Source organism: Eurosta solidaginis, chromosome 2 (genome assembly GCF_040869045.1).
Source record: "Eurosta solidaginis isolate ZX-2024a chromosome 2, ASM4086904v1, whole genome shotgun sequence".
In the NCBI taxonomy this organism is placed as follows: Eukaryota; Metazoa; Arthropoda; class Insecta; order Diptera; family Tephritidae; genus Eurosta; species Eurosta solidaginis.
In genome coordinates this window covers 64,495,718-64,556,665 of record NC_090320.1, presented here as the reverse complement: position 1 = coordinate 64,556,665, position 60,948 = coordinate 64,495,718, and the positions used below count along the sequence as shown (strand labels likewise).

The 60,948-nt window shown below is 37.7% G+C and overlaps 4 protein-coding genes across 4 annotated transcripts; 1 reads left to right on the top strand and 3 right to left on the bottom strand.

Moving 5' to 3' along the window:
- Window positions 1–19,104: 19,104 nt before the first annotated feature.
- Window positions 19,105–20,901, bottom strand: LOC137242170 (uncharacterized). The gene is made up of 2 exons (XM_067769532.1): window positions 20,841–20,901; window positions 19,105–20,771 (listed from the first exon to the last, which is right to left on the bottom strand). Exons 1-2 carry the CDS (start codon window positions 20,850–20,852, stop codon window positions 19,188–19,190), a joined length of 1,596 nt encoding a protein of 531 aa, XP_067625633.1. The 5' UTR covers window positions 20,853–20,901; the 3' UTR covers window positions 19,105–19,187.
- A 5,583-nt stretch (window positions 20,902–26,484) lies between these two features.
- Window positions 26,485–27,630, bottom strand: LOC137242169 (adult-specific cuticular protein ACP-20-like). Its single transcript, XM_067769531.1, has 2 exons — window positions 27,567–27,630; window positions 26,485–27,505 (listed from the first exon to the last, which is right to left on the bottom strand). The coding sequence occupies exons 1-2, from the start codon at window positions 27,576–27,578 to the stop codon at window positions 26,660–26,662; spliced, it is 858 nt and encodes a 285-aa protein (XP_067625632.1). The 5' UTR covers window positions 27,579–27,630; the 3' UTR covers window positions 26,485–26,659.
- A 6,563-nt stretch (window positions 27,631–34,193) lies between these two features.
- LOC137241522 (adult-specific cuticular protein ACP-20-like) lies at window positions 34,194–34,951 on the bottom strand. The gene is made up of 2 exons (XM_067769117.1): window positions 34,940–34,951; window positions 34,194–34,877 (listed from the first exon to the last, which is right to left on the bottom strand). The coding sequence occupies exons 1-2, from the start codon at window positions 34,949–34,951 to the stop codon at window positions 34,194–34,196; spliced, it is 696 nt and encodes a 231-aa protein (XP_067625218.1).
- Window positions 34,952–36,599: 1,648 nt separating this feature from the next.
- Window positions 36,600–37,482, top strand: LOC137242168 (adult-specific cuticular protein ACP-20-like). Its single transcript, XM_067769530.1, has 2 exons — window positions 36,600–36,642; window positions 36,712–37,482. The coding sequence occupies exons 1-2, from the start codon at window positions 36,631–36,633 to the stop codon at window positions 37,420–37,422; spliced, it is 723 nt and encodes a 240-aa protein (XP_067625631.1). The 5' UTR covers window positions 36,600–36,630; the 3' UTR covers window positions 37,423–37,482.
- Window positions 37,483–60,948: the final 23,466 nt, after the last annotated feature.

Sequence of the window (60,948 nt, the reverse complement as noted above, 5' to 3'; positions counted from 1 at the left end):
CCGTCCGTCCGTTAACACGATAAATTGAGTAAATTTTGAGGTATCTTGATGAAATTTGGTATGTAGGTTCCTGAGCACTCATCTCAGATCGCTATTTAAAATGAACGATATCGGACTATAACCACGCCCACTTTTTCGATATCGAAAATTTCGAAAAACCGAAAAAATGCGATAATCATTGCCAAAGGCGGTTAAAGCGATGAAACTTGGTAGATGGGTTGACGTTATGACGTAGAATAGAAAATTAGTAAGATTTTGGACCATGGGCGTGGCACCGCCCACTTTTACAAGAAGGTAATTTAAAAGTTGTGCAAGCTGTAATTTGGCAGTCGTTGAAGATATCATGATGAAATTTGGCAGGAACGTTACTACTATTACTATATATGAGCTAAATAAAAATTAGCAAAATTGGATGAAGAACACGCCCACTTTTTAAAAAAAATTTTTTTTAAATTCAAATTTTAACAAAAAATGTAATATCTTTACTGTATATAAGTAAATTAAGTCAAAATTCAACTCCAGTAATGATATGATGCAACAAAATACAAAAATAAAAGAAAATTTCAAAATGGGCGTGGCTCCGCCCATTTTCATTTAGTGTGTCTAGAATACTTTTAATGCCATAAGTCGAACAAAAATTTACCAATCCTTTTGAAATTTGGTAGGAGCATAGATTCTATGACGCTAACTGTTCTCTGTGAAAATGGGCGAAATCGGTGGAAGCCACGCCCAGTTTATATACAAAGTCCACCGTCTGTCCTTCCGCTCGGCCGTTAACACAATCATTTGAGCAAAAACCGATATATCTTTACTAAACTTAGCCCACGTACTTATGTGAACTCACTTTATCTTGGTATAAAAAGTGGCCGAAATCCGACCATAACCACGCCCACTTTATCGATATCGAAAATTACGAAAAATTAAAAAAATGCCATAATTCTATACCAAATACGAAAAAAGGGATGAAACATGGTAACTGGATTGGTTTATTGACGCAAAATATAACTTTGGAAAAAACTTTGTAAAATGGGTGTGACACCTACCATATTAAGTAGAAGAAAATGAAAAAGTTCTACAAGGCGAAATCAACAGCCCTTGGAATCTTGGCAGGAATACTGTTAGTGTTATTGAATATATAAATAAATTAGCAGTACCCGACAGATGATTTTCGGGATCACCTGATCCACATTTGGTCGATATCGCGAGAACGCCTTCACATATACATCTAAGGGCCACTCGCTTTTAAAACCCTCATTAACACCTTTAATTTGATATCCATATCGTACAAACACATTCTAGAGTCAACCCTGGCCCACCCTAATGGCGATATCTCGAAAAGGCGTGGACCTATAGACCTAATGCCCACTCCCTCTTAAAATGCTCAGTAACACCTTTCGTTTGATACCCATATCGTAAAAACATTCTAGAGTCACCCCTGGCCCACCCTAATGGCGATATCTCAAAAAGGCGTCCACCTATAGACCTAATGTCCACTCCCTCTTAAAATGCTCAGTAATACCTTTCCTTTGATACACATATCGTACAAACATTCTAGAGTCACCCCTGGCCCACCCTAATGGCGATATCTCGAAAAGGCGTCCACCTATAGACCTAATGCCCACTCCCTCTTAAAATGCTCAGTAACACCTTTCGTTTGATACCCATATCGTACAAACATTCTAGAGTCACCCCTGGCCCACCCTAATTGCGATATCTCGAAAAGGCGTCCACCTATAGACCTAATGCCCACTCCCTCTTAAAATGCTCAGTAACACCTTTCGTTTGATACCCATATCGTACAAACATTCTAGAGTCACCCTTGGTCAACCTTCATGGCGATATCTCGAAAAGGCGTCCACCTATAGAACTGAGGATTACTCCCTTTTAAAATACTCATTACCACCTTTCATTTGGTACCCATATCGTACAAACACATTCTAGAGTCACCCTGGCCCACCCTAATGGCGATATCTCGAAAAGGCGCCCACCTATAGACCTAATGCCCACTTTCTCTTAAAATGCTCAGTAACACCTTTCGTTTGATACCCATATCGTACAAACATTCTAGAGTCACCCCTGGCCCACCCTAATGGCGATATCTCGAAAAGGCGTCCACCTATAGACCTAGTGCCCACTCCCTCTTAAAATGCTCAGTAACACCTTTCGTTTGATACCCATATCGTACAAACATTCTAGAGTCACCCTTGGTCCACCTTTATGGCGATATCTCGAAAAGGCGTCCACCTATAGAACTAAGGATTGCTCCCTTTTAAAATACTCATTACCATCTTTCGTTTGATACCCATATCGTACAAACACATTCCAGAGTCACCCCTGGCCCACCCTAATGGCGATATCTCGAAAAGGCGTCCACCTATGGACCTAGTGCCCACTCCCTCTTAAAATGCTCAGTAACACCTTTCGTTTGATACCCATATCGTACAAACACATTCTAGAGTCACCTCTGGCCCACCCTAATGGCGACATTTCGAAAAGGCGTCCAGCTATAGACCTAATGCCCACTCCCTCTTAAAACGCTCAGTAACACCTTTCATTTGATTCCCATATCGTACAACTAGAGACACCCCTGGTCCACCTTTATGGCGATATCTCGAAACGGCGTCCACCTAGGGAACTAAGGATCATTCCTTTTCAAAATACTCATTAACAGCTTTCATTTGATACCCATATCGTACAAACATATTCTAGAGTCACCCCTGGTCCACCTTTATGGGCATTTCTCGAAAAGGCGTTCACCTATAGAACTAAAGCCCATTCCCTTTTAAAATACTCATTATCACCTTTCATTTGATACCCATATCGTACAAACACATTCTAGAGTCAGCCTTGGTCCACCTTTATGGCGATATCCCTAAATGGCGTCCATCCATAGAACTATGGCCTACTCTCTCTTAAAATACTCTTTAATACATTCCATTTGATACACATGTCATACAACCACATTCCAGGGTTACCCTAGGTTCATTTTCCTACATGGTGATTTTCCTTATTTTGTCTCCATAGCTCTCAACTGAGTATGTAATGTTCGGTTACACCCGAACTTAGCCTTCCTTACTTGTTTTTATAAGCTTTTATTTACTTTCACTTGGCTGTTGTCTGTAATCAAATCTTGCAAGTTAAATTTGATACACTTTCCGGTGTCCGATTCAGCTGAAATTTTGCACGCATGTATAACTCCGATAACAGTGCAATATTACTTTGCGAGAATTGGATAAATTAATCGATAACAGAGTTATCGGTAAAAATTTGTGCTCACAAGCAATAATAGCCTAAGTCCCAGACATACCCGGCCTAGCTACAGCGGTACCTATCCGTGGAGTCTGAGACTTAGGCGATTGTTACTTGTAACCATAGATATGTATACTGCATATAAACGAACTGCGAGAACCACGGACACGACCGCTGTAGCAATTTCATGCCATCACTACGCGGGTATGGGATTCACCATGCCATTTTATATGAGACAATTTTCTTCCCACGTGGTGAATACCACGCTTATTTCCATGTTCTTTGTTTAGAGGGATGGTGAATAACCTACAGCGGCTCAAGAACGCAGGTAACTTTGCTTTGTTTGTATACACAACGAACCTCGCCCAAAGTCATACGCGATAACAGCCTAACTAAATAGAAGTTAGGCTGTTATCGCGTATGACTACCTGGTGCTAAATGTAGCATACTTTTCTGCTAAGCGAAAGTTGGAATTTTTTTTTTTTCAAACATATTTAACCCACAGAGCAGAGATCTTCAATAAGTAATTGTAAACTGAACGCAACATAGGCAAAGTCACATTAAAATATGATTTTAAGTTAGTTAACACTGTTTGACACAATTTTATATGCGCTCTCTGTCAAAAATGCTTCAACTAACTTAGTCACATTTTATTTCGATTATACTGTTTTCACACAGACGGCTTATTGAATAATAAAGGCAGCTTTCTACATTAAGACGCTTATTGAGCTCAATCTTCCCTGCAAAAATCGAATCTATAATTATTTCATTAGTAGCTAATCGAATACAAGGTGGCCGCATCGGACAGCTGATTATAACCTTTTTATTTGATTTGATACATCAACTACCGGCGCAGTACGATTTTGACATTTGTCCATCGAATTTACAAGTACATGGAATTTTTTTTGTTTGTAGGTATGTCACCATGCTCCCACCTTGTATCGTTCCGCCATGATTGTCTGTCATATAGCATTGTCATTTTATTCGCTTGACATTTCATCCTTCATACTAATCGAGCAGTTGCTTCTGTGTGAAAGCAAAAAATTTACGATTTCATTAGAAGGTGAAATGAGATCATTAAGTTTCTGTGTGAAAACAGTATTATGAATATGCCCCAATATATTCGGCTCATGATAAAATAAAATTAACTTATTATTATATTATAAAAATAACTATAAACTATATTTATAAAATTAACTAAAAAGTAAAAAATAAAATTAAAGGAAAAAAACTTTTTTAAAAATAAGCTTTTATTATTGGTTAATAAAAGTAACGAAAAAGTAAAAAATAAATTGACTGTAAAGAAATATAACACTTTGTAAGTTCATTGTAACCTTTAACGATAATTAGGCTTCTTCGTCTGCGGCAAAAAAATTCCATATTGCACATAATTATATATTTTTACACATTAAAAGTTTACACCTAAATTATTAAATCTTACAGTTTATATCACAGTCCTAATTGTTCTAATAAAAGCGTGCTTTACACACAGAGTATATTAACTTTGATTGGATAACGGTTGGTTGTACAGGTATAAAGGAATCGAGATAGATATATATAGTAGATATATATAATAGTATAGATATATATCAAAATCTTCAGTATCGAAAAAAAAATTGATTGAGCTATGTCCGTCCGGCCGTTAACACGTTAACTTGAGTAGATATTGAGATATCTTCACCAAATTTGGTACACGAGCTTATCTGGACCCATAATAGATTGGTATTATTAGCGAAATCGGATGATAACCACGCCCACTTTTTATATATATAAAATTTTGGAAAACACAAAAAAACTGATTATTTAGTAAATAATACACCTAGAATGTTGAAATTTGACGCATGGACTGAATTTGAGACTTTTGATAAAAATTTGAAAAAAAAAATTTTAAATGGGCGTGGCACTGCCCAATTGTGATAAAATCAATTCTGCAAATATTATTAATCATAAATCAAAAATTGTTAAACCTAACGTAACAAAATTCGGCAGAGGGGTTGCCTTTACTATAAGGAATGCTTTGAAGAAAAATTAACGAAATCGGTTAAGGACCACGCTTAATTTTATATAAATGATTTTTAAAAGTGTCGTGGAAGAAAAAAAAAGAAGCTATTTCTTTACAAAAAAGAGCTTTATGTCAATGGTATTTCATTTCCCAAGTGGATTTATAACAGTAAATAGGAAAAAATTCAAATTTTAAAAAATGGACGTGGCACCACCCCTTTTATGACTAAGTAATTTTCTATGTTTCGAAAGCCATAACTCGAAGAAAAATTAACATATCGTAATGAAATTATGTACACATAGAAAATATTTCTAGTAGAAATGGACTGGATCGGTTAAAGATCACGGCAACTTAGATATAAAACAAATTTAAAAGGGTCGTAGACTAGAATAATAAGCTATAACTCAGCAAAAAATTGTTCTGAATCAATGATAATTCACTTATCAAGTTTTACTGTTAGAGGAAATGGGGAGACATTTTTTTTTAAACGGGAGGTGCCACAGGTTATGTAGAAAAGTAATTTATCTGAAATGAAATGTGCAATTGAATCTCACGCTGAGTATATAATGTTCGGTTACACCCGAACTTAGACACCTTTACTTGTTTAATGCAAAGATTTAAATTGGCTCACCCTATATTAGCAGAGAGCAGCTGTGATGAGGCCACTAATGTGGACACCAAGTGGAGTGAATGTGAATATTGCAAAAATATAATAACAAGTAAGGAAAGTTAAGTTCGGGTGTAACCGAACATTACATACTCAGCTGAGAGCTTTGGAGACAAAATAAGGGAAAATCACCATATAGGAAAATGAACCTAGGGTAACCCTGGAATGTGTTTGTATGACATGGGTATCAAATGGAAGGTATTAAAGATTATTTTAAAAGGCAGTGGCCATAGATCTATACGTGGACGCCATTTAGGGATATCGCCATAAAGGTGGACCAGGGATGACTTTAGAATGTGTTTGCACGATATGGGAATCAAATGAAAGGTGTTAATGAGTATTTTAAAAGGGAGTGATCCTTAGTTCTATAGGTGGACGCCTTTTCGAGATATCGCCATAAAGGTGGACCATGGGTGACTCTAGAATGTGTTTGTACGATATGGGTATCAAATGAAAGGTGCTAATGAGCATTTTAAATGGGGGTGGGCCTTAATTCTATAGGTGGCCGCCTTTTCGAGATATCGCCATAAAGGTGGACCATGGGTGACTCTAGAATGTGTTTGTACGATATGGGTATCAAATGAAAGGTGCTAATGAGTATTTTAAATGGGGGTGGGCCTTAGTTCTATAGGTGGATGCCTTTGCGAGATATCGCCAAAAAGGTGGACAGGGGTGACTGTAGAATGTGTTTGTACGAATTGGGTATCAAACTAAAGGTATTAATGAAGGTTTTGAAATGGAGTGGCCCTTAGTTGTATATGTGAAGGCGTCAATCCAATCAACATGTTTCATCCCTTTTTTCGTATTTCGTATATAATTTTCTTCATTTTTGGAAATTTTCGATATCGAAAAAGTGGGCGTGGTCATAGTCAGATTTCGTCCATTTTTAACACCAAGATAAATTGAGTTCAGATAAGTACGTGAACTAAGTTTAGTAAAGATATATCGATTTTTGCTCAAGTTATCGTGTTAACGGCCGAGCGGAAGGTTAGACGGTCGACTGCGTATAAAAACTGGGCGTGGCTTCAACCAATTTCGCCCATTTTCACAGAAAACTGTTATCGTCATAGAGGCTTTGCGCTTACCAAATTTCATAAGGATTGATAAATTTTTGTTCGACTTATGGTATTAAAAGTATTCTAGACAAATTAAATGAAAAAGGGCGGAGCCACGCCCATTTTGAAATTTTCTTTTATTTTTGTATTTTGTTGCACTGTATCATTACTGGAGTTGAATGTTGACATAATTTACTTATATACTGTAAAGATATTGAATTTTTTCTTAAAATTTGACTTTTAAAAAAATTTTTCATCCGATTGACTAATTTTTATTAGGCACACATATAGTAATAGGAGTAATGTTCCTGCCAAATTTCATCATGATATCTTCAACGAATGCCAAATTACAGCTTGCAAAACTTTGAAATTACCTTCTTTTAAAAATGGGCGGTGCCACGCCCATTGTCCAAAATTTGACTAACTTTCTATTTTGCGTCATAAGTTCAACCCACCTACCAAGTATTATCGCGCTTTTTCCATTTTTCGAAATTTTCGATATCGAAAAAGTGGGCGTGGTTTTAAACAGCGTTCTGAGATGATTGCCCAGGAACATACATACCGAATTTCATCAAGATATCTCAAAATTTCCTCAAGTTATCGTGTTAACGGACAGAAGGACGGACGGACATCGCGCAATCAAATTTTTTTTCGATACTGATGATTTTGATATATAGAAGTATGTATCTATCTCGATTCCTTTATACCTGTACAACCAACCGCTATCCAATCAAAGTTAATATACTCTGTGAGCTCTGCTCAACTGAGTATACAAATAGCAACAAAAATAATAACTGCGTAAGGATAACATTGGCACTCATACATATGTACATTTGTATGTATGTACGTATGTACTACATAGATCCAAACAAACAAACGAATAAATAAATGAAATCTACAATTTTAGTAGTTAATTTAATTTATTGCAACATTTTTATGGTTGACTTTATTGCATAATAAAACATAATTTACAGTGCCATTGAGAGATGTTGATACCATAAGAACAACAACATCAACAACAAAAAACACAAAAACCCCTGTCAGCAACAACCAACCAAGCAAAAATATATTCATTGTGGCTTACGGATCACGAGCGATGGTTGCAGCTGCTGGTGGGGATTTGTTGTTACTATTGTTATTGTTGGTTGCTTTTGGTGTGGTAGCCCCGTTTGTCACTTTTTCCTACGTTAGTCGAAATTATTGTTGCTCTTATTGTTATTTGTGATGTTGTTGGAGTTTCAATTCTTACTTATTTGTTTAAGCGATTAAACGCGTTGCTGCTACTGTCAGGACGCGATAGGCCAGGCCAAACCTTCTTGCTTACAACTTTAGCTTTCTTGGTCACCCTACAATTCTACATATGCATGGCTGTAGCCAGACCAAAAATTTACGAGGGCACGCACTTTGCAATAAGAAAATTGTAGAAAATATATTCAGCACGGGAATATGCAGGCGGCCTAGTCAAAAGTAAAGACACCTTTGGTTTGAGTTCTGCTGTTATTATTTCGCTACTACTCCAAATATTTCACTACAAGTTAATTGCTTACGCTTCCTGTATATCTGAACACTAAGACCACTGTTCTGAAGATGCGTAATACATTTTTGGGAAAAATGTTGATATGATAGTTCAAATACCAAGGACAGAAAAAGTGATGAAACTTGTTATGTGGTTATGTACAGGAATATTCCTGTATTTACAATAGATTTGTCCGATTTGTTCTAAAAAATATACATAAGTTTCCGAAAATATATTGATATCGTTTAGATAGCATGTCGATAACTTTTTGATACGTAATCGATGAATTTTTGATAACATTTCGATAAGAAATTAGTAAGATTCCGATAAGAAATATATAATAATATATTTTTTGGTTTAATTTAATTTACTTTATTTTATTTTATTTTACTTTATTTTATTCATTTAGTTTTTTTAATTTATTTTATTTTGTTTTTTTTTATTTAATTTTATTTTATTTTGGTTTATTTTGTTTTATTTTCTTTAATACTGTTCTTTTTTATTTTAGTTTATTTTATTTTCTTTTATCTTATTTTTATTAATTTTAATTTATTTTGTTTATTTTATTTTATTTTGGTGTTGTTTTTATTTTTATTTTCGGCCTTTCAAAAGTTATTTAATTTTCTGAGAAACGCCCTAGATTGATGAGGAGTGTGATGACTAGTGCCTAGGACCTACCTAATTATTTTCTAGCCTTTAGTATTATTATTACTTTATGTAAGTATTGTTTTCAATATAACCGTTTAACTTAAAATTTTTGTTTAATTGTTTTATTTTAACTTGTGTTTTGCCAATTGGCGGTAAGGTATCGTTAAAAGTAAGAAGTATTTTTCACACTACTACAATGACGGCAAGGCTATAGGTTCACCAAAAATACGACTTGCCTAAATGTTGGCCGATGAAAATTAATTTACATTTTTTCCAATTTTTCTATTAAATTTTTAACATGATACGGGTGAACGAATCACCATTAAAATACACGTGTGCGATATTCAAATCTATGTTGGGACGAGATGTATGTGAAGGGCCTTAGACTTCAAAATATATGATTTCGTCCTCAGAAGATGAATTATTATTTTTGCTACAGTCATAAATATTTTTTGTGTTCATAAATTCTAAGAAATCTTTGTTAATTTAAAAGTCATGACAGCATTTATTCAGCCGTTTAGACCACTTCTTATTGTCAGAAGCGAATTCAACATAACTAAACTCATTTTGCTTCTGTGTTTGCTTAAATCGAATTCACGTTTGAAAACGTTCTTGCAACTTCAGCATTACTTAGTGGCAGAACAAAATGGACAAACTTTTGGAATTACAGTCACATTTTTCAAATTTTGGAGATAGATATAGATATTTTTTCACTATTCTTCAAAGGTATAATGAAAATAAGGTACGGCAGACAAAAATTTGTTATAATCTGAAGTTAAAGGGTCGAAACTCTGAGCAGGTGACACTATGCTGTTGCACAGGCTGGAAAGCAAATATACAACCTCATGGCACAGTTTATCGATTAAAGTTTTTGTTATCAGTTGAGTACCGAGTTGCCACATCACACATAACGAAACAAATAAAATAAAACTTCGACACATAAAACACATTACAAATTTCACAATACGTATTGCCGAAATGGATTTGGAGCCAAAAAGGGCAAACATTTTAAAGAGGGCCAAAAAAAGCTAGGGGATAAAGCGGATTTTTTGGAGCTAAACTCAAAAAAAGGGCTAGATCTGGCTCCAAAAGCAGCAAAATGGCAACACTGGTCGTAAGTTGAGCAAAAATCGATCAACTCTAACGAAATTTGGGAATAATGTTGTGTTCAGAACAATCACTTTTTATAACCTCTTAGATATCCCTAATTTATATGTGAGAAGAACTAAATCTTCTTTATTTGTTTAAAGTTATATATCTGGATTATTTATTTTAAAATTGTGTAACCCGGAAATAACTTTTTCATACGCTTCGGTTGTTGGGCAGCATCCCCAGACCCTCCTCCCCTTAGCTACGCACGTGTACATATATTTGCACGTATGTAGAGTCACACTACCGCGCTACGCAATAATTCACATAAAAAATATAATAAATGGCCAGTTAAATTTACGTATACTTTTACGTGTAGACATGTGTGTATAATTGTTATGTATGTATGGTAAAGTTTATTTATTGCCGTCTACTTAAATAATACAACTGCAATATGTAAAATAGTGCACATGTAGATTTATTATTTGCCCACATAAAGATGGTTGTAAATTATTGTCACCGCTGTAGGTAGGAAGGCAAGTAAATCTTCCAAACTATGAATGTGTTTTTCTGAGTGCTATGAAAGATTCCTGCATACATACGTAAGTATACTGACTTTTAGTGATTGGTTTATTAAGCAATATGTAGATACAAGTCTTTGGGACCGGCTGACACTATTCGGGAACAACTTCAGTTCTTTTCGAGTTCCTGTCGCTGGGTGGTCATCATGCCGAAGCCTTTAAGCATGGTTTAAGTTACTTTCATACCCAATAATTTGATGTATTTAGCAAAGACCTGCCTGAGCCATATGAAAGAGTTCTGGTTGGTTTAGAAGTCGGTGCTCCGACTGAATTCATTACTTTCTCTTGGTCAGCAAAGAGGACTTAGATGTTAGGAGTTAGTTCAGAGAAGATTTTACAGAGGTACGCCTCAAGATTGGGGTTGCAAACGAGTTTTTGTGTATTCTGATGCCAATGGTTGCCTAGGCCAATCACTTGACACTGGTCAAGGGTAAATTTCTGGATATCCGGATCTATGTTTTGTAGGGTTATGTGGACACGGTGATTTTGTGGGTTGATTTATGTAAACTGGATATAAACCCTATGAAAAGAGATCAACTTCTTTTACATAAAGATAGGGAGCGCATGGCTAGGGCTTTACCTGGTGTTTTGCGGGGCAGTGTGGACCCGGGGAAGTCGGGCGTGTGCGTTGCAAATAAAAGAGAATAAATACCGAATTAGTAAATCGTTACCACGAGTTTGTTTACAAAATTTAATTTTATTGAAAATGTATAAAGGAATTAGCGACGAGCTACAATATGGTTATGAAAGTGAAACACTCCCAAACTTCCTGGTCGTCAGGAAAGTTAATTACTTCACAAGATGAATAGCTTTAGTATGCAGTCGTGCAATTGGAAAGAAATTAATCGAACTACAAAATGCACTTAAAACATTCAAATTTATGCAAGGGATTAATTGCAAATAGAAAATTGAAAATTAAAAATTAAGTGACAATGGCAAGGAGTTAAATTATACAAAATGAATTCACTTGGCAGTTCACAATTTAGAACACAATTTAAGATTTACACTTGTGATTTATACTCGAAATGGTTAGGAAACTCACCTGGGGCTAGCTGCTGGCTCTTGAACGTTCCAAAAAAGAAGAAAGAGTTTAAAACGAAAAAAGGTCCGCACCACCTGCCGATAGCTAACTTTCGTCGAGTTTTTCCTCTTTGAAGCTAGCGCTCGGCAGGGGTGGGCCGTTACCGGTAAATAATAATATTGCCAAAAATGTGCATTAGGGTGGTAGCGAATATTTAGGCTGGTGGCCTAAACACCTGGGTTGATTAGTATTGCTGTTTTCAGGAAAAAAGCAAGAGATGAGGCTTCTCACCAAGGTAGCACAATGAACACGACGACCAGTAGCGAAATATTAGTGCCGGTTCGGCGAACAGGGTGGTATATATAGAAATAGTTTTAAAGTGTATGAAAAATATATGTATTAAATTTTTATTCGCCTAACCATCGTAAGTTTTTAGCCTCTTTGCCGAAATGGCATATAGAGGACTCAGCCGCTTGTTGAACTGACTAGAGGTCCATCTATGCAGGAACAAACCACGCGTGGCCAGCGGAATCACGAAATCCCTACATCCATCTTCATCCGGTTCAGTTTTACCAATGAGGGCTAAGAGATCCGCATGACAGTTGCCCAGGATATCACTATGGCCCGAGACACAGATAATCTTAATAAAATATTTCGATGCGAGGTCAGGCACTCCCAGACAACCTTCGATCGCGCTACACTTGAACTCAAGGCATTGATATCCGCTTGGCTATTAGAGTAGATGTTAAATTCCCTAGCCATAGTAGCACACTCAGAGAAAAACGCCGTTCTAAAATCTAGCACAACCGGACTCAATTCAAGCTTTTCATGTTCTTACTTTTTTGTTCTTGAAAAACGAACGACCTGTTCTTAAAACAACAACCTTGTTCTTGAACTGACAACCATATTCTTGAAAAGAAACGGCTGGTCTTAAAATATGAACAAATGTTCTATTAATGAGAACAATGTTCTTAAATTAAGAACAATGTTCTTAAATTAAGTTCAACAAAAAATTAACGGTATAATTCGTGTGTACCACAATATTAAATACAAAATTTGGCACAAGCCATCAAGCCCAGCGGCCATGATGTTGTGGTTGGGATCGTGTTGCGCGAGTTCGATTACCGTCAAACTCTGAAGTTTTTTAAAACAATTTTTTTAATTTCTATTTTTTTAACTCTTATTTTTCGTTGAATTCCATTCACGTATGCACAGGAATCTTGTTATGCATTGTTTTAAATATATATTCAGATTGCATCATCAAATAAGTAGAATTTCTCATTAAGAGAAATGTATGAAAAAATGCATATTATGTGTAATTTGGCAGTCGTTGAAGATATCATGATGGAACGTAACTTCTATTACTTTAGGTGTTCTAAATAAAAATTAGCAGAATCGGATGACGAACACGCCCACTTAAAAATAATTTTTTTTAAGTCAAATTTTAACAAAAAATTTAAAATATTTACAAGCCAACCTAATAAAACCGCACTGCGTTTTTTAACGCACGCAAACAAGCGACGTTTTTTGCCCCATCCGAAATAAGCATGCGTTGCGACAATGTAAAGCATGTGTGCAAAGGTCAAATCTAAATGTCACGCAGAACAAAAATTGGAAATCGAGTTAGGTTTTCACGCAGCAAATTCAATTTCGGTTAATCTCATACAAGTTGTATGTGCATGAGACATTTTTGACAGAAAATGACTTGCGTGCGTTTATATTAGGTTAGTATATAAGTAAAATATGTCAACATTCAACTCCAACATTTGTCTCCAAAGCTCTCAGCTGAGTATGTAATGTTCGGTTACACCCGAACCTAGCCTTCCTTACTTGTTATAGTGATACATTTGGCTGTTTGCTTGGTTTTGCTCAATGGCTGCGCATGCGTAAATTTTTGCACAAAACACCGTGCCATATCGTGTATTCCTTTTTACTTCCTTTTTTACTTGTTTAGTGCTAACCTTGTACAGTAAAATTATTAGCATAATGTTTTATAATAACTTAACAGTATAATTTGTGATTTCTTCTCTACATAAATAGCCAAAATCGGTCACGTCAAGGATAGAATATTTTGTATGCCAATGTGCTAATGATAACAAAGTAGGTATTTCCGTTTATTCTTTATTTTTTAGTATTTATTAGATTTTTAATTCAGTTTCATTTCATTTTGTAATTTATTTGCTCAAATTAAACCTGCATTAATTTGTACGCTGAAATAAACGAGTTCCTACAAAGGCACGTGACGACTTACTTGTTGGACAGTGTTCAGACTTCCACCACTCTAGTGGACGTTCCATGAGAAAGTCAATCTTGGAGCAAAAGAAACTGTTTTTGTAAGAAAATATAACCTCCTCTAATAAAAACGTGTAAGTAAGTCTAACTAGTTCGGGCGAAACCGAACTTTATATACCCAGCGTGTGCTCTCACCTTTATATAAATCGCACACCTAGATCAATAGCGATCTAACTCAAAAATCTGAAATTTCGAAGCTATGCGTTCTTCCGGGCTTCTCAATTCAATACCTACCGAACTGCATACTCGTTTAACTAATACCTTCTGAATATTGCGATTTTTCGAGTTGATCGCTGTTTTGATCTAAATATATAAGTGTGCAATATATTTCTCCTGTACGTATGTACGTGCCTCAACTCTTCCTAAACGACTGAGTGGATTTTGATGAAATTTTGTGTGTTTATTCGAGGGAATACGAGTATGCTTTGTATTCACAATTTGGTCTGTTTTCATTCTTAACAAAGGTTCAACCGATTCTACAAAATATAATTTATGGTGCGATTTTCTTGAAATTTGGAACGGGGGTTCTTCTCCGATAAGTTTAATGTTTTTCAGCAGGGTCATCCCATACTTCCTTAACTAACTTATTATATGAGAAACTTTTCGATTGCTTTAAATTTGGTACAGGGGTACCTATTTGAACAATTTAATATTTGAGATACTTTTGATTCCGCTAAGTGGACCAAGGCCGACCTATTTGAAAAATTCGAATGATGGTGCTTGTTTTGAAAACTTCTCGGATCTCGAATTCGCTAAGTTAAATTTTTTTATATTAATGTCATCAATGCTCGTCCATAAATTATGTAACTTAATTCCGACATTAACGACACATTCAGTTTAACCGAATTCCGAGTGGGTTTCATGATTTTAGAAATCTAATAGCCATTTATCTATTTATTTCTATTTTAAAACACTCCCCGAAGGTTTGGGGAGTGTTATCAATGTTGATAGTATTTTGCCTGATATAGATCTCGTACCTTCTGGTAACAACAAGCATAAGGCACAAGCCCGACCATCTTGGGAACGATTTATTATGACCACATTGAACCTTCTAGGCCATTCCGGCTCTAGTTCAAAACTGCGGCCATCGGAGTGTATTCGGAACCACTATCGGTTCGCCCCCTATCTCTTTTACATGCTATCAATTGGCGAACTAAACATGGCAACATCTTAGGCGGTGGAAATTGTGCTAATTGCCTTTTCTGTAGTTCCGAACTAGTTAAAATATTGTGAGTATGAATCTTTCTGTTTATTGGTTCTATTTCGATAGTTCTGAAGTAGTAAAAAAATTTTGAATTTAGATCTATGTAGTTCCTTTTGGTTGTTTCCATTTTCGATAGTTTGGAACCCCTCCATCAACTACCATTTTAAGAAAGTTCTGATCCAAACGAAAATGTGTAATATTTTAGGTAGTACCTTTTTCCGCAGATTATATTACAAAAGCCATGTCGAGTTTCAATGCAATGTTTTGGATTCCTCTAAACGGCTTAGGCATGCTTAATATGATTTACTCAAATATATGTTCTTTGTATTTGTTGTTGTTGTTGTTGTAGCAGTGATTAAATAGGGTTACACTGAAATTACGGCCTTTGGTCAGGAAAAATCCCTTGCCGCTCCTGTACATAGAACCGGCTGCCTTGGCAAGCGGTGTGTCATTATCTTTGTCTTAATGTACGATGTTCAATATATCGCGAAATAGTTCTCTTGGTAGGATAATTCAGCTTTTTTTGCGTAAAGAAAAACTTTAAACTATCTAGAAAGATATACTGCTAATAGTGAAGAAGGATCCTCGAATTTCAATATGATAGGGAAAGAAGGCATAAATGCTAAATATTAAATATTGTGGCGAATGTTGACATCACTATGCTGTTAGTAAATAATCGCAACAGCAAAACACAGCAAACAGCGACACTTTTGTACAAGGCAACGGAGAGATATCTCACACGCACACATGTAGTCATCAGCCGAAGTACCCTGCAAAAAAATCGTGCGATAAATCCCTAAAGAGAGCGGTCTGCGAATGCTCTCTTTTGTCCACATTGGGGTATAATTGATCCCCTATAGTCCCTTTTTGGTATATTTAGCATCAGTCAGTTTGAAATTTATGTAGCCAATTGAAAAAAAAACAATAAAAAACAAAAAGCAACGAAATGAATAAAACGAAAAGATTAAATGTGATTGAATAGCATTATTTAAGAAAAATGAGGACCTCTATACCGAACCTAAAATACTAGCACCATATGTTCCATTATCATAATATTTGTTTAGTTTTTATTATTCTACAACACCAATACGAAAAAAAATTTAGAATATTGTATTAAATTTTAAAAAATTGTAAAATCCCTAAGAATTCCCGTACGAGTAGAAAGAGGACTTGTCCGACAGGACAGCAGGGGTACAAAGAGGGCGCGTCGAACGGTACCCGTAAGGGTATAATGGAGAGTAGAAAAAGGATCTGTACGACAATATCCATAGGGGTAGGTACAAAGAGGGCATGTCGAACAGTACAAAAACGAGCTGTCCGACAGTACCCGTAGGGGTATAAAGAGGACCAGGCCGACACTACCAGTACAGGCATAAACAGGTACTATTGGTCTCTCCATAGGACATGCTCAAACAAAAGTGATCACTCCAACCCATATAAAGAGATCAGAACTGGCTATAGCCGCACATTCCTTTGCGACTCATCCCGGATTAATCCCAGACTAATCGCATTTTTTGCAAAGTAGTTACTGACACACACACGCATATGGCTAGTAGAAAAGCATAAACTACAAATATACATGTATATAGCTGGTAACCATGCATGAGATACAACTGTTCGCGAAATTACTAGACCTTAGGAAAAATGGGTGATCGAGAACACCGAGAGTATAAAAGCAATGCAAGCTGAGGAATCAGTAATCAGTTTGATTTAAACACGATTTTGTGAAGTACGTGATATTGAGGTATAATTGTACTACTCCCAAAGTAGACTAAATAAAACCATATTGCAATACTGAATATTGGAGTTATCTATCCGACAGTTCAGCGATACGAACGTTAGTAGAAGGTGCAAAAATATCAGAAATTCCCAGAATTCGTTACAGTCTGAACCAAAACCTGTTGATTTTTGGACTAGAAAAAATCTAGTTACTATCGAACTAGTACTTGGCTGGTACTTTATGTCAAGTTTTGAACATCAAATTCGTTTCACTAATTACTGACTTGCCTACAGGGTATGTACATATTATGCGCAATAAAATCGATCAACCAAGTTTACGTTAATGAACATGAAAAATTAATACTAAAATATTTGTCTGTCAAGTAATTATGCAAATATTGTTGGTAGATTTCTTGATTTTTCTTATTAGCTACAGCGATATTATCTGAAGAGTATCACATAACAAAATTAATATACAAATTTGCTAATGTCAAATTAATAAATTGTGCGCGCCTGCCAAACGGGACCACACAATATCATCAAGTGGATATGTTTATGGGATTTAGTTGGCTTTCATATTTATATAATTGTTTTATTTTGCACTGTAAGTTATTTTTATACTAAATTTATGCGATTTGTATGTCTGTAACTTAAATAAATAAATCTGCATACCTAAATAAGTATTTTATATCTCATCGTCATCATTAACTAGCGCTTAACGGCATTTTTTGATTTTGATCGTCGCTTAACAAGGGAAAGGAATTTCGATACGATACCGATACACGATACTTACTGGTTGGTGACGACCTCACTACGCCACTGGACCCAAATCACTTTTTACTCCGCGGCGGTTGCAGCCGATGTAATAATCTGGTAATTAATTCACGTAAGAAGTTCTAGAAGAAACAGGTCGAAGATAGAAGGTTGTAACAGGTAGATATCTGTACTTTGACGATGTTTAAACAAAATTAATAGGAAGGGTCCTTGTTAGACCGCCTGAACAAAAATTACTGTTTTCAGAATTTCTTCTATCTGTATGTTTGAACTCGCATCACTCAAAACTCACTGCATCCAATTGAGTGCAACTTTTACTGTTGCTTAAGAAAGATCTTGCTTTCGGTTAAGCATAGATACGTTTTAAACCCCCAGGCTTCTAGGGTCTTCAGATGTAATGCATGTACCCGGGTATCGTTCGAATATGTTTGCCCAGTATGGATACCAAATTGAATCGGCTGATGACGACTTTAACAAAATAGTCAATTTTTGAGATATCTCAACCTATTTCCGAGATATAGGCGACATACCGCTCTAAATTTTTTTTTTTATATTATGGTTAATTTCACCGAGTTTTTGTGAATAAAACAAATTTGTTAGTTATTTCTACAGAACACAATTGGTCTCAAATTAACAACGTTATGTAAATATGATAGATTTTCAATCCAACTGATTTTTCTTTTAAGAGAACTGATTTCATTGGTAATTTCAATAGCGAACAACTTTCAATACTACTAAGCTAATTTCAAAGAAAATCTTACGCTCACGGCGCTCACTACTTTGTTCTTATGACTATCGTGCCACAAAAGTCTATGTCGTATTAACAGCCACTGTTATTCTAATGTTGAGGGAAATGTGTTATTCTAACAGTTTTCGTTGGTATTCGTAGGCTAACTTTAATAATTGTTAATAAACAGCGCAGAGCTAGGCTGATAGGCTGGTAGCGTGCTCGCCTGCAACACCGAAAATAGTTGCCCAAAGCCTGGAAAAAGCAACATCAAAATCTTCAGAAAATAGTTTTTTTAGTTAGAAAAATAATATTATCTGCAGCAGTCTCGTCAACCTGAAGCCCGAGGCGACGTATTGAGGGTAGAAGCTGTGAATCTTTACCTGAGCTTCCAGATTTTAAGAGACGTACGAAAAGAAGCTCTTACAAACGACGTACCGATACCCGAGGAGATGGTTTAATATAATTGTGCTAATTAAAAGAAAAAAATACAATTTTCCAAAAAAAATTATTTAATTTTTATAACTCTTAAAACAGGTAAGCGTTTTAATAAAGTTTTGACTAATCTTAGAAATAAATAGAATACATAGATTGGTCAATCTCAGCTCTTGCGATCAATATATGGCTTGCCTGGTTGATGGCCTCAATGATGACCATGATTGCCACCACCATGACCGCCGTCATCACCACCGTGGTGACCTCCGTGATTACCATCATGTCCACCGTGATGTCCTCCATGATGGTGAACAGGAATACCATGCTCTTGTTTAATCGACCAGCTACTCGTGTGTATATGGCCATGCTTTTGGCCGTGATTTGCATGGCCACCATCATCGCCACCATGATGACCACCATGTCCACCATTATCGCTACCATGATGACCCCCATTCCCGCCGTCATCACTGTCATGATGACCCTTATCACCACTATGATGGACTTTAAGGCCACCACCAGCATTACTTCCTTTTCCGCCATCACCGCCACTATGTGTACTTCCATTAGCACCATCATCACCATTCTTATGGCCTTCATGTTTACCTTTATCACCACCATTATGACCTCCATGTTCACCTTTATCAACACCTTTATGGCCTCCATGTTCACCTTTACCACCACCATGATCGCCTCCATGTTCACCATCACCATCACCATCTTCATGGCCTCCATGCTCACCTTTATCACCACCTTGATCGCCTCCATGGCTGCTATCATCGCCAGTATGATGACCTCCGTGATGATTAACAGGAACACCATGTTCCTGTTTGATTGACCAACTGCTCGTGTGTTTGTGGCCATTGCTATGACCATGTCCATGGCCTCCGCTACTATCATCGTTTCCGCCGTGATGGCTTTTATGATCACCATCATCACTGTCATGATGTCGTCCATGGTCGCCATCATGACCTTCATGGCCATCATCATCACTACCATGATGTCCTGCATAGTCGTCATCATCGCCGTCATTATTACCTCCGAGACCACCTCCACCATCATCACCGTGCCTTCCATGACCGTCATGTTTACTTCCCTTACGATCAACAGGAACTTCATGTTTTTTTTTTGTCAACAATCTACTCGAGTGTTTGTGGCCGTGCTCGAGGCTATATCCTTCATGCCCTCTATCATCTCTACAGGGATATTTTTCATGGTCGCTTTTATCACCACTATGTTGAACTACATGATCGCTATGGTGGTGATTGTGTGCTCTGTTACGGTGTTTGTGCTCATGACCAGGGCCACCGTGGCCTCTTTTTTTGTATTGTCCTCCATATCCGCCATCATCGCGTAGTCCTGCATGTTCATCGGGAAAACTTCTGTGTCTATGGTCCGCTATGTGGTGGCTTGATTTTTTATGTTGCACTTTGGTATGCAGGCCACTATATTTATCAGCCATATAGCGGACAATCCGTTTAGAAGAATCAGCATCTAGCGAGTTGCTGGATACTCTACGACCAACACGCCTTTCGCTATGTACCTTTATATCACTTTTTTTTATGTCCTTGAACCCATATGTGAAATGATGTTCTTCACGTAAATCATAGCCATCATTATATCCATGTTTATTTCCATGTCTGTGATGATCGCTACGTGAAAATAAGTCTACCGAAGCACGGCTGTGACCGCCATTATATCCATGACCATCACTATAATGACCACTACTGTGATGACCGTATGATGTGACGCTTACCATTGTCAGTGCGAAGCAACAAAAGAGCGCAACGAAAACCTTTCACGAGAAGAAATATCAAGAAAACACTTACATACATTCGTTTGAGTGATTCATGGGTAAACTAACCTTGAAAATCATTGTTCCCAGCTTGTTTACGAGCTGTGAGCTATGATAGGGCTATGCGAACTGTGACAAATATCTTGTTAGCCTTGGCTTTTATACACCGCAAATTTATATTAAATTTCGGTATTTTCAAATGCCTTTTCTTTGATTTAGTAAGCAAAGACAAAAGCAACTTCGAACTGGTAACAATTGAGCTGTGTGGTATGTAAATGAATTAAGGTAACGCCTACCAAATTCCGCAAAAACACATTTTGCACATATGGCAGCATATTTAGCATTGCTTAGTAGTACAGGTTTATACTTCCAAAGTCGTTGTTGCATACTTAATGGCATAACAAATGTGACTCAACAACGTCTAAGACCCACCACGCCACGCCTTTCATAATATTCGCCGTTTCGTTTTGGTTAATTGCATCTGTCTATGAAATTTAAAAATGCTCGTCACTTATGCTTTTCATAAATTTTCTGGGCGTCTTATCATATCTGTAAAGTTTTACAGATGTAGCTCAATGAGAACTTACATAAAAATCAATCCCAAAATTCCCTTCGTTTCGTACAATTTTTCTAAATATCTCACCCCGAGCGCCACCTAGCGAATCTTTTTGCATCGTGTCATCGGCTGTCATAGGCCTCTGTATAAGTTTGAAATTTTAGTCTCCCCCCCCCCCCCCCCCCCCCCCCCTTTTGTTGCATTGTCACGGTGTTCTAACCTAAGTGTAAAGTTTCACGTTTGTAGCTCATTGAGAAGTTAGATAAAAATCGATTGCAAGATTTGTATGAAAAGCGGACAAACATTCAACCGACCTAATATAAAGGAAGTAAAATGGGCGAAATCCAACTATGACCACGCCATCTTTTTCGATATCGAAAATTTCGAAAAATTAAAAAAACTAGAGTTCGCCCAGTGGTTGGAATTCAACCACAGGAAAGGAAAGGACAGGAAAGGAAAGGAAAGGAAAGGAAAGGAAAGGAAAGGAAAGGAAAGGAAGGAAAATCAATGGAAGGAAATGAAAATAAAATAAATGAAAGAAAAGAAAAGAACAGAAAAGAAAAAAAAGAAAGAAAAGAAAAGAAAGAAAAGAAAAGAAAAGAAAAGAAAAGAAAAGAAAAGAAAAGAAAAGAAAAGAAAAGAAAAGAAGAGTAGAGGAAAGGAAAGGAAAATAAAATAATAGAATGGAAAAGAAAGGAAAGCAAAGGAAAGAAAAGAAATAGACTTGATGCATGATCAGCTATGTATTTTTGTTTAATTTTTATTGTGTACAAAGCAACTCCTCGGCCATGCTCACGATTCAGCATAGTACACAAAAAGCCAGTACACACACACAGAGTGTCTATAGTATGAATAAGTGCATGTGTAGTGGTGTGACTTTTATGTAAAATTTTTTATATCAAAATGATTTTTCAAATTTTTTTTATTTATGGATAACAGTGCAGCTCAAAATTTCTTATCAATACATATATAATTTGTATACCTTAGAATTATAGTTTAGCAGAAAACGGTTCAACATTTTTTATCTTGCCTATTTATATATAAGATGCCATAATTCTATACCAAATACGAAAAAAGGGATGAAACATGGTGATTCTTGATTATTAAGTAGAAGAAAATGAAAAAGTTCTGCAGGGCGAAATCAAAAGCCCTCCGAATCATGGCAGGAATACTGTTCGTAGTATTACATATATAAATAAATTAGAGGTACCCGACAGATGATGTTCTGGATCACTTTGGTCCACATTTTAGTCGATATCTCGAAAACGCCTTCACATATACAACTAAGGGCCACTCCGTTTTAAAATTCTCATTAACACCTTTTATTTGATACCCATATCGTACAAACACACTCTAGAGTCACCCCTGGTCTATCTTTATGGCGATATCTCGAAAGGGCGTCCACCTATAGGACTAAGGCGCACTTTCTTTGAAAATACTCATTAACACTTTTCATTTGATACCCATGTCATACAAACACATTACAGGGTTACCCTAGGTTCATTTTCCTACATGGTGATTTTCCCTTATTTGACAAAGGATGAGAGAAAATCCTTCCAAAAAACGTCGCCCTTGATCTACAATTTCGGACTCTTATTGGACTCGGAGGAACGCTTCGAAAATATTTCAGGTTTGATTTAATAAAAAATTATAAAGAAATGCGTTCAAATTTAACCAAATTTTCATATTTAAAAAAAAAATATTCAAATAAAACGAATTCATAGTTGATGAAAGATAGCAAAGGCATGTTGCTCCACTTTTTAGTATTACCATTTTTATGTATCCATGAAAAAGACAATTTTGTCTCCAAAGCTCTCAGCTGAGTACGTAATGTTCGGTTACACCCGAACTTGGCCTTCCTTACTTGTTTTCAAATCAAAAAGGGCCCGACTTGGGAGTTTGCGATATTGGAAGACAAATTTGACGAAATCATACATGCGACTCACCTAGGAGGGGGAGAGGGGAGACTAACGCCCAGCTCATCTTTTAGTTTGAGGTGTGCTGTTTTTATACCTTTCATGAAAATGAAATGGTATATTAATTTCGTCACGAAACCGAAAATTGTAAGTCCTTAAAGGAAAATAGATAGACCCACCATTAAGTATACCGAAATAATCAGGTTGAAGAGCTGAGTTGATTTAGCCATGTCCGTCTGTCTGTTTGTATGCAAACTAGTCCCTCAATTTTTGAGATATCTTAATAAAATTTGGTGAGCGGGTGTATTTGGGTGTCCGATTAGACATTTGTCGCAACCGACCGGATCGGACCACTATAGCATATATCCTCCATACAACCGATTTTTCAGAAAAAGAGGATTTTTGTAATATCTTACCCAATTTAACAGATTGAAGCTTCAAACTTCACCATATACTTTCGTATATTGCACATATTGTTGCCTGAAAAAATTGATGAGATCGGTCGTATATATAGTATATATCCCCCACAACCGATTGTTCAGATAAGGAACTTTTCGTAATTACTGCCCCATTTTAAGAGCTAGAGGCTTCAAATTTCAACGAATGCTTAGGTATATAGCATATATTGTTGTCTGAAAAAATCATAAAGATCGGTGGTATATATAGTATATATATGGTGGTATATATAGTATATATATATAGTATATATATATATATATTTTTGGCAAATTTTAGCCCCATTTTAACAGCTAGAAGCTTCAACTTTCACCGAATACTTACGTATATAGCATATATTGTTGTCTGAAAAAATCATAGAGATCGGTTGTATATATAGTATATATCTCATACAACCGATTGTTCAGATAAGAAACTTTTCGCAATTTCTACCCCATTTTAACAGCTAGAAGCTTCAAATTTCACCAAATGCTTACGTATATAGCATATATTGTTGTCTGAAAAAATCATAGAGATCGGTGGTATATATAGTATATATCTCATACAACCGATTGTTCAGATAAGAAACTTTGCGCAATTTCTGCCCCGTTTTAACAGCTAGAAGCTTCAAATTTCACAAAATGCTTACGGATATAGCATATATTGTTGTCTGAAAAAATTATAGAGATCGGTGGTATATATATTATACACTTCATACAAACTGTCATTTTTGCCCCTTTTTTACGGCTAGAAGCTTCAAAATTCATCAAATTTCATCAAATAGTTACGTTTACGTCATATATTTTTGAAATACGTGATTCGTAGTCATAGTTTTTACATGCAGACCACAAAAAACGTGAAGCTTTGCATCCTCACACAGATTACCTACCTATTTTTATACCTCTCATGAATTAATTTCGTCACGGAACCGAAAATTGTAAGTCCTTAAAGGAAAATAGATAGACCCACCAAAATCGTAATTACTGCCCTATTTTAAGAGCTAGTGGCTTCAAATTTCAGCGAATGCTTACGTATATAGCATATATTGTTGTCTGAAAAAATCATAAAGATCGGTGTTATATATAGTATATATATGGTGGTATATATAGTATATATATATAGTATATATATATATATTTTCGCAAATTTTAGCCCCATTTTAACAGCTAGAAGCTTCAAATTTCACCGAATATTTACTTATATAGCATATATTGTTGTCTGAAAAAATCATAGAGATCCGTTGTATATATAGTATATATCTCATACAACCGATTGTTCAGATAAGAAACTTTTCGCAATTTCTACCCCATTTTAACAGCTATAAGCTTCAAATTTCACCGATTGCTTACGTATATAGCATATATTGTTGTCTGAAAGAATCATAGAGATCGGTTGTATATATAGTATATATCTCATACAACCGATTGTTCAGATAAGAAACTTTTCGCAATTTCTACCCCATTTTAACAGCTATAAGCTTCAAATTTCACTGATTGCTTACGTATATAGCATATATTGTTGTCTGAAAAAATCATAGAGATCGGTTGTATATATAGTATATATCTCATACAACCGATTGTTCAAATAAGAAACTTTGCGCAATTTCTGGCCCGTTTTAACAGTTAGAAGCTTCAAATTTCACAAAATGCTTTCGTATATAGCATAAATTGTTGTCTAAAAAAATCATAGAGATCGGTGGTATATATATTATATACTTCATATAAACTGTCATATTGACCCCTTTTTTACGGCTAGAAGCTTCAAGATTCATCAAATTTCATCAAATAGTTACGTTTACGTCATATATTTTTGAAATACGTGATTCGTAGCCATAGTTTTTACATGCAGACCACAAAAAACGTGAAGCATTGCATCCTCACACAGATTACCTACCTATTTTTTATTTTATATTTATCTTAAAAATCGTTTAGATATTTTCAAATTTCACCAAATGCTTACGTGTATAGCATATAGTGATGTCTGAAAAAATCATTGAGATCGGTGGTACACATAGTATATATCTCATACAACCGATTGTTCAGATAAGAAACTTTGCGCAATTTCTGCCCCGTTTTAACAGTTAGAAGCTTCAAATTTCACAAAATGCTTACGTATATAGCATATATTGTTGTCTGAAAAAATCATAGAGATCGGTCGTATATATATTATATACTTCATATAAACTGTCATTTTGACCCCTTTTTTACGGCTAGAATCTTCAAAATTCATCAAATTTCATCAAATAGTTACGTTTACGTCATATATTTTTGAAATACGTGATTCGTAGTCATAGTTTTTACACGCAGACCACAAAAAACCTGAAACTTTGCATCCTCACACAAAGTACCTACCTGTTTTTTATTTTATATTTATCTTAAAAATCGTTAAGTTATGTAGATCTGTTCACTATATATTTCTTATCTTATACATCCGATTATTCGGAGATTACGAACGGGATAAGACTATTGTTCAGCCCCATTCATGAAAGGTATGAAGTCTTCGGCACAGCCGAAGACAGTCCCGTTCTTACTTGTTTAATGTTTCCTTCGAACTGGTGGACCTTTATATTTAATGCCGACTGAGAACGGCACCTGCAAGGCATTTGATTTTTTTCTGAAAAGCTTTTTATGGCAGAAAAACACTCGAGAGGCTTGCCGAAGTGCGAACCCTTTTTACAAGAATCGTCTTAAATATTTTAATATAAGTTGCATAATCCCTAGAGTCGAATACCTTCCGCTAGTAGCGCAAATCTTTTCATATGACTTTTCCCTACAAAGCACAAAATATCGGAGACTTTCAGCACATATATATGTATATGTATGCATGTATATATTAAACTTTCAGCATGCCTTATTAATACTTATATTTAAATTTTATAACAATAATTTTTCCCCTCAGGGCTTAAGCTTTTCAATATGATAAATATCAATACAGAGTTCAGCAGCTATTATGGTTATCAAGAGATAACTAAACTGCGAGCATCAATGGTAACCATGATGATCATGGTAACCACCACCATCACCGCCATGATGATGAGACACCGCATGTTCCTGTTTGAGCGTGTAGCCACTGGAATGGCTTTCATGACCGTGATTATGACCATAGCCATCATCATGCGCCCCATGACCACCATCATCATGTCCTTTATAACTACCATCATCACCATCATCGCCATGGCCTGCATACCCGCCGTCATCACCACCATGATCATCACCCTTATAGCTACCATCGTCACCATCGTCGCCATGACCGCCATAACCACCGTCACCACCGCCATCATGCTCTTTATAGCTACCATCATCGTCAGGACCTCCATAACTGCCATCGTCATGACCTCCGTAGCTACCATCGTCATCTCCTCCATGGCCACCATCATCATATGTTTCTAGCTCAGCATTTCCACCGTGATAGCTACTATGTCCATGATCCGCTACATGATGATGTGCAGGTTCACGATGCACTGTTGCATGGAAACCATTATGCTTATCAGATGAATAGTGGACAGTTCGTTTATGACCATCTGCATCAATCAATTTATAATGTCCTGTCACTTTATCTCCATGGCGATGTTCGCTTTGCTCCTTAATATCACCCGTCTTTTTATCTTCCACGCCATATTCGAAATAGTATTCGGCCTTTGAATCGTGTCCATCATCATGTCCATGGCCGTGGTGGCCGTAATGATCATCATGCGAAACTAAGTGTACAATAGCATGACTGTGAGCGGCTCCATGCCCATGATCACCATGACCACCAGAATCGTAATGGCCATGTGGTACGGCACTTACCACAACTAGTACGAAGCAGCATACGAGTGCAATGAATACCTAAAAGAACGGAATAAGATCTCGATTTCCCGCAAACATATTATTTAAGCACAAAACTCACCTTAACCCACATTGTTAAAAATAAATTCTAGAGTTGCGAAAGATCTAACCGAACTGTAGCTCTTGTATCATGGATCGATGCTTTTATACCTACTTCCGAATGCATGTATCTATAATCGTTCGTAGATATGTAAAGAAGTTCAATTCCATTTCCTTATTCAACAAAATTGTTATAAATTTGTATTTGGAAATAAATAGCAAACCACCTTGGAAACCGTTTGTTGAAATTTTTAGTTACTTAATGCTAGTACCGTTACGCCTCTCAAATTGCACAATCCAAATTAAAAAGTCTGCTTGGCAATGAAATTACTTAAACTTAACACAATTATTAATAAATAATAACATTTACAAATCAATATTTACATATCTTGAAAATATGATGGAAACACTTACCTATGTACATTAGGGTGGTCTTTATGTATCAAATAAACGAATAAACTAGTGCCACTTCTCAAGACAATAATACTTGCGACAAGAATATCACAATTAAGCTTTGGTCCGGATTGTAGATGGCTAAAAGGTGTCGCAGAAGGGAGTCGAAAAATCTAAATTGAATTTTTGAGTTTCAATTAGGGACGTACATAAATGTTTTAAAAGAAAGGAATAAAATGTCTTATTTAACCATTAATAATGACGCGTTAAAACATTGCTTCTGAAAAACAATTAAAAAGAGAAATATTTTATTTAGGTCACGATAAACAATAAACTCGACTAAAAAATTATTGTGGCTACAAAGGACCATTAAACAACCAAAATATGTTTGTGGCTGTAAATAAAAATATAATATATATGTAGGGCGCGATAACCTCCAAAAGAATTTTAGGCCGAACTTCTCTTCTAATTTTCGACGTGCTCCTTTGAATTTTTCCTATAAATTGACGGTACGGGCCCACTTGTTTTGTGCCGACTCCTAACGGCATCTGCAAGGCAGATCAGTTTTCACTGAGAGCTTTTCATGGCAGAAATACAGTCGGAGTGCTTGCGAAACACTGCCGTTGCGCGACCCCGCTCAGAAAAATTTTCTGTTTTTAAAAACAATTTTTCTAAAATTTGTATGTTACTTATGTTGCGGGGCGTGAACCCACGATCTTCGGTGTGGTAGGCGGAGCACGCTACCATCTCACCACGGCGCACAGTGGCTTTTTTGCATGATTTAGACGCGAAAAATTAATAACTCACTGTAAAATTAATATATTTTATTCAAACTAAGTACATATGTTTGTATGCCTTACCCCCCATCAGTGAGAATAGCGAAGGGGGTGGGGGGTTCACCCCAAACAAAAACTTTCTTATAGCCTTATATTGTGCCTTTGTTCACAATTGAACATACCTATATTTAAATTTCTTATCTTCTTCAAACCATGAAACAAACTTTACAAGAAAATTAACTTTGGTGCAATTCACTTAAATCCATCTCATCAAAGTTTGATAAAACAAGTAAAGGTGTCTAAGTTCGGGTGTAACCGAACATTATATACTCAGCGTCAGCTTCAATTGCACATGTCATTTCAGATAAATTACTTTTCTAAATAACTCGTGACACCGCCCGTTTAAAAAAAAAAATCTCCCCTTTTCATCTTACAATAAAACTTGATAAGTGAAATATCATTGATTCAAAACTATTTTTTGCTAGTTTGTAGCTTATTATTCTAGTCTACGACCCTTTTAAATTTGTTTTATACCTAAGTTGCCGTGGTCTTTAACCGATCCCGTCCATTTTTACTAGAAATATTTTCTGCTTTAAGGAAAACATGTGTACCCAATTTTATTACGATCCGTTAACTTTTCTTCGAGATATGGCCCCCGAAACACAGAGCTCAGTCATAAAAGGGGCGGTGCCATGCCCATTTTTTTTAATTTAAAGTTTTTCCTGTTAATTGTTATAAATCCCATTGGGAAAGGAAATACCATTGATATATAGCCCTTTTTTGCAAAGATAAAGCTTATTTTATCCGTACACGACCCTTTTAAAAATCTTTTATATAAAAGTGGGCGTGGTCCCTAACCGATTTCGTTAATTTTTCTTCAAAGTATTCCTTATAGTAAAGGCAACCTCTCTGCCGAAGTTTGTTCCGATAGGTTTAACGGTTTTTGATTTATGATTAAAAAATATTTTTAAAATTCATTTTATCACAAGTGGGCGGTGCCACTCCCTTTTTAAAAAATGTTTCCTAATTTTTTTCAAGAGTCTCAATATCAGTCCAGATGTCAAATTTCAACGTTCTAGGTGTATTATTTACTAAATTATCAATTTTTTTGTGTTTTCCAAAATTTTATATATATAAAAAGTGGGCGTGGTTATCATCCGATTTCGCTCATTTTCAATATCAATCTATTCTGGATCCAGATAAGCTAGTGTACCAAATTTATATTTATTTATATTTATATTTATATTTATTTATTTATTTAGTCTAGTAACAAATGTTTAGTACAGACACTTATGACTAAATTACAGAAACCAGCTTATATTAAGCTATGGAAAACACTAGCAAAAAGAATTTATATTATTACAGATTAAGTAATTTTTTAGTTTAAGTTGAAAAGCGTATTTTGAGTCGAAGAAATCAATATCCAAAACACTTGAAAAGCAATTAATTTCTGATAGGGCTCTTTTAATAGGCGCTTTTGAGTTATAAACAGTTCTACTCAGCCCTATGAAAAAGATTTCAAAGTGGCGGAGGTTTCTACAGGGAGTATTTAAGCATAGTCTTTCAAGAAGCAACGCGCAGTCAATTTTGCCTGTGAAAAGATCGAAAATGAACAACGAGGCCAAAAGAATTCTGCGATTGTTTAGGGATAGTAAGCATCGAGACTCATAGGACGGAATCGGTTCAGAGAATCGTAATGAAATAAGCGCGAAGCGCATACAGATTTTTTGAAACCGCTCCAGGCGGTTGATGTGAACTGCGTGGTAAGGCTGCCAAATGAAGCCGCATACTCAAGTTTGGACCGCACAAAGGAGCAAGCATTGAAAGCCCCTTAGAAATTGTGAAGCTGACGTGAGTGTTAAAATTAAACTTTGAGTCGAAGTATACCCCCAAGTCTTTAACTTCAAAAGTCGTTCGAAGAAAAGTGTCTGCAATATGATAGGAGGTATGAAGTGGCTTCAGCAGTTTACCATACATCACAGTGTGGCACTTACTTAAATTAAGGAAAAGACGGTTCTTAACACACCAGATATAAAGCTTATTAATCTCAGATTGAAGAACAACGACATCATTATAACAACTGATCTCAGAATAGATATTGAGATCATCAGCATAAAGCAGAAATTTGGTAGATGAGAAGCAAGAGCTAATGTCATTAATGAACAAGATAAATAGTAAAGGGCCCAGAATACTGCCCTGGGGCACTCCAGAGGTGGCCCAAAATGGTTTCGAATAAACACCGTCAATATTTACAACATTACTACTGTTGTGTAGGTACGATTTAATCCACTGTAGGAACGTAGAGTGGAACCCATAACAAGCTAATTTCGCAATTAGAATTTTATGAGAAATTTTATCGAATGCCTTGGAGAAGTCTAAGTATATTGTATCAATCTGAAAACCCCGCCAAATGCCGCGTAGCAATCCTCAGAAAAGACAGCGAGGTTCGTTAATGTGGATCTGGCCGGGACAAAACCATGTTGATTGGCGCAAATCAGGTGCTTAATACTAAAGTAAAGCTTGTCATTGACAACACATTCAAAAAGCTTCGAAGTTGTAGACAATTTGGAAATAGGCCTGTAATTAGAACAGTTACTTTTGTTGCCAGACTTAAAAATAGGAGTAACGGATGCTTGTTTCCAGTCATCAATAAAAATACCCGATGCCAATGATTTATTGAATATAATCATTAACGGTCGTACTAGCGAAGGACAATTTTTCAATAGAATAACTGAAAGATTGTCAACATCAGTTCTTCGAAAATTGAACGAGGTTTTCATATTTGATGTAGGAATACAGAAATACTCAAAGAACTGAATTTCAAGCTTTAAGGGCAGGTGATGCAAGTTTGGTGGCGAAATTGAAGACGCAGGTTCCGAGATAACAAAACTAATATTATTAGTTACAAAAATTAAATCAAGAATGCGATGTAAAGAATTATGGAAACTATTAATTTGAGATAAACCAACCCCTCCAAAATTATCAATAAGATACGATTCATAAGAGCTGTTAATATTAGTAGGAGTTAAATAGAGATTGTTTTCAAGAGAGATCCAGCTAACATTACTTAAATTAAAATCCCCCAGTACACATAGCTGCGTTTCTCCTAAACTTCGCTTAATATTTAAGATATTATTTACATGAGCCTTATAAATACTTTTTGGGCTGGACGGCGGAATGTATGAAGCACAAATGAGCAGTTGACCCAGAGAGCCATGAATCCGCACACAAAGTTGATCAAGAAGCGTGTCACTAACAGTTAAAGAAATAAGCGAGGCCTGGAGACCGACCCGGGCGGCAATCAGCACGCCACATCCTCTATTTAGGCCAGTTTTTGTTGCATCTCTATCCTTACGGAAAACATGATAAAGCTTAGGATCAAAAAATTCAGCATCTAAGAAATTACTATTCAGCCAAGTCTCAATGATGACAAATACATTATACTCCAATAAAGAATTAATAGGCGCACATTTTCGGTCTTGCTTCTAAGGCCAGAAACATTTTGAAAAAAGATTTTGATATATTTGCATGGCATGTGATTGACACTATGAACTAAGTCCGCTGTTGTAGTTTTGCGTCCTTTTGAAAAAAAAAACGGAAGTGGCAGATCGTCACATTGACTGGCCACAACTCAGGCTTCAGAACTTTATCAAAGTACTATTCATCTACACCAAGTTTAAAATTTACATATATACTGTTAATCGACTCCGACTACTTAGCAAGCTTGAAACACTGCACTTGATGTTTATTTAGATTAGTCTGTTTAATCACATACTCAATAATATCCTCAGGTTTGACCGAGGGTAAAAAAGAAGAAAGATGAAACCATATGAAACGAACAGCTACCCCAAGTTCAGTAGACACACAAGAGCCAATCACGCGCCTCCGTGAACGCCTATGATTGTTGTTAACATTATTGTTGTTGTTACCGACATTGTTGTTGTTGTTGGCATTCTTGTTATTGTTATTATTATTATTGTCATTAGGCGAGCTAAGTTGAATGTCCGATCCCGACGATGTACTTATTTGCATATTAGGATTCCCACCACTAGCAATAATATTTAACTCATCATGGTTAACAGCAATCGCAACAGGTTTTTCCTTAAATGTGCGTTTCTTTGTAGATTTTGACGCTGGTGAAGATATCTCAATATTTACTCAAGTTATCGTGCTAACGGATGGACGGACGGACGGACGGACATGGCTCAATCAAATTTTTTTTGATACTGATCATTTTGATATATGGAAGTCTATATCTATTTCGATTCCTTTATACCTGTACAACCAACCGTTATCCAATCAAACTTAATATACTCTGTGTGCAAAGCACGCTGAGTATAAACATTTGAACTTTACTGCTGCATCCATCATACAATCCCTCATCTTTATTTACTCCCTCCTTAAAACAGTACACACGTACTCTAAAACCGCATTATCCTTTTGGTCTCGTTCTGAAACCTACACCTCATACAACTCCCTCTTTGTGATCGTCATTATATCAAAAGGCGGACCTACGGGGATGAAGAATCATTTGAGTTATATGCAATAATATTAAATTATTGTAGAAATCCAAAAATTATTGCGATACAGCGTGGTTCAAACTTTTGGCAGGCTTTTCTTTTCACGGTTTTATATATTTTCAACACAAAAATAATACACATTAAAAAACTCATAATTTCGAAAAAATACTCAACCAAAAAACTTTTGAATCCTTGCAAAATAATATAATTACGTGTAGATTTTAAATAACCAAACAATATTTTAGCTTTTGTTTCACCACAAAGTTTTATTTAATTTTAAGCCACGCGTTATTTCAATTCTGTTAATTGCACTACTTAGCGCGTCGCCAACAAATCACGGTTTGACATCAGATTATGCAATGAAGAATAATAATTATAAGAAAAAATGATAATTACCGTTATATACTGTGAATATTTTAAAAACAAACTGCATTCAAATTTGAAAAAAAATTTGACTTGACAATTTTTACTTTCTCGCGTCTAAACCAAGCAAAAATGCCACTGTGCGACGGCGAGTATCGAAGGAAGTATAATGATGAGCTGTATAAGCTTTACGCAGATATGAAGATAGTACAGTAACTTAACACCCAAAGGCTTCGCTGCCTAGGTCATGTTATACGAGCACAACACTTTGACGACAGGATAAGGTGAGTTCTCCACTGAGGCGGGAGAGGCAGGTAAAGGAAAACTTTACCTCATTTGGTGCTTCCAATCGGCGTCAGTTAACGCGAAAGCGTCAAATAATGATGATGGTATATTTATCCATATATGTAATGCAAAACCAGCGATTAAAGAATTAAAATTTGCTTTATTAACATCTACTTACATACATACATATGTATGCATAACAATCTACTTACTTACATATTTAATAAAATGATCAGTTCGACTTAAAAAGGTTAAGCTAATAATTTCTCTGTCATAATCTCAACTAATAAACAATAAATTTAACAACTGTCCTTAATGATGACCGTGATGTTCATAGTGACCATGATGCTCCTTGTGATGATGATGGGCAGTGCCGTGTTCCTGTTTGATTGAGAAACCACTTGAGTGGCTATGACCGTGGTCGTGTCCTTTATGACCGTGTTCGTGCCCATGTTCATGACCACCATCTCCTCCGTCATGACCACTATCATCATGTCCTTCATGACCATGATCTTCGTGTTGTTCTACCTCAGCGTGCCCACCATGGTAGCTGGTGTGTCCATGGTCAGCGACGTGATGATGTGATTTTTCACGATGCACTGTTGCATGGAAACCGCTATGCTTATCGGCTGTATAGTGTACAGTTCGCTTATGACCATCAGCATCAAGCAACTCATAATGTCCGGATACTTTATGACCATCACGATGTTCGCTGTGCTCTTTAATGTCACCTGTTTTCTTATCCTTGACGCCATAAGTGAAATGGTATTCGGCTTTGGAATCGTGACCGTCATCATGTCCGTGACCATGACCATGACCGTGATGATCGTGATGATCATCGTGTGAAACTAAGTGTACAGACGCGTGACTGTGACCGCCACCGTGTCCATGATCATCGTGACCGCCTCCACCACCACCACCATGTCCACCATGATCGTGATGACCATGTGGCACTGCACTTGAAAGTGCTAAAAATAATGCAACAGCGACAAAAACCTGCAAAATAGGAACATGTGTGGGTTAGGTAACAGCAGAGGGGTCATAAAAATCGAATTCACCTTAAAAGTCATCGATCCAAATAGTCAAAGAGTTGTGATGGATCTAATCGAACTGTGTTTAATGAGCTGCTAAACCGTGCTTTTATACTTCCAAGTGCATAGACGGTCCAATTCAGAGTTAGAATCAAAAATGCTTTAAAAAAAGTCCTCATACCCCAAACTTATCATTGACCTACAATTTAAGTGCACGTAAGTAACGCCCGCCAAATTGCAAAATATGAGTTCGCAAAATAGTTTACAAACTCTAGTTGTTGTTATATTTAGAAATCAGTGAGAGTGGTTTCTGTTAAAATATAATTTTAGTATGAATGGAAATAAAGAAAAGCAAAAATATCAGCTGGGCAAGTAAGTAAGATCACATACAAAACAGTAAAAAAAAAAAAATACATGGCGCCTTACTTACCAAGAGATTGAGGCCTAACTTCGCTTCAGATATGTAGCGCTCCACTTTTTATTTTGATAACTTACAAGTTCATATAACTCCAACCACTACTTTTTATGCCGAACTTTGTTTTTTTTTTGCGGATTGGGATAGAACATGCCAATGCACCAAAGCTGCAGCCGTCACAGCAACCGTGTGCCCGTGGACTAAGGATGTTGGGCGGAGATGTCCAGCCTCACTAACGTCCAAAGGCACCTAAATATCTCCCTTTGCTGGGTCCTGGGCACAGCGATATTGAAGGAAATGAAATTGCTGATGAGTTGACCAGGAAATATTCCTTAATGGATATAAGCGAGGCGGGCAGCTCCGTACGCCCACCGCGTTGCCTCCTGAAGAAAATCGAGGAGTATGAAATTGTAGCAAACGACTTTTTGTGATACACCAAGGATGACTGCGAGTTCTCAAGGTCCTTATGGCCATGTTTAGATAAAAAAAAAGAACTAGCTTCCTTTTCAAGCTAAACAAACTTGTATTGTTAGTACTTACAGGCGTCATCACAACTCATTGCGCTATGCTCCGACGGTGGCGCATACAAATAAGATGAGAGTCGATGCATCACTTTCTCTTCCGATGACCAGCACTCCAAAAAAGACGACTCAGATTTTTGGGCGCACGGTTTTTCGACAGTCTGGCAGAGGTTGGAAATTTGGATTGTTCACTTCTACTTAAGTTCGTCAGAGAAAGCAAGTGGTTCGTTCAGAACCACTTGAAAGTAGTCTGGTTGGACGAATGTGCCCGGCACTCAGTGAGGGCACTCACAATGGACAAAAATGCCTCCGAGTGTAGCAAAACAGCCTTTTTTATATTATAAATAAAATATATAAATAAATTAAAAAGTTAAGCATTATTTTATGTATCTAAACTACTATCAAAGTCTAAAAATAATGAGAGAAATATTGTTCAAAAGAATGCTAAAACAAAGAAAAATGAAAACGAATTTTAGCAACTATTTGCACAAGAAATTATACAAAGCAAAAAACGCGTTTGAGCCCATTTGGAAACTGAAACTTGCATTTTAGTAGGCGTTGTCCTGCTCGCAATTACCTACATGTTTAATGAGCAGGGCGGTGTTTCAGGGGGTTTTCCTAAGTTTTCACAAACTAGCTCATAATCGACAAAAAAATTAAATAACACAAAAGCTACGCACTAATGAATGCACAAAGTCGACATAGTATAAAAACCCAGAGCAGTCGCTTTTATTTGCACAGTTCGCTTGGATCTATCACAACTCGTGAATAATTTTGGAACAATGGCTATTAAGGTGAGTTCAATATCTGCGAGCTATTCGCTAACACTAAATTATTAAATCACAAATACTTTCACTTAACAGATTTTCGCTGGGCTCGCATGTTGTTTAGCCCTTGCACTGGTTACTGCTGTGCCTCATGGACATCACGAGCATGGTGGGCACGACGATGGCGGTCATGGCGATCATGGACACGGTGGCGGTCACAGTCATGCCTCTGTACATTTAGTCTCACACGATGATCATCACGATCATCACGGACATGGTCATGGACACGGGCATGATGATGGTCACGATTCCAAAGCCGAATACCATTTCACTTATGGCGTCAAGGATAAGAAAACAGGTGACATTAAAGAGCACAGCGAACATCGTGATGGTCATAAAGTATCCGGACATTATGAGTTGCTTGATGCTGATGGTCATAAGCGAACTGTACACTATACAGCCGATAAGCATAGTGGTTTCCATGCCACAGTTCACCGTGAAAAATCACATCATCACGTAGCTGATCATGGACACACCAGCTACCATGGTGGGCACGCTGAGGTCGAACAACATGAAGATCATGGTCATGGAGGTCATGATGATGGTGGTCATGATGGAGGGCATGAGCATGGACATGAACATGGCCATGGAGGACATGAGCACGGACATGGACACGGTCATAGTCACTCAAGTGGTTTCTCAATCAAACAAGAACATGGTGTAGCTCATCATCATCACAAGGAACATCATGGCGGTCATGATGGCGGACATGATGGTGGTCATCATGGTCACCATGAACATCATTAAAAACTTTAATTAAATTAAGAGTTGGTTCATCACAATAATGTTAGTGCCGCTTAGCGGCCATGTAAAAATTGTTCCTATAAGCTTACGTAACTGAAAATATTATTACATTTATAACTTAGCATATAAATAAAGGCAATATAAAATTTACATCTTTCTACCAGTGAGCTGTAACTATTCATATTTTAAGGTTATTAGTGGACTAACCAAAAAATTAGTATTAGTGCGTACACAAACAAAGAATATCAAGCACTTATATCCACTAAAACACATTTACATAGTCATGCTTCGTAAAATGAATAACCGCTCATAAGCCACGAAGCAGTTCAGTACTCAATTGTCTTATTGAGTTAGAAAGTCAGCTGTGTTATACGAAAACACTAATTTGAATCAGTATGACTAACAGTACAATAAAATGAATATAGCCATATCAGTCTTCTGACGCTAGCAACACAACGATGTACACGAAACTAAACTGAATACAGCGCTAAAGAAAAACCGATAATAAACGAAGTATACAGTGTATTACTTACGAAACCAACGTGCTACTGAGTTAAAACGACTATGATTTCAGTTTATACTCAACAATGTCATATATGTATGGGACATATGTATTGCGGGGCACTCGTATGTATTTTCTATTTTATGTGCTAGTCACTCAAAGTATTTGTCTGTATTTTACTAAGTACACATTTAGATAGAATTTGTTGGCTCATGACTAAGTGCACTAATTTTATTAGTACTCAAAGCAGACCTCTGCTTTCTACATACATATCTGTACATATATATAAACGGCGTTCACACCCCCAGAAACGATAAAACTCAATCTCACTCAAAGCTACATTAGTTATTTCTAGGACCAGCCGAACGATTGACGAAATTATGGGAACTTCGATAAGGCTGACCGCGACGGTTGCCTAAGTTTATGCGAGCTCTTTCTTTGATGGCCTCCCCAATCTACAAAAAATTTTAATTGGAGAATGGTGATCCTATCTGGGCAGGGGTCGAGATTTGAATCTCTTTTAAGAATCCCTATAGCAAAATACTTCTGGACCAGCCAATGCAGACCCAATGGAAGAAGCAAAACTCTGTCTAATTAGTTGGAAAAACAGAAAATGCAAGCGCACTCCTCGATATACATATCTGCATTGAAATAAGGGAAACCATCAAGAGATTCAAAATTTCTGTGTGAAATACCTCGATCCAGATTTTATAAAATTCCTCATGAGGCGGGATAGGTTTAGTATTTCACTGATCATACTAACTTTAAAATTCGGGGGCTAAGATACTTGGTTGGGATATCATACGTGGTTCCATGCTCTGGATCAGGGACTGTTATCAGTCTTAGACTGGCCATAGTGACGAACTGTCACGCCTGATTAGTTATCACGTCCTGCACGAGGTGCCCCTGCTTCTACTGATAATGGCGGATCTAGAGAGGACAACTCGATAAAAACCCGCACCCCTGACTCATTGTGCCGAGCTCATGGGAGGGAGGACTCTGTTAAGTGTCAAGATCGGTACACAACGGTGACGAACTGGATTGTTAGGGCTTATGATTATTGACTTTGATTTTTGACTTGATGACTTTGGGCTGGTAGGTGCGGCATTCTGCCACCTTAGTAGATCGGTGTGAAACCCTACAAAATGGCTGGTAGGCTAATGCTCTACCTACTTACGTCCCGTTAAAACCGTGGCGGGCCTCAAGGCACGTTCCGGCGCCGTCGCCGTAAGTTGGTGGTGTAGTTGCGGTGGAAAATGTTCCCGCTTTGCGTCCGGTCTGGCTCTGAACGCATTACTCTCGCATGACCACCCTGCGTAGCATAGATAACCACGAGACCGTTGAAGGGCGACTACACAATCGGCTCCGGATAGCGGAAGAAAAGCGGTTTTGATGGAAATCCGTCAAATCAATCTTCAGCACTCTAAGCGGCTTCCGCAAATTTGTTGCTCTGGCGTGAAAAAGGCGGAGTGGATATAGTCCTTGTCCAGGAGCCGTGGCTGAGTAGTAACGGCAGAAAGATTTCTGGATTAGGGACTGGAAAATTGAACACCTTTGTGCATGGGGAGGAAAGTAGGCCTAGATCATGTGTGCTTGTTAAAAAAGAGATTAAAACTCTTATTTTCTCAAATTTCAGCAATGCTGACGTAACCACGGTCTGCCTCGAGCGAGGCAGCAATGAAATGTGGGTGGTCTCAGCGTACATGCCCCATGGGGACGTAGCGGGACCACCACTTGCGATACAGGGCGAAATCACCGCTGAAGAAAGGCGGAGAGGTGTGGGCGTGATCATCGGTGCCGATGCTAATGCCCTTCATAGCATCTGGAGAAGCTCGGATACAAACACTAGAGGTGAGTCTTTATTTACTTTTATTGTAGATGAGGGACTCTGTATATGTAATAGGGGGAATGACCCGACTTTTATTACTGCGGCAAGGGATGAGGTCCTGTACCTCACCCTGGTTAGTAGAGAACTGGAAGGTCGGATATCTGGCTGGAGGGTTCTCAACGAGCACCCCTCTGATCACCGATATATTCAGTTCTCGGTGAACGAAGAACATCCCAGTAAAATATCTTTTAGGAACCCTAAAAGTACTAGCTGGGACTTGTATTGTAGGAAGCTGGGAGAGCTATTGCCTGCGGCGCCTACCGTTAGTTCGAACCTGTCCGAATCTGAGATAGACGTTCTGGTGGAAAACTTCACCTCGACAAGCAATAGTGCCTTTCAGCTGTCCTGTCCATTGAAAACTTACAAGGGGAAGGGCAAGCCGCTCTGGTGGTCTGATTCTCTTGACGACCTAAGAGCGTCCAGTCGGCGGCTCTTCAACAGAGCCAGGAGGAGTAAATTACCCTCGGCCTGGAGCTCTATAAGATGAGTCTGGGGGGATATATAAATATGAAATAAGGATAGCCAAGCGAGATTCATGGCGAAGCTTCTGCGAAAACTTAGAAGGCTGCAATGAATCCGCGAAGCTTAGAAAAATACTCTCTAGGAATCCCGCCCCCTCTGGGGTATCTGAGAGATGATGGTGGGGACTGCTCGATGAGTACCGAGGTGTCCCTAAAGCTTTTACTGGACAATCATATTCCCGATGTCCCAGTTGCGCAGGGATATTCGCCTGCATGGTCGGCTGTCGTTGGCTATGCAGAAATGCCTGCGATTCCACTACGGGAAAGTCAAATAACCTGGGCTGTAGGGTCGTTCAAGCCCTATAAGTCTCCGGGCCCGGATGGAATCATTCCTGCGCAACTTCAAAAGTCTTTAGGGATTTCCTGCCCCTGGTTGGCCACCATCTACACTAACTGCTTCAGGCTTAACTATATCCCGAAGTCTTGGCACACGGTTCGGGTCATCTTCATTCCGAAGGCCGGCAGAAGTTCTCATGTATCACCTAAGGATTTCAGGTCAATCAGTCTCTCGTCGTTTCTTCTTAAGACGTTTGAGCGGTCGATTGACCTGTACCTACGGGAAAGCATACCTGTTGTTGTTATTGTAGCAGTGCTTCGCCCCATTCAATAGATGCCCCAATCACAAATTTTCATCAATGTCCTCTAACGGGAGTCCAAGGAAACTTGCAGCTTCAACAGGGCTGGACCATAATGAGAGGGATGTTAGAGGCGTTGGTTCCACATTACAATTAAAGAGATGGTAGGTGTCATGTGGGGACACATTGCAAGCGGGGCATACATTTTGTATGTCGGGGTTGATTCTGGATAGGTACGAGTTTAACCTGTTAGAGTATCCAGATCGAAGTTGAGCTACAGTGACTCGCGTTTCCCTGGGAAGTATGTGTTCCTCATCCGCAAGTTTTGGGTACTGTTCTTTAGTACTGGAGTCACCGGGCAATTCCTGGCATAAAGGTCCGGCGCCTGTTTGTGGAGTTCGCTGAAGGCTTCATACGGCTGAGTTCTCAGGTGCCATATTTCCTCATAATGCTTACGGAGATGACTCCTTAAGCCCCTGGGCGGTGTTGGCTCATCAATCAGATGTCTGTCAGGTTTCTGGGTATTCAACAGGAACTGTTTGGTTAGCATCTCATTTCTCTCCCTGATGGGGAGTATTCTCGCCTCATTATGTAGATGGTGTTCTGGGGACATAACAAGACAATCCGTGGCGGTTCTGAGGGCAGTATTTTGACAGGCCTGTAGCTTCTTCCAGTGAGTCTTTAGGCTTGGCGATCATATCGGGGAGGCGTAGCATGCAATCGGCCGGCCAAATGCTTTGTAAGTGGTAATGAGCGTTTCTTTATCTTTTCCCCAAGTGCTGCCAGCAAGAGATTTGAGGATTTTATTACGGCTCTGAATTTTTGGTACAATTGCGGCTGCATGCTCACCAAAATGTAGATCCTGATCAAACGTCACACGAAAGATTTTGGGGTATAGGACAGTCGGTAGCGTATTGCCATCGACGTGGATGTTCAAATTGGTCGACATTTGGGACGTCCATGTTGTAAATAAGGTCGCGGACGATTTAGTCGGTGATAATGCCAGGTTTCGCGAGGCGAAAAAACTGGAGAGATCAGGGAGGTAGCCGTTTATTCTGTTCCAAAGCTCATCGATCTTTGGGCCTGGGCCTGTGGCCATTATTGTGCAGTCATCGGTGTAGGAAACGACAGTAACTCCTTCTGGTGGCGAAGGTAGCTTTGATATGTAGAAGTTAAACAAAAGTGGGGATAGGACACCACCCTGTGGCATCCCTTGTTTTAATCCCACCCCTTGTTTAATTCTTCTTGGTTTATATCATTCGTTTCTCAATTGCACTGATGCCTGTCGACCACCCAGGTAATTTGCGGTCCACCTTTTAAGACATGGGGGAAGGGTAGACCCTTCCAGGTCTTGCAGTAACGTGCCATGGTTGGCTGTATCAAACACTTTTGATAGGTCTAGCGCAACGAGGACTGTTCTATGGTGGGAGTTTTGGTTTCAACCGCAATTTATCTGGATGCTAATGGCATTTAGCGCGGTGGTGGTGCTACGGAGTTTTCTAAAGCCATGCTGATGACAGGCCAGGGGGAGAAAAATGGCTTCAAGCATCTTGGCTACTGGCGATAGGAGAGATATCGGGCGATATGACTCTCCTATGTTTGCTGGTTTCACAGGCTTTAGTAGCGGGACCACCTTGGCAATTGCCCATTTTTCGGGAATGACAAAGGTGGAAAGACACAGGTTGAAGACATGTGCTAAATATTTGAAACCCTCTTTCCTTAGGCTTTTAAGCATCGGCATGGCTATGCCGTCTGGGCCCACTGCTTTGGATGGTTTAGCATGACCGATTGTGTCCTCAACCCCTTTGGTGGTGATGGTAATTGGAGACGCGCTGAATTTATGTTTATGTGCGTGTCTGTTGGCCATCCGTCTATCTTTGTCGACCGTAGAATGCATTATATATATTCGGCAGAAAGCGCTCGCGCATTTTTTCGCATCCGATAGCACTTTGTCGCCAAAGGAGATGGAAACTTTGTCATTGTGCCTAGACGGATTCGATAGGGACTTTAGAGTGGACCAAAGTGGGGCCGAATTTCGGGAATTCTACCGGGGGGAATGAAACGAGCCTAGGCGGATTCAATGTCTGTAAAGGATTTGTATTCATCCCACTTTTCTTTTTTGAAGTTTATGAAAGTGCGTTTTTCTGTGATGATGAAGTCGGCGGTACGCTCGAGCGAAATAAGTATAGGCAGGTGGTCGGATGCCAGTATTACCATCGGCTGCCAGTTGACGCAGTTTACGAGTTCTGCGCTCACGATTGAAAAATCCGGCGAACTGTGACAGCTTCCTACCATACGTGTGGGGGCGTCTCCGTTTATTGTGCAGAATGACGTTTCTTTTATTTGATCCGCCAACATCTCACCCCTACTCTCTGCCTGCAAGTTTGAATGCCATAGATCGTGATGGGAATTGAAATCGCCCAAGATAATGCGATTATTGCCCGTTAGTAAGGCGCTGATATTAGGGCGGTATCCACTGGGGCAACAGGTGGCAGGAGGGATGTAGATGTGAATGATTTCTAGGTGTGCATCGCCTGACTGAACAGATAAGCCTTGACGTTCTAAGACACTGTCCCTGCGGCCGAAGTCGGGGTCAAATATATTGTAACGAATGTTAGCAGCACTGACCGATGCTATCGTCTCTAAGCGTATGCTAAGCAGTGACGTGAATTCGCATCCATAGATCAATCATTATGTATCTACATAAACGAAACAATAATTGCGTCTACACATATGTACCATGTACCTATACGAGCAGCGGAGAGTCAATGCACAAACACATGCATATATCTGAGATCTCCTATAAGTATGCAATGAGAAAAACTATAAAATTGTGCAATTGTAGTTACAGCTGAGAAGTTTGAGAGCTGCTGGACTAGCAGATTCTGGAAGCGCCTAGAAGATGTATAAAATTGTGCAATTGTAGTTACAGCTGAGAAGTTTGACAGCTGCTGGACTAGTAGATTCTGGAAGCGCCTAGAAGATGCGAAGGTTGAAATCAAAGAGTATAAAAGGCGACAATTGTAGAGGCGCTGGAATTCAGTTTGATTTGAGTTGCCAAGAAGTTTCCATTCAGACGCTATCTAGCGAGCAATAGCAGTATTATTTTGGATAGTAGAATTTCATTTGAGCTATCAATCAGTTTGGTTATTAAGCAAGCTATTCGTTGCAAAGTTTGAGTGTTATTGTGAAGTACTTTAATAAAGGCCATTTTTCCATTATTAAATATTGGAGTTATTTATTCAACAGCTTAGTGATCCGAACTCAGCAGAAGATTGCAAATAAGAGGATTTGCAAGCAAATTCGTTACAATATGATATTGCACAGAGTGGTGTATGATAATCGCGAGTCCGCCTCCATTTCCACTCTCGCGAACTTTTCTGTGGACATTATACCCAGAACAGGTCTGCAGAGCAGATCTATGCTGTGAGTTTAGTCTCTTGAATCGCAACAATGCGGATGTTTTGCCGCTTCATTAATTCGACTATCTCCGTGATCTTCCCAGTTAATCCATTACAGTTTAACTGCATAATTCTGAAGTGCAACGGGGGAGACGTCGTCACTCTGGGAGTAGGTGACGTGTGAACGCGCCTGGGTTGTGAAAGGCTAGGACGCATCTGCTTTTGTGGCCCTGGCACTGGACGTCCTTGGGAAACCATTGGGGTACCCGGTGTATTTAGGTATGCGGCCTGGCTACATGGCGCAATGAAACCCGTCGGGGGGTTGCCGTCGCGGAGACCAGAACATCTAGGAAAGTGGCATTGTCCAAGGCAGGAGTTGCATTGGGCGGATGTCGCAAACATATATATTCTGTGCTGGCAAACGGTGCAAAAGGAGGTAGGGACTAAGAGTCTGTTTCCCTGACCTACGAGATTGCTGTCGGAAAAGAGTGGGAGAGAAGACGGGGGCAGGGGCTGCTGCTCGGCATTGCTTCCGACTCTACTACTTAGATTGTAGGTGTGAGTGGGAGCAGCCGTATGAGTTGTTGTGGCTTGCTGAGCAGCGGCGCTGCTGGAAGATATTCGGGGCGCACTAAGGCGTAGACTACGGGACGCCCTTGGGCGTGAACAGCAAGGAGCCACAAAAGATTTATGGAAGTTACGTGGACGTCTGGTTTTGGAATATAGCCCAGAACAACCTGTCCGATACAACCATCCCTTACACGAGACACACTGACAAGAGTATAACCGTCCTAAAAAGATTCTTTTCCGGCATACGCAGCAAAACCATCTTCGACAGAAACGGCTCTCCATTAGATTGTAAAGCAAATAGGGGGGTCCCTAGAACACAAAGAGTTTGCTCTGGGTGCCTTTCTAGACATCGAGGGGGCTTTTAATGATGTCTTACTGGGGGCAATCGAAAGAGCTCTGGTGGGTTTAGGACTCGAAGGGGCTCTGGTTGACTTTATTAGCAAACATCTATGCGGCAGAATTGACGCAGCGGAGTGGGGAGGGGCCATAATTGAGAGGAAGGTGTGCAGGGGCACGCCACAGTGGGTGTCCTATCTCTTTTGCTCTGGATTGTGGTATTCAACGAGCTTCTTGTGGAGCTGGAAGCCAATGGTTGTCGGGTGGTTACCTATGCAGACGACCTCGCTATCCTAGTCAGAGGCAAATTTCTGGGCACTCTGCGCAGAAGGTTTGCTTCACACAAACTACTTGTTAGTAATAAAACGAAACTTGTGTATTTTAGCCATGTTGTCAAAGAACTACCTAGCTGTGATATTATATTTCATGCCGAAGGATGCCTTCGTTTTAACTTAACCCATATGGTGTGCACTCAGAATGTTGCGATAAGTTCTTTCGATTGCAATATTCAATGCAATGACAATTGTTTCAGAGTTGATGTTGCTGAGAATTTTAAATATCTTGGTATAATAATTGACAATCGAGTGAATTGCTCTGCGCACATCCATACATTGAAACAGTACATTCTCTATACATACTACTAGGTAGTTCTATCGTCTCAAAAAGTGTTGCACTGTATCTACTTTAGAAACTGTTTACTACGGCATATTCCAATCTAAACTTCAATATGGTATCAGCTGCTGGGGTGGCGCCTCGGCAAATAAACTGTCACCAGTTGTAACGATTCAAAAGGGAATTATTATACGTATCTGTAGTGCAAACTATAGATCTCACTCTATGCCGCTTTTTAGGAGACTCGATATACTACCGAGCCGTCATTTGTATTTATATAAAGTTTTGAGTATTTTCTTTATTCGTTCAGGTTACTTGGAGAGCTTTCCATCAGAAGTCTATAACTTGTGTAGGAATACACTTCCAACTGTACAAATTCCGTGTTCTAGAACGTCACACTTTGGAAGCTTTTATATCTAGACGTCGTGCAAGTTCTTCAACTCCCTTCCTATCACTGTACAGGTTATTAGAAATTTTAACTTCTTTCAAAAAACAGTTAAACTGTATCTGCTTGGACAAAATCATTATGAACTGGAATCGCTGCTGAGGGCGATATCATAAAAGATATTACAAAAAATGGAAAATATTATAAAAATTATTTTACCTGAAGTTCTTTATTAATAAATTTTTTAGTGCATTAGTAACTTTAAGGTTTTATGAAAATATTTAATGTACACCCTACACAAAAACAGTATATCATTATTGAAAATGGCATTTGTACTATTTTAATTCTTAAAATAATAAATGCCATCTACCTTTCTTAAGCTATGTTATAGTTAATGTGTTGAATACATGGAAATTTAAAATATGTACATGGCATTAAGAAAATGATTAATAAATGAATGAATGTTCTGCAGGGCTACCTGTATACTGTGGCTAGGTGGGCTGAATCATGTGAATTGCCGGTCAACCCGGGAAAACGGAATCGGTTCTTTTTACAAGGATATATAAGATCCCCGATTTCAGAACTCCCCCGATTGGAGGGGTACCGTTGGTGCTTTCTGATAGGGTTAAACATTTGGGGATGGTTGTATGATTTTAATAATCGGGGATTGCCCATATTGCTTTTTCAAATATATGAAAACATTTATTTGGAGCAATTTTTTAATTTTATAATTTATTTAATAATTTGGGAAAAATTTAAACAACGTGACATCAGGACGGACAAGGCGACAGCTGTTTCGATTATACCTTGTAAATCTCTTCAAAGCCTTTCCTCCCGGGAGTGAGAGTCGAACTCGTACTCCTACGATAGTTGAAATGGTTGTAAACGCCTTCAGCTACGTCATGCCTGTTGTAAATTTCTTCCCAATTGCCATCTTTTTCATATTTTAATCTTTTACACATTGCATACTTCGTATGCAATTATGTGTTAAAGCTATGCTTGGTACGGCGGTTTTCAAAGAAACTTTGGTTTTTGTTGCTGTTTTCGTTCTATTTATAGAACTACAACGAATTAACCAATTTTGTCTGTTTGTATGATTTTAATAATCGGGGATTGCCCATATTGCTTTTTCAAATATATGAAAACATTTATTTGGAGCAATTTTTTAATTTTATAATTTATTTAATAATTTGGGAAAAATTTAAACAACGTGACATCAGGACGGACAAGGCGACAGCTGTTTCGATTATACCTTGTAAATCTCTTCAAAGCCTTTTCTCCCGGGAGTGGGAGTCGAACTCGCACTCCTACGATAGTTGAAATGGTTGTAAACGCCTTCAGCTACGTCATGCCTGTTGTAAATTTCTTCCCAATTGCCTTCTTTTTCATATTTTAATCTTTTACACATTGCATACTTCGTATGCAATTATGTGTTAAAGCTATGCTTGGTACGGCGGTTTTCAAAGAAACTTTGGTTTTTGTTGCTGTTTTCGTTCTATTTATAGAACTACAACGAATTAACCAATTTTGTCTGTTTGTATGATTTTAATAATCGGGGATTGCCCATATTGCTTTTTCAAATATATGAAAACATTTATTTGGAGCAATTTTTTAATTTTATAATTTATTTAATAATTTGGGAAAAATTTATACAACGTGACATCAGGACGGACAAGGCGACAGCTGTTTCGATTATACCTTGTAAATCTCTTCAAAGCCTTTTCTCCCGGGAGTGGGAGTCGAACTCGCACTCCTACGATAGTTGAAATGGTTGTAAACGCCTTCAGCTACGTCATGCCTGTTGTAAATTTCTTCCCAATTGCCTTCTTTTTCATATTTTAATCTTTTACACATTGCATACTTCGTATGCAATTATGTGTTAAAGCTATGCTTGGTACGGCGGTGGCCTTGTCCGTCCTGATGTCACGTTGTTTAAATTTTTCCCAAATTATTAAATAAATTATAAAATTAAAAAATTGCTCCAAATAAATGTTTTCATATATTTGAAAAAGCAATATGGGCAATCCCCGATTATTAAAATCATACAAACAGACAAAATTGGTTAATTCGTTGTAGTTCTATAAATAGAACGAAAACAGCAACAAAAACCAAAGTTTCTTTGAAAACCGCCGTACCAAGCATAGCTTTAACACATAATTGCATACGAAGTATGCAATGTGTAAAAGATTAAAATATGAAAAAGAAGGCAATTGGGAAGAAATTTACAACAGGCATGACGTAGCTGAAGGCGTTTACAACCATTTCAACTATCGTAGGAGTGCGAGTTCGACTCCCACTCCCGGGAGAAAAGGCTTTGAAGAGATTTACAAGGTATAATCGAAACAGCTGTCGCCTTGTCCGTCCTGATGTCACGTTGTTTAAATTTTTCCCAAATTATTAAATAAATTTGGGGATGGTTTTGGACAAGAAACTGTCCTGGAGACCCAATGTGGAAGATAGGGCAAGAAGGCCGCGGTTGCCTTGTACTGCTGCAGAGGGGCTATCGGAAAGATTTGGGGACTCTCTCCACGAGTAGTACACTGGCTTTACGAGATGGTGATCAAACCGATTCTGCTATATGGGGTGCTGTTTTGGTGGAAAGCACTGGACACGGCGAGCCCCTCCAAAATGTTAGTGTCAGTGCAACGGACGGCGCTGATCGGTATCAGTGGCGCTCTCAGAACAACACCTACCTTGGCACTGAACGTCATGCTGAACATATATGCAGTAGATATTGCGGGAAAGGCGGCCGCGGCCCGGTCGTTAGTCAGGCTTCGTGATATGGGCTATGGGCTTTCTGACTTCGGACACTCTAGACTCGAGTCAGCTCAGCAAACGTTGGGCGGACGCCACGCCTTGCAGGGTACCAAGATCTTTCTGGCCGAAAGTGGATGGCAGGAGGTTCGCTAAGGTGGAATCACCAAGTCACTTTATGCTTGATTGCCCAGCTTTTGCCAGAACTAGGCGAAAGTTCTTCGAGCGCGACTCACTTGGATCTCCCGAGGATTTATACAAAATTTTTATTTTATTTTATTATATTTATTATTTCTGTTGTATGAGGTATCAAAACGGACCTTCGTGTTGTCCAAGTGAGCTTCCCTTATCAGGGCAGCTACCAACCTAACCTAACTTTAAAATTCAGAAACAGGAACTGATAGCCATTCTACTTAAACTGGAAAGACTGGACAGGTGGCACGCGTACTTTAGGATCAAAATTAAAACTTTTCATTTACAACAGAGTAACTTCATACATATCGTTTTCGTTGAACATAACTGTAGTGCAGCATGGAAGAGTTAAAAGTTTGGTGCTTTAGAAAATATTGCTCCTTGTCAAAAGTTTAACATTTGTTGCAGCACTTCAACTCTCCCAGATTAGTCCTTCCGTCGTTTTTTATACCACATAAGTTAAAATGCTTAATAAAACTTTAGCAACATGTTGCTCAACACATAGTATGCAGCAGCCGGTTATATGCGCCGGAGCGACTTGGAATGTTTTCCGAGAAAGAGCTGTAATTTCAGGGTAAACCCATTTAATTTGTTGAGCCTCTCCAACAAATGGGCATCCTCAGAGAATATCCTGGCGCAGAGAAATGGTTTTGGTGCGTGTGCCGGAAACGAATCTTGTAGAACGATCAAACTCATGTAAGTGTATCACGTGCGAAAGATGGTTGCATTGAAGGGGGTATTGGGGTTGATCGCAACATTCGTCGACCCCATCACTTCTTCAAAACTTTGGTGGCTCCTTGCTGTTGCCGCCCCAGGGCACCCCGTAGTATTCGCCCCCGATACCTTCTAACAGCACTCTGCTCAGAAAGCCATAAAAAGCACCCGCTGCTGCTCGCAATGAAGTAATTCGGCACACAACAAAAGGATCACAATAAATCTCTCAGAGGCATCCCCAAAAATTCGTGTATTTAATACGTCCTGTAAGCCCCCATTCTCAAAGACAAATATCCTTTACTTTCAGTTGGAAAAAGCAACCTCCCCAGCGAGACGCAACACTCTAGTTCAACTTCGACCAGGATACTGTAACAGGTTTCACTTATCCAGAATAAAACCTAATATACTCAAAGTATGTAGAGGATATTGATGACAATGATTGCACTTATTGGATGTGGCGAAGCACTGCTACAACAACCACAACCTGATGCTCTTGAAAAAAACAATTTGAATAGTGGTGAAAGGAGATATCTTGAAATTTCCAAGTAAGCACCATTCTTCAGAACTCAATACACATAGCCTTTGCATAAATTCGTTTTGCCCTAGACTCTGATCCAAAAATGTTATACATATAATCCTTTTACAAAATACCTCAAAGTTTCAACGCCGATTCCCCAGCCGATGTGGGATTTAAGATATTCAAGAAGGTCATTGCAAAATTAATCTTAGTTCGAGCAGGAATAATCTCTCAGCACTGTTCGCAAGTTCCAACATTTTGCCAGAGGTACCAGTAGAACGCTGTGTTCTCAATGCTACAAAAGAAACCGTAACGATAATTCTGGTACTATATTTTACTAATCGGCAAAAGAAATAAGTGTTTGCTTTTCGAATGATGGTTGTAAAAAATAATTATTCTCGTTCAAATATTTAAAAAATAATTATTCAAAAACAAAAAGATGGGCAAATTGCTCGGCAATGCCACGTTATTGGAAGTGTTCTGAACAGTAAATTTACACAAATCCGAAGCTAAGCTACCACAAGTTACTTAACCAACAAATTTTGGAAATGACGGCGCAAGGAACACCACTCGATCTCGGCGCACCCTCAGTTACACCTCACTCCGGGAGATGGAGCAAGATGTAAGGTTCAGAGTATCGCACAACTGTGCGTTGTGACCCGCTGCCACAGCAACAGAAGACCAAGAGCAGCGTATTTCCAAGCGCCCGCCAGCAAATTACTGGGTGAGAGATATTGACTGGAGAGTGTGACCGTCAGCCACTGAGCAGATCTGCTAATTAACTAGCGATTCAATGTTCAATGTGCCAATGTTCACAAACAGAAGACACACACTTCCGTAATATTCCGTTAAACAACATGTATTTATACAATTGATTTAACGAAAAAGCATCAGTGAATTATAAACAAATTCATGGTCGAATAAAATGTACGAGGCAATAAAGTGTGAAGGCAAGTCTACATAGCTATAAATAAACCCACCACCACTGCCTGGCAGTTGTGTATACGAAAGAGAATGAAGCAAGCCAACCATAAAAGAGGGGCGTTTAATATACGTATGTAGATATGTACATTAGAGCGTATCACGAAAAATGTTTGATAATGTTCCTCCAGCATCGAAATTATTATGTTGCTTTACATTTGGAAAACCACTGCTTTCAGCTCACTCTAAAAACTGTGTTAATAATTGTTTCTCTGTGACCTACCTTTGATGTCACAGTAATATTTATTTAAACAGGTATTTTAGATATTTCTGAAAACGCAAACGTAGTTTTATTTTTTCATACAGTTATAAAAATGGCATACTGTAGTAATTAATTATTCTGTAAATCAATAAGCGAATCATTTAAATTTTGTGTGAGTGTAGAAGTGTGTGTATTTTGTCGTGGAGAATGAAACATTTTAACTAAATTGAAGAAGGAGTTTACAAATTTAGTAAAATATTAAATATCAATATTAAAAAATATTTATATTTTATAATAACTGTTTAAATAAACAATATTATATATTTAACTTAGAACAAACCAACCTCAAAATTCTTCTTCCAAAATTGTGTTCCCTTTTAAATTGTGTAATTGCTTTAAAATTGATTGATGAAATTTTACGATTGTTTTAATATTGTGCAATGGCTTTAAAATTGATTGATGAAATTGGGCAATGCATTGTGCAATGGCTTTAAAATTGATTGCTGTTTTTAAAGTTTATATGTAAGGACGCTACGTAGAGCGAACAAAAGAAATAGATGCACTTTTCGTATAATTCGAACTCTGCTTGACTGTGACCTGGCTCTCTGGGTACACGTGGCTAACGAAGCTCTAATTTAGTTCTCTAGGATGCGGAGCTTATTGTTTAATAAGTAAATGTCTGGCTATCGTTGCGTTTGGCTTCTGTGTTGTAAGCTTTTTAGGTAACCTTTGGTTGCCTTTATATTAAAACACTTTTCTTGTTATTGAGTTCTTCCAACAGCACACTGCACTGGTTCAAGTTTTTCTTTTGTCAATTTACTACACTTTGATATTTTTCACTTGTCTCCGTCGAACTTCTAAAGTCGCGTTGGTATAATGGTTTTTGCTTTATGCCCGCTTTTGATTTACGGCTGGTACTGCTTTATTGTTGCTGTCACCTTTTGTCTGCTTTTTGTTGTCTGTTTTGCTAAATTTCCTCCGATCAGATTTTGCTATTTTGTAAACAAATTTGCTTTATATTGCAGCGAATGCGTTTGAACTTTTTACTTTTTATGTTTCACAGACTGGCTGATCGCCAATGTAGTAATTGAAACCACGTTTTTATTTTATAACAAAACTATAAATTATATTTTTTAAAACGCCTAAAAGTATGCATCAAATTCTTTCTAAATTTTTCACCATAATAAAAATTTTTGAAAATTGAAAAACCAATATTGAAACTTAAAATATTGATAATACATTTAAAAATTAGAAAGTTCAAAGTAACTAAAATACAAAGTTAAATAAAAATAATAAGAACCCTGCACATACGATAACAGCTATGGCGGTAATTTTTGCGTTTTTAGGTATTCTATATATTAGCCGTGTTTTTTTTACACGTAAACGTCTATACGCTTAAACTTTATATGGACTGCTAAGCGTCCAACTTTAAATACACCTGTGAAATTGCTGCGCATAAAATGTGTACCACTAAATTTCAATACGCATTATACTCAGATGTAACTGAAATATGTGTCTTTGTTTCACCCTCTACATTAATTCTATATATTTTATATGTGTCCACAATTCATCGCAACTGATTCAGCTATATGTTATACCCTATGGCCATCAGAGGGTTGTGTCTCCGCTTTTCGGTACACCCTGTGATGTAGATGTAGTTATTTAACCACTGCCGCTAGATGGGTCTCCTAAGCATCGGTTTTTTGTTTGTCTTCATTAATCCTACTTCTATTCTGGTTCTTGGCAATTGATATTCACAACACTGCGACATATGTTGCAGAATGAATGTGAAAATTGGACTTGTTTGATGGCAATGCTGCCAGAGTGTCATATTTTATTGACACTTTTTCCCCGTGCTCTGGGATGTATTAACAATTTTTGTGGTTATATCGGCCTACTGATTTGTAAGATCGCGGGATTCGAATCGAAAAAACCGCTGAGATGGCTAAATGGTTATAGCAGCGGCACCTAAACGTTACCGATGAAGGACTTTAGCAGTTCCCGAAATGGATCTATACAAAGAGCTTTGGCAGTTGTCTAAATTTTTTCTTTCTTCTATTCTAACTAATAATTTTTTCAATTAAAAAAAAATTTATCATAACAATAATAATCATAAAATAATTATTGTTAGGCCGTGAGCTCGATTTGAACCCGCGATCTTACAAATCAGTAGGCCGATATAACAACAAAAATTGTTAAAAAAAAAGTTTGTTTATAATTTCATAGAACTTCAGTTAAGTGACGTGGGTTTGTTGTGACATGAAAAATTATTTTATATAAAACGCTAAAAACATGTCATTTTCTATGGAAGTAACTTTACATTTTAATAAATTAATCCAAAGCGACATAAAAGCATACATAAAAACTTTAGAATTTAGGCTATCCACAAAGATAAACGTCTTTGAAATATATTGATATCTGAGAGAGATATGGACCTCTATGCAAATCCTTAATTTCCTACAATGTTCAAAAAAATAGTTACATGTTTTTGTTCTATCACGATAGATCTGCTAACAATAAAATGTGCGAAATTCGCACTTATTAAGTAAATGCGCGGTCTTTATTGACCGGCCAGTGCAACCAAGATACCCTTGTTTTTTACATTCTTTCTGATACACTCTAATGTACACATCTATTGAATGCACTGTTAACATATACATTGGTGGTGATATATCAAAACGTTCAAAGGTACCTTTCTTTTGTTGGTTTTAAAATGCACATTACATTCCACTGAATCGGTATTTCTTTGATTTAACTTTATCAGCATAAACTAAACAGTCTAGGCATTGCCTTGCGGCAGTAAATAAGTTTTAAACTGCATTCAAACGACTTAAATCAACCATTAAACACATAAATTAAAAATTGACATAACACGTTTTGCACTATCGTCGGTACCACATTAATAGTGCTTGATTTTTCAGTAGCTGAGATAACGTACATACATACATATGTAAGTACATATGCATGTAAATGAGTACCACTTTTGCCCTGTTGCTTATAACATTATTTGACACAACTTTTAACAACTCACAGTAGCTTAGCTAATATGGGCCGCACACAAAATAAGGTTACCGCATGTTCGAATTCTAATGAACTTTTATAATTTATTTTTTTTTAAGTTATTTTTTACTATTATACATATATTTTCATTTTTGTTGTATGTTATGTGTATATAAAAAACGAATGGTTTTTATACTCAGCTGAGCAGAGCTCACAGAGTATCTTAATTTTGTTCGCATAACGGTAATCCGTAACGACATAAATTAATCGATGTAGATATAGACTTCTATATATCAAAATGATGTGGGCGAAAAAAGAAATTCATTTAGCCATGTCCGTCCGTCCGTCCGTCCAACCGTATGTCCGTAAACACGATAACTTGAGTAAATTTTGAGGTATCTTAATGAAATTTGGTATGTAAGTTCCTGGGCACTCATCTCAGATCGTTATATTTAAAATGAACGAAATCGTACTTATAACCTCGCCCACTTTTTCGATATCGAAAATTTCGAAAAACCGAAAAAGTGCGATAATTCATTACCAAAGACGGATAAAGCGATGAAACTTGGTAGGTGAGTTGACCTTATGGCGCAGAAAAGAAATTTTTTTAAATTTTGAACAATGGGCGTGGCACCGCCCACTTTTAAAAGAAGGTAATTTAAAAGTTTTGCAAGCTGTAATTTGGCAGTCGTTGAAGATATCGTGATGAAATTTGGCAGGAACGTTACTCCTATTACTATATGTGTGCCAAATAAAGCTTAGCAAAATCAAATGAGGAACACGCCCACTTTTAAAAAAAAAAATTTTAAACGTCAAATTTTAACAAAAAAATTATTTACTTTACAGTATATATATAAAATGTGTCAACATTCAACTCCAGTAATGATATGGTGCAACAAAATACAAAAATAAAAGAAAATTTCAAAATGGGCGTGGCTCCGCCCTTTTTCATTTAATTTGTCTAGAATACCTCTAATGCCATAAATCGAACAAAAATTTACCAATGCTTGTGAAATTTGGTAGGGGCATAGATTCTTTGACGATAACTGTTTTCTGTGAAAATGGGCGAAATCGGTTGAAGCCACGCCCAGTTTTTATACACAGTCGACCGTCTGTCCTTCCGCTCGCCCGTTAACACGATAACTTGAGCAAAAATCGATATGTCCTTACTAAACTTAGTTCACATACTTACCTGAACTCACTTTATTTTGGTATAAAATATGGCCGAAATCCGACTATGACCAGGCCCACTTTTCATTCATTCATTCATTTATTTAATGCACATATAAGACATGGTCTTTTACAGTGTCATATTTGAAATGTTTACTTAATACTAGTTCAAATTTATTACTTATTTATATATTTAATATTAGTTACTGACAGAGCGAGATTCAAAAAGTGAGATCAATTCAAAAACTGAGATGAAGTAAGACAAAATCATAGATATTTTTCATAAGTTCATTAACAAAGGATCTGGTGTACAGCTAACTTGAAGCGCTTAGGATTTAGTTCTGACTTTACTTTATTAGGCAACGCATTCCACAATTGCACAGCTCTAACGAAAAACATTCTGGATGTCACCGAGTACTTAAAGTGCGGTATAATACGGTTGCAAGTACGAGTTGACCGCGCAAATGAAAGCTTCGAAAACAGACATTCTGGGGAACGCGAGTAAATAATTTTATGTATAAACAAGTAAGGAAGGTTAAGTTCGGGTGTAACCGAACATTACATACTCAGTTGAGAGCTATGGTGACAACATAAGGGAAAATAACCATGTAGGAAAATGAACCGAGGGAAACCCTGGAATGTGTTTGTATGACATGTGTATCAAAGGAAAGGCATTAAAGAGTATTTTATGAGGGAGTGGGCCATAGTTCTATAGGTGGACGCCATTTAGGGATATAGCCATAAAGGTGGATCAGGGTTGACTCTAGAATGCTTTTGTACGATATGGGTATCAAATGAAAGGTATTAATGAGTATTTTAAAAGGGCGTGGACCTAAGTTCTATAGATGGACGCCTTTTCGAGATATCGCCGTAAAGATAGACCAGGGGTGACTCTAGAATGTGTTTGTACGATATGGGTATCAAATGAAAGGTGTTAATGCGCATTTTAAAAGGGAGTAATCCTTAGTTCCATAGGTGGACGCCGTTTCGAGATATCGCCATAAAGGTGGACCAGGGGTGACCCTAGAATTTGTTTGCACAATATGGGCATCAAACGAAAGGTGTTAATGAGTATTTTAAAAGGGAGTGGGCTTTAGTTCTATAGGTGGACGCCGTTTCGAGATATCGCCATAAAGGTGGGCCAGGGGTGACTCTAGAATTCGTTTGTGCAATATGGGTATCAAAGGAGTTAATGAGTATTTTAAGAGGGAGTGGGCCTTAGTTCTATAGGTGGAAGCATTTTCGAGGTATCGCAATAAAGGTGGACCAGGGGTGACTCTAGATTTTGTTTGTACGATATGGGTATCAAATGAAAGGTGTTAATGATTATTTTAAAAGGGCGTGGGGCTTAGTTCTATAGGTGGACCCCTTTTCGAGATATCGCCATAAAGGTGGACCAGGGGTGACTCTAGAATTCGTTTGTGCAATATGGGTATCAAACGAAAGGAGTTAATGAGTATTTTAAGAGGGAGTGAGCCTTTCTGGACCAGGGGTGACTCTAGACTTTGTTTGTACGATATGGGTATCAAATGAAAGGTGTTAATGAGTAGTTTTAAAAGGGAGTGGGCCTTCGTTCTATAGGTGGACGCCTTTTCGAGATATCGCCATAAAGATGGACCAGGTGTGACTCTAGAATGCGTTTGTACAATATGGGTATCAAATGAAAGGTGTTAATGAGTATTTTAAAAGGGAGTAATCCTTAGTTCCATAGGTGGACGCCGTTTCGAGATATCGTCATAAAGGTGGGCCAGGGGTGACTCTAGAATTCGTTTGTGCAATATGGGTATCAAAGGAGTTAATGAGTATTTTAAGAGGGAGTTGGCCTTAGTTCTATAGGTGGAAGCATTTTCGAGGTATCGCAATAAAGGTGGACCAGGGGTGACTCTAGATTTTGTTTGTACGATATGGGTATCAAATGAAAGGTGTTAATGAGTATTTTTAAAAGGGAGTGGGCCTTCGTTTTATAGGTGTTCGCCTTTTCGAGATATCGCCATAAAGGTGGACCAGGGGTGACTTTAGAATTTGTTTGTATGATATGGGTATCAAATGAAAGGTGTTAATGATTATTTTAAAAGGGCGTGGGGCTTAGTTCTATAGGTGGACCCCTTTTCGAGATATCGCCATAAAGGTGGACCAGGGGTGACTCTAGAATTCGTTTGTGCAATATGGGTATCAAACGAAAGGAGTTAATGAGTATTTTAAGAGGGAGTGGGCCTTTCTGGACCAGGGGTGACTCTAGACTTTGTTTGTACGATATGGGTATCAAATGAAAGGTGTTAATGAGTAGTTTTAAAAGGGAGTGGGCCTTCGTTCTATAGGTGGACGCCTTTTCGAGATATCGCCATAAAGATGGACCAGGTGTGACTCTAGAATGCGTTTGTACAATATGGGTATCAAATGAAAGGTGTTAATGAGTATTTTAAAAGGGAGTAATCCTTAGTTCCATAGGTGGACGCCGTTTCGAGATATCGTCATAAAGGTGGGCCAGGGGTGACTCTAGAATTCATTTGTGCAATATGGGTATCAAACGAAAAGAGTTAATGAGTATTTTAAGAGGGAGTGGGCCTTTCTGGACCAGGGGTGACTCTAGACTTTGTTTGTACGATATGGATATCAAATGAAAGGTGTTAATGAGTATTTTTAAAAGGGAGTGGGCCTTCGTTCTATAGGTTTCGCCTTTCCGAAATATCGCCATAAAGGTAGACCAGGGGTGACTCTAGAATGAGTTTGTACGATATGGGTATCAAATTAAAGGTATTAATGAGAGTTTTAAAAGGGAGTGGTGGTAGTTGTATATGTGAAGGCGTTTTCCAGATATCGACCAAAATGGGGACCAGGGTGACCCAGAACATCATCTGTTGGATACCGCTAATTTATTTATATATTTAATACCTGCCAAGATTTTAAGGGTTTTTTATTTCGCCCTGCAGAACTTTTTCATTTTCTTCTACTTAATATGGTAGGTGTCACAACCATTTTATAAAGTTTTTTCTAAAGGTATATTTCGCGTCAATAAAACAATTCAATTACCTTACCATATTTCATCCCTTTTTTCGTATTTGGTATAGAATTATGGCATTTTTTTCATTTTTCGTAATTTTCGATATCGAAAAAGTGGGCGTGGTCATAGTCGGATTTCGTTCATTTTTCATACAAAGATAAAGTGAGTTCAGATAAGTACGTGAACTGAGTTTAGTAAAGACATATCGATTTTTGCTCAAGTTATCGTGTTAACGGCCATGCGGAAGGACTGACGGACGACTGTGTATAAAAACTGGGCGTGACATCAACCGATTTCGCCCATTTTCACAGAAAACAGTTAACGCCATAAAGTCTATGCCCCTACCATTTTTAAATTTTCTTTTATTTTTGTATTTTGTTGCACCATATCATTACTGGAGTTGAATCTTGACATAATTTACTTATATACTGTAAAGGTATTAAATTTTTTGTTAAAATTTTACTTTAAAAATTTTTTTTTTTAAAGTGGGCGTGGTCCTTCTCCGATTTTGCTAAGTTTTATTAAGCGTACATATAGTAATAAGAGTAACGTTCCTGCCAAATTTCATCATGATATCTTCAACAACTGCCAAATTACAGCTTGCAAAAATTTTAAATTACCTTCTTTTAAAAGTGGGCGGTGCCACGCCCATTGTCCAAAATTTTACTAATTTTCTATTTTGCGTCATAAGTTCAACTCATCTACCAAGTTTCGTCGCTTTATCGATCTTTTGTAATGAATTATCGCAGTTTTTCAGTTTTTCGAAATTTTCGATATCGAAAAAGTGGGCGTGGTTATAGTCCGATTTCGTCCATTTTAAATAGCGATCTGAGATGAGTGCTCAGGAACCTACGTGCCAAATTTTATCAAGATACCTCAAAATTTACTCAAGTTATCGTGTTAACGGACGGACGGATGGACGGACATGGCTCAATCAAATTTTTTTTCGATCCTGATTATTTTGATATATGGAAGTCTATATCTATCTCGATTCCTTTATATATGTACAACCAACCGTTATCCAATCAAACTTAATATACTCTGTGAGCTCTGCTCAACTGAGTATAAAAATAGTAGACGGCGATCAAAGAACGAAGATAAACTACATTCAAGAATCGTTATTGAGAAGCTGGAAATATGATCGTATTTCCTTTTAAGAAAAATATGTCTGGCGCAATTATTAATTATAAGTTGATATTTCCTCATGGAACCTTTATCAAGGCAACCATATATCAGCTCATGGTACGATATTATTGGCAGTAATAGAGTTTTAACAAGTTTAAGCTTGGTATCTTCACTAATAAAATTGCCGTTTTACATAAATGTCTCAATATATAATATAACCTACTAATTGATGAATTTACATGATCAGCGCAAGTAAGATGCTTATTTAATATGAAGCCAAGCGCTTTAACAGTCTTCTCATATTTCACAACATTCCCATTAAGTATTATTGGAGAAACGTCATCCAAATTATAAGAATAATCAGAAATGGCAATCGCCTGTGTTTTAGATGCATTAAGACAGAGCTTATTATTGTTAGACCATTGATTTATAGCTTTTAGGTCTTAATTTATTCGACAAACAAGATCCTCCACTAACCCCAGAGGTGCCGAGAGGTATATTTACGCATCATCAGCATAAAGATGCATAGATACATTTTGACAACATTTCTCTATGTCATTTATATACAAGCTAAATAAAATTGGACCAAGAATAGAGCCCTGAGGTACACCAGATTTCACCGGCAATGAGCTGGATTTACTATCTCTATACACTACCCTCTGATACCTGTTTGTCAAGTAGCTATTTATGAGCCTTGCAGCATCCCAACTGAAACCAAAGTATGTTTGAAGTTTATGAATAAGAATTTTGTGGCAGACAGTGTCAAAAGCCTTGGAGAAATCCAACAGTGCAAGAATTGCCAGGTCACCGTTATCAAAGGAAGGCCGTATATCTTCCATTACCTTAAGCATAGCCGTTGAACAGCTATGACCTCTACGATAACCTGATTGGTTTTGTGAAAGCAGATTTTCTTTTGTCAGATAGTTCATAATTTGGCTCAATAAAAGTTTTTCAAAAATCTTTGATAGACACGGAAGAATACTGATAGGCTGAAAATCAGATGGTTGGGAGGCATTAACTTTTTTCGGAACAGGTACAATATTAGCTACTTTCCAAGCATCAGGAAAATTTAAGGAAGTTAGT